The sequence below is a fragment of the Plectropomus leopardus genome, chromosome 10, assembly GCF_008729295.1.
Source record: "Plectropomus leopardus isolate mb chromosome 10, YSFRI_Pleo_2.0, whole genome shotgun sequence".
Lineage (NCBI taxonomy): Eukaryota > Metazoa > Chordata > Actinopteri > Perciformes > Serranidae > Plectropomus > Plectropomus leopardus.
In genome coordinates, this window is record NC_056472.1 from 21,386,802 (window position 1) to 21,458,890 (window position 72,089).

General features: G+C 40.1%; 3 protein-coding genes across 4 annotated transcripts in view; all 3 read left to right on the forward strand.

The window, feature by feature from the left end:
• LOC121949366 (zinc finger protein RFP-like) overlaps nucleotides 1-772 on the forward strand; it is a 2,118-nt gene extending 1,346 nt beyond the window's left edge. Inside the window, exon 2 of the mRNA XM_042495033.1 lies at nucleotides 1-772. This exon is cut by the window's left edge and continues 874 nt beyond it. Within this exon, the coding sequence (XP_042350967.1) occupies nucleotides 1-772 (772 nt within the window).
• gpr156 (G protein-coupled receptor 156) overlaps nucleotides 1-7,764 on the forward strand; it is a 15,416-nt gene extending 7,652 nt beyond the window's left edge. Inside the window, exons 3-10 of the mRNA XM_042495032.1 lie at nucleotides 1,038-1,165; nucleotides 1,724-1,859; nucleotides 1,943-2,053; nucleotides 2,857-2,982; nucleotides 3,258-3,353; nucleotides 3,490-3,726; nucleotides 4,421-4,579; nucleotides 5,813-7,764. Coding sequence (XP_042350966.1) covers nucleotides 1,038-1,165; nucleotides 1,724-1,859; nucleotides 1,943-2,053; nucleotides 2,857-2,982; nucleotides 3,258-3,353; nucleotides 3,490-3,726; nucleotides 4,421-4,579; nucleotides 5,813-7,084 — 2,265 coding nt within the window. The 3' untranslated portion in view covers nucleotides 7,085-7,764. The remainder of the gene's footprint in view (nucleotides 1-1,037; nucleotides 1,166-1,723; nucleotides 1,860-1,942; nucleotides 2,054-2,856; nucleotides 2,983-3,257; nucleotides 3,354-3,489; nucleotides 3,727-4,420; nucleotides 4,580-5,812) is intronic.
• A 2,870-nt stretch (nucleotides 7,765-10,634) lies between these two features.
• gsk3ba (glycogen synthase kinase 3 beta, genome duplicate a) lies at nucleotides 10,635-57,420 on the forward strand. Of its 2 annotated transcripts, none has more exons than XM_042494218.1 (11): nucleotides 10,635-11,453; nucleotides 26,938-27,131; nucleotides 37,550-37,633; nucleotides 46,344-46,454; nucleotides 47,239-47,369; nucleotides 48,556-48,662; nucleotides 48,845-48,942; nucleotides 49,070-49,177; nucleotides 51,409-51,595; nucleotides 51,818-51,916; nucleotides 54,407-57,420. In XM_042494218.1, exons 1-11 carry the CDS (start codon nucleotides 11,366-11,368, stop codon nucleotides 54,475-54,477), a joined length of 1,278 nt encoding a protein of 425 aa, XP_042350152.1. In that variant the 5' UTR covers nucleotides 10,635-11,365; the 3' UTR covers nucleotides 54,478-57,420. The 2 variants fall into 2 exon arrangements, with proteins under 2 accessions (XP_042350152.1, XP_042350153.1); XM_042494219.1 differs by having other exon boundaries at nucleotides 10,636-11,453; nucleotides 49,070-49,165.
• Nucleotides 57,421-72,089: the final 14,669 nt, after the last annotated feature.

The window sequence follows — 72,089 nt, forward strand, 5'->3', positions numbered from 1 at the left end:
AAACACTGAGCTGGGGCAGCTCTCACGCACTGAAGACAACCTCTACCTCATCAAGAGCTTTCCAGCTTTCTCCACACCGCCAGCCACTAAAGTCTGGTCCGACACCTGTGTGGAGAGTGCGGTATATGTGGGCACAGTGAGGAGAGCAGTTAGGAGAGTGGCAGGTCAGCTGGAGGAGACTGTAAAAGCTGAAGTGAAGAGGCTGTGCGAGACCGAATTTCAGAGGGCTCAGCAATGGGCTGTGGATGTGACTCTGGACCCCGATACAGCTCATCCTAAACTGGTGCTGTCTGAAAACAGGAAGCAGGTCCATCATGGTGATATAGCGCTGAGCCTCCTGGACAACCCGGAGCGGTTCTACCCTTGTGTCAGCGTCTTGGGAAAGGAGGGTTTCTCCTCTGGTCGGTTGTACTATGAGGTTCAGGTGAAAGGGAAGACAGAGTGGGATATTGGAGTTGGGCTACAATCTGCCAACAGAAAAGGAGGAAATATGCTAAACCCAGAAACGGGCTACTGGGCTCTGGGGATGAGAAGGGACAACAGCTACTGGGCCCTCAGCAGCACGCCTATCCGTGTACCGCTGGTCGGGAAGCCCCAGAGAGTCGGGGTGTATGTGGATATGGATTGCGGGCAGGTTTCGTTTTATGACGCGGACTCTGCTTCTCATATCTACTCATTCACCGGATACTCATTCAATGAAAGAGTGTTTCCCTACTTTAACCCCAGACGCAATCATGGAGGGGTCAACTCTGCTCCTCTGATCATCGTCTAAAACATGACACTTCATGTCTTTCCGTTGCTTGAATGCTTTTTACCATATTTTATCATTTCTTTTTTTTTTAAGAAAGTTAGCACATGTCTAGTATGATGTTTGCTGCTCTGTTTGCCTTAATAAAGTTTGTTTACTCATCTGAATTCTTTTTTGTTGCTTCAGTGTTTGATCATTTACAAAACAAACATTAAATCAATGCACATGTATATGAGCTACACCTGTAATATTTTAGACGATTTTAAGGGGTTTGCATGTGTGTGTGCAGGTGGCAGTGGAGCTCCCACGGCGCTCTCTCTCTCCAGTGTTAAGTGCTGTGGTGTGGACGCTGCTGTCTTGTGGCATCCTGCTGGCTTTCTGCTTCCTCCTCTTCACCCTGCGCTTCAAAAACAACAGGTAGACTACAGTAACTTTGTGTAATATTTGCTGAAACTGTAACTTTACTAAACTGTTCTATACAAAGAAGTTGTACTTAAGACAGGTAGTCAGGTAGATTTTTCTTCCTACTCTTTCTAATTGGTGTAATTTATATTATAGCGATTAAGCATTCTGTTTTTTTTATTTTTTATTTTTTATTTTTAATCACCACAGTTTACCATGGTGCACCAAAAACAACCAATCAGAGCCCATGAGTCTCAGATGCAGTTGTGTCAGTCACTGCTCGTGAACTTTGGTCAAACGAGGCAACGCTGATCAAATATGAATCAAGATGTTGTTACTGCTTTGCCTCTTCCTTGTCTCAAATGTTTTTAGGTATGTAGTTTAGTGTATTGTTAAGGCGTAAAATTAGTTTGTGACCTGGCTTGTGGGCAGTATTTGGTACTTCAGTCGCTTTTTTTAACATGTTCGATGGGCCAAAACGTTTTCATTTTATCGCTAAACAGCTTTTAAATGACAATAAAAGAAAATAATTAATCAGTTGTGTGTATGTTTGCACATGTTGTGTATCATCAGGATAGTGAAGATGTCCAGTCCCAACCTGAATGTCCTGACCCTCTTTGGAAGTGTCCTCACCTACAGCAGCGGCTTCCTGTTTGCCGTTGATGAACAGTCACACTCACAAGGTGGAGCATTCACAGCTGTGCTGCAGGTAAGCCCCCCAGACTCCCTCAGTCCTCCAAAATATTGTTGGGTAAATCATTTTAGGATAATTAATCAGTTCTCTCCCTACAGGCACGGATGTGGACTCTTTGTGTCGGCAGCACCCTGGTGTTTGGCCCAATTTTGGGGAAGACGTGGAGACTATACAGAGTGTTCACCCAGCGAGTGCCGGACAAGAGAGTGGTAGGCATGCTCCCGAGGCAATATTTACATTTTAAATGTTTCTCAGAAGCTAGTTTTTTTATGATGAACAGTCTCATTTTGAGAGGGCTGAGAACTGGATAAAAGCAGCAGGGCTGATCACATATCTTTTCTACTGCTGATTTTCATAGATTCCTAATTCAGCGTTTACTCTTGAAGCTATAATTCAAGTTATTGCAAAATGTGCCCAACTGTTCACAGGTAATACATAAACCAAGAAAAAAACCCTACACTACTGCCAGGTAACTTTTAAAATAACATGCAACAACTCTCTGAACATCTGTAAATATATAGCATTAATCAGTACTAATGACTAATTTTGGTCAAAGGGGCGTCCTTTGCAGTTCAGCAGCAATGGTAAAATGAAAAAGAAAAAAACGAAAACATTCCCTTCCTTTTATAGCCCCAAATTTTTTTAGTTTCTAACTATGGATCACTAAACTTTGGTACAATATCAAGATTTTATTGTATTGCTTTTATTTTATTTTGTTTTACAATTTTTAACTTTTTGTGATATCCTTACTGCTGTCATCTACTCTAGATAAACAAATTTTGTGTCCCTTTCTGTGTTTTTTATGCAAAATTGAATCCACATGCAGAGTGATTTTTGAGGAATTACAAATTTTAGAGGATTGTTGACCCTTTTTACCAGCTCTCTTGTTCATTCTATAATTTTCTTTTATATATCACCTCCAAAAGATGCATTACTGACAGTTTCTAACAGGAGTTTTCCAGAGTGATATGTATAAAAATACTGTATAATGACCACATTTGTTTTGTGTCAGATCATCCGAGACATCCAGCTGATGGGCATGGTGGCTCTGCTGATATTGGTGGACATGTTCATCCTCACCGTCTGGAACCTCACGGACCCCATCAGGTGTTCACGGTCTGTCGGAGCTACAGTCAAGGTAGAAGTGAATGGTGATTTTGTTGGGCTGAAGGGCAAGATATAAGACAAGTTAAGTGTGTTTTGTTTGATAAAAGAAGAGTTTTAGGATTACAACACATATTTTGCTAATGTCAAATTACAATTGTTTGATTTGTATCAAATTAAAACTAAGCTTTATTTGGTACAAATAACAAAAGTACCTCACCCTTCTACCTCACTGTAATTAATAAGAGACATGTTTTTGACATAAAAAAACTATTCACATTTTAGCTTACATACTTTTTCCTAATCTAGGTTGTGGACAAAGACATTTCCTACTCTTTGTCTCAGCTGGACACCTGCTCCTCTGCATACTCTGATCTGTGGGTTATCATCATTGCTGTTCAGAAGGTAAGTACTCTCTGTTCTATTGAAATGCAATTACAAGATAAATGACCGAGTCCCTTCAATGTTATGGTAATATAATTTATTGATTTACATTTCCTGTGTCCTTTGTGCTTGCTTTGTCCCCGTGTTTACCCTTTAGGGTTGTCTTCTCCTCTATGGGACTTATCTAGCTGGGCTGACCAGCAACGTCAGCCACCCACCAGTCAACCAGTCTCCCACCATCATTACAGCCGTCACCCTGGTCACCCTCTGCTCGGCTGTGGCCGTTCCTGTGTCCATCTTCCTGCAGGCCTGGCCCAACCTGGTCTACAGCACTGTGGCTGGAGCCATTTTTATCTGCACACTGGCTACCAACTGCATGCTGTTTGTGCCTCAGGTAAGAAAAAATAGCTTAAGATAGACTTGCATGATGCATGACAGAAACAACAAAAAAGTTTGAAATTGCAAGCTTTGGAGAAAGTGCAGGGTTTCTTGTTTATACTTGGAAAAACTCCACTGACATCTCCTTGCTTCTGGTGATGACACTTGCACTTTTAAGCTTCTCTAAAGCAGAAACCACAAGGGAGGATGTTTTATTATTTAGGGAAGAACTGTCATCTAATCATTTGATACTTTGTCTGGAAACCAGTATCAAAAACAGTCGATCAGACAGGCAGAACTCTAGATAGACAGATCAATGACAGATGTATGACTTTCTTCTTTTTTTTTTTTTTTTTGGTTTTGACAAAAGTAGTAAAATCTATGAGTAGCTGCGGTGCCCACACCTCTGCTCTCCATGAGCGTGTCGGGTTGCCATGTCTGTCAGTTGAGTGTGACTCACACAGAAGGTGTGAATGAGTCAAAACTACGTAGGATGTTGCAAACAGGTTTATGACTCTCTAAGTGTCTGGCAGTGGGTGTATGTCACAATATAGGAATGCATCTGCAGCGGAAAGGAAGGAAATATTTGAACTCTGAGCAATACGCTCAAATGCACCTGGTCAAAAGGTCCCATGATAAAATGGTCTCTTAATAATGGTGTGTGGTATGTATTTATAGCTAAACATTAGTGTGATCTCACCATCATGCAGCTGACCCAGTGGCGGCAGTTTGAGGAGGACCAGAACAACCCGAGTCAGATGGCAAAGTATTTCAGCAGCCCCAGTAAGAGCCAGCCCTCGGTGTACAGCCAGGACGAGATGTACTACCTGCTGGGGGAGAACAACTCCATGAAAAAACTCCTTAACGAGGTACTTAAAAAAAATCCATTCAATGAGAAAATCTTGTATAATGTTAAATTGAATTATTTATGTGCCTGTCATAATGTGATGATACAGATTTAATTTGATGTCAGTCATGGCGGTTACACTTACCTCAGCCACACCTACAGTTCTTAGGCCTATTATAATTTCTGAAATCATAGTTAAAAAATAACAGAGAATTTTTCATTAACTATATAACACAAATTTTATGACTTTATGTCTTTGTTGTAAGTTGGAGGATCACAGTAGAAATATGATAAGAAACAAGTCTCTTTAAACAACTCTTTATTTTTTGGTATGTATGGGGTCAGCCTGTCAAACATCCAAGAGATCATGAATCTCTGACTTTTCCCACTTGCCCACTTGCTGTTACAGTAGCCTACTGCTCACCCTGTTTTCTACGGTGAGTAAATAAGAAGCAGTTTAATTTGACTTGAGTCGAGATGCCAGCCAGCTGAGGCCAGTGGTGGATCATGTGCTCGTCAGATGGTCGTTCTCCCGACTTTGGTGTGGTCATGAGCATTCAGTTGTAATGTGAAAACATTACAGAGAAGATGTGCAGTACTTTTTTTTGGTCAAAACATTTAAACAGCATGTTTATTCATAAAGAGCATCATTGACACACAGCCTGCCTACAAACTAGTGGGATGCTGAATTAATTAATTAAAGTGGAAGTGTTCACTTTATTGCTGTAAACATGATAACTCATAATGTATTGAAGAGAACATACATGTTCTATAACAGTGTCACAGAAAAAGGCTGCAGTTTTTGCAAAAAGTGTCAAAACTCAAACGCTTTGATACATTTACATGCATCAACTTAAATGAACTGATACCTTTCAGGATGTGCCCCCCCATTACTCATGGAAATAAGTCTTTTAGGCTTTATTGTGTTTTAATTCTTAAATGTTGTAACTACTGTATTCAGTATTTTTAGCAATCAGATCAATTTAGTCCTGAATACATTTTCCAGACATAGGCTAGTTATTTATTATATTTATGATGGCAACAATCCCTCAGAAACATGTTGCCAGGCAGATTTTACTTAAATTTTGCTGACAAAATTGTTTTTAAAAGAGCCAAAAATTACTATAGCTGTTCAACAATATGTTAACATTTTTTTGAAGCATCTATAGGTAACAGATATGTGCCAGCTTTCTTTAATGCTATTTCTCTCTTTGTGTCATTGGTGTTTAAACTTGTTTTCTGCTGCAATTTCCAGAAGAACGCTGTCATTGACAGTCTGCAGGAGCAGGTGAACAACGCCAAGGATAAACTCCTGCGACTCATGTCAGCCAGCCAGCAATCTGAGGACCGGGACATGGACTCTTCTAACACCAACCTCAACTCCTCCTCCACTCAGACCACAGAGCTTCAGTCTGAAGGCCCCTCATCTTCCTCTTCTTCTCTACCTCAGAGAGACACTAAATCCCAACTCTCGCAGCCACATCTCTCCCCGCCCTCTGAGCCTCCCTCTGCTGCTTTCTCTCCTCTTCCCGATATTTATAACAGTGAAAACAAGAGACGTGTCTTTACTGCTGGCTCTTCAGGTAGAGACACAGCTGAGAATGGAGCAGGGGAGGCTCTCAAACAGCCCGTCTCCCTCCAGTCCCCCGGCTTACTCAGGACCGCAGAAGAAACAGTAGATTTTGTCACTTCCATACAATCCCATAGCGGGATAAACCCCTCTCAGGTTGAAACTTTCAACACTCAGAGTGGCCAGCTGGGACCAAATGCCAGACCGACTGGTTTTGTTAGCAGCGAGCAGTTGCAGGAGATCCTCCAGGAGCTGAGCGTGGATGCAGTCATGGAAATTGCACTTCGATCACCCGGCCAGATGTCCAGAAGGCGCTCTGCACTTTCCCCTCTCTCCCTGCAGACACCACACTCCCCTCATCCACCTGTTCTCTTCCGCTACCCCAGCATCTCCCCCTACGCCATGAGGAAACGTCGGCCGCCCTTCCACCCCTCCAGAAGAGGTACCTGCTTTTACACAGGGTCCGAGGCTGCTGGTTGTGGGAAAATAAGGGAGAACTGTGAACACCAAAATCCAAGCCAGCATCCTGATGGGGTCATTTTGGATGGCACCCTCCTCCAGGCTCATGACGTCGAGCTGGAGGAGGAGGAGGAGGAGGAGGATGCAGAAGGGAATGAAGCGATAAGAAGACATCGTAGGCGTGTTTCAAGGTCCCACAGATGTTCAGTCCGGCCCTGTGCCCATCACACAGCTCCACCTGATGTGGAAGCAGGTGGTGATACTGAGCATAGACACATTAGAGACTCCTGTGGGTACTGGGACTCTGACTCTAGCAGCTCAACAGACTACTGTTACTACCATCGTCCTTACTGTGACTCGTGCCTGCAGCGAGGCTCCCTCCTTTCCTCAGACAGCTCCTCAGACTCCTCCGACAGCGAGTACGAAGGCTACACCAGCCTGTACCGCTCCCCACACCCTGTGGTGTTCAAAGAAGACCTCAAACCCACCTTTGTATGAGCACAGGGTTACTGCACTTTACATGTTCATCCATTTCCACCACTTGAATTCATGTCCCAAGACACGTTGTAGAAAATTAGATTGCACAAAGCTAATGTGCATCTATGATGGGGGATAATTTCACTGTAGCTTTCAGAAGGAATGTTTTCTTCATTCTGTATGAAAACAGCGTTGGTATTCTTGAACCGTGCATCATGGGACTTCCTTTATTAGATTTATGAAAAGTCTTGTAGCGCACCAGCACACAGTATTGTTTACTTTATAATATTACTTATGGCATTATTTGTATGTTTCTGCTGTCAGATGAAAACCCCTTACATTCCAATAATGTCGAAGTTTGACATTTAAAAAAAACAGAAAAAAAATTAAAGGTTTTCACAGAGCAGTTGAAATGTGCATCATATTAGCTATTGTGCAAGTGCTGTATTTATTATAATATTTATAATAAGATGTTTTGGTGCAGATAATTACCTTCTGTCTCCTTTTTACTGTCACACACATTCATTAACCTTTAAACCTGAGCAAGGCTTGATTTGATTTCTAGAAAATAGGAAGAAGGGAAAGAGCAACAAAAAAAGAAATGGATCCAAAATTGCCAAGAAACTGGTATAAAGTACAAGAAGACTACCTAACAATGAATTTTTTAAAAAATTGAAAAGGATAGTTTAAAAAAACAAGAACATCACCAGGAAAAGTGTTTAAATAAAAGTTGAAACGTAATTTTAAATATGTAATCATGGTAATTATTGGTATAATTTTCCTTAGCCTTTTTTTCACAAGGCAGTTTTCCCTAGCTACTAATTTGTGGAACATTTCTTATCAAGTTGCTCATTGCCCCCCCCCCATGATTTTCAATGAAATTGCACCAGTGCAAACAGGGTTCAAAGGTTTAATTACTTTTGTAATGCATTTGAAAGCAGCACACAAAAAATTGATGTCGTTTCACATTTCAAAGTGTTAAAGGTTCCATATTGCAAAAAGTCAGATTTCTATGTAGTTTTCATACTGTGAAAGTACCAAAAAGCTCAATCCACACAAAATTGCACACACTATATATACATTTATACATTATAATGTATAGTAGTGCAATGTGGCTTATCTAAAAATGTATACAATAGCATCCCTAAAAATATCAAATGTACCCATAAAAATATAGAAATATATGTACACACACATCTATCCAGTAAACAATATTATGCTGAACATACGGTATCACAACAGTTCAACTGTCTTAAAAGTATGCCATCTTATTGTATGGTCTGCATTTTGTTGTTTGTATTATGACGTTATATTATGAAACACCATGCCCACACTGTCAGAACAACCAGAGAAAACAGGTCAATACTAGCATTTTTACACACTTAATTATTTTCTCAATATTATTGCCCTGACTCACGGCGAGTATTTAATGTGCAAAGGTCACAGTTATCTTGAGTGATGTGTCTCATGTGTGAGAAAGAGTGCCCTGCTGCCCTTTAATTGTCAAGTCTTCACCTTTTCTCTCCAGGAAATACTCCACTCCACTTCATGTTACTATGCATTTTCTCCTGCTTTATACAGAGAAGAACAAGGAGCCACTGCAGCATGAAGAGCAAAACAGGAAGTATGTAGACCACTGGCTTGATGTAGGCCCAGATTAACCTGCTAGGGGGGGCACAGGGCAAAAAATGAGCTGCCACACTCACAGTTCCCCAACCATGTTGCCCAGAGTCCCATAAACCAGCCTGTATTTCTATGCTGTTACACTACCCTGCCCCAGGTTTGCTGTGTGTCAGTTAGTGTGCAACACAGACAAAAACATGACATTACTCCCCCTCTTTTTTTTTTTTCTCCCTCACTCCCACTATCTCCTCTCTGTCTCTCTGTGTTTTTTTCTCCCCCTAATAGGAAAGTGTGTGTTTGCCGGAGGAGGTGTTGCTATATGAAGGGAAAACATCGTCTCTCGTGTTACTTCTGCTCTGCTGCCTGTTTTGGAGACTTCTCTGTTCTGCATATGAGCCATTGAAGGGCAGCCTGGGAGAAATTCCCTTTGATATAGAGCACAACAGAGTATAAATAAACCGCACAAAGAAAAGACAGACTGCCGGCATCACGGTGCAGGAGGAAAGACTTCCCTGCCAAGTGACCTGCATTCTGTTCAAGATGAGGAATACTGACATGTTGAGGAATTGTGAATAAAAATAGATGTCAATGAATCATACACATTCTCTTCTCAAAATAACAGTCCACGGCCATCCACTACATCAGGGATACACAACTTTTGCAAAATGACAGGAGGCCAGGGGCCAGTCAAAGCAGCCCCATGTTTCTAGGATTTTCTGACATTTCTAGGATTTTAGAACCTCTCTAGAATTCAGGACATTTCTAGGATATGAGGACATTTCTAGCATTATGAATAATTTTAGGATATCAGGATAATTCTAGGATTTTAGGGAATTCCTAGGTTTTTGGAACATTTCTTTTATTTTAGAACATTTCCAGAAGTTTTGATCATTTCTAGGATTTAAGGATGTTTCTAAGATTTTAGGACAGTTTTAGGATATTAGGACATTTCTAGGATTTTAGGACATTTCTGGGATTTTAGAATGTCTCTAGGGATTTAAGGAAATGTCCAGGGTTTTAGCACATTTCTACAAACTACACGCAGAACTGCAAAATACTATGATACTAGAGCTGGAAGTAATAATATTGGCGATTATTGTGTTTTTTTTTTTTATAATTTTTTATAATTATGACTACATTTGCTAATCATTATTTGGGACAGTGTTATGTGGTTGCCTATTGTAAAAAAAAAACAACCTTTTTTAAAAACCATTATAAAAAACCTTTATAGGCTATATATATATATATAATCTTTATCAGTATATTTGAGGGGCCATTTATAGCGTATTTGAAAACTTCATTAAATTTACTGCCTTGCTAATTATAGGATTTTCAGAAGGCACAACCTATTATAAAGTAGTTACCCAAAGATGCAGAGGTGAAATTAACCTGTGGGCCCATAAAGTATAGTAGTGACAAGGCAGCCATGCACACACATTATTAAAATTACTAAGCATTATGACACTAATTAAATGGATGTGCCACAGGGCTGCGTGTGTAAAAAGCGTGGCAGAGAGATAGTGGACGGGCCTGTGTTACTAACATAGCAACAGTGCTGCATGCATGACCACCGGTGCTCTGTGACAGCTGGGCCCATTTGAACTGACAGTCTGGTTTTGGAGCCCCATTGGCCGACGGAGTCATCAATCCTGGGCGCAAATCCGCCCATTGTCCTCGCCGCGGCATGGGAAAAATCCTTTGAAGTCTCGAGGGCGGTGCTAAGCACATTATGCCATGTGGTGCTCCGGAGCTGTGTTCTGATTGGACGACAGGAACCCGGTTAACGCCCATTTCTGAAGGATACCCTCTGTGATTGGCTAAATCGGCCACCCCAGATTCGCCGTGTGCGCGTTCACAGTTTTTCTATTCTCCGTCGTGGGTTGCGTCAACAGCGTGAACCTCCTCTCGTCACGGCGGAGCGTTCCCTCTAACCTTTTACGGAAGCGGCGTAGCTAACGTGCGCAGCGACAAAGACAGCGAGCCCGAAACCTATGGGGAAGGAATAAAAAAAGAAATTCAGTATCGTCGCACTCTGTACTTAAAGACCATCATTTTTGTGACGAGGTCGCTGCCCCGGACCCTCGGTGAAGACACCGAAATTTGACGCGAACTAGGGCGGATTTTGAATCAACGCGGAGCCGCCGAAACCGTTGAGGACTGTGGCAACTGGCAGATTTTCCGTTGGACGGTCTGTAGGCTACAGGGTATAGCGAGGGAGCCGCCATGGCAGTCGGATCATTGAGCCTCCACATCGGGATATGAAGAGGAACTGCATGTGTCCCGAATCGACAAGAAAACGCCGCATTTCCTTGTGATCCACTTCCGATCACCTTTCTCCATCTTTGTGAGATTGACTCAGCGCCCAGAAAGAATTGGTTTTAATCGAGGGGGCCACAGGGAGAGGCCAGATTCATGACTATTTTAGTCGGTGTCTTCAGAGGCCCGCTGAGAGAAAACCTGGAATATAAGGAAGAAATGCTGCTCTGATTGACCGTCGGTGGACAAGAAAGGGTAGTTTATTAGGTGATACGAGCCACAGAGAAAGGATAAAGGGATCTCTTTCTGCCTCTGTGAATTATATTCATTTACTGTCATCCTTTTTGGATGTTCGGCGAATCGATCAAAGCCGTTTAGCAAGTCACAGTCTCCGAGTCGAGAGAGAATCAAAGGGATCGGATCATGTCGGGTCGGCCCAGGACCACATCCTTCGCGGAGAGCTGCAAACCAGTGCCGCAGCCCTCTGCTTTCGGCAGCATGAAAGTCAGCAGTAAGTACAGCCCTGTAATTCTAGAGTACCTTTTTCTGCATGCACCAGGCCCAGTGTATAAATGTCTCCTCACTACCCTGGCTGAAAATGTGTCAAGCGAGCAGCATGACGTTAGCTTAGCCCTGTCATATAAGTGTGTCACAGACTGGCCGGTGCTGAGTGGCACACCGCTGCGCTCTGACGCGCCGCCCCGGGGCCGGTCAGCCTGACCAGGCCGCGCCGGGCAGGGCCGGGCCAGGGGAAGGCAGGGCTGGCACCCACCCAGGTTAGAAATCTTTCTCTTTGCACCTTAGATCCAGCCTGATTAGGATCCATTTAAGTGTAGATTATATCTCATAGCTGCGTTACTACATAGCACCAACCGTATGCGTAATTGAGTTAAAGCGATAGGGCCGGTCTATTACGCAACTGTCAGAGCGGAAGGTGCGCCCATAGTTGACTCGGGCGACGTGATCCCGGAGAGGGCTGGTTCACTGATCCTGGGTTGTGCCGAAACCAGACGTCGCGACGACTGGAGGGACTGTGACACCCAGTATCCTGCTCATGAAGCCACAGTGGCACCGTGCCCGAGGCTGGTTATAGACTGGCTGCAGAGATGGAGCTGCTCCATACACATACAGTGCTGTGCAGAAGTCTTGGGTCACCACAGATTTGTTGTTTTAGCAAAGTTGCAATGAAGATATACATATATTTGTTTCTCAGTCTTTTTGTTACGATACAAAGAATACAGAGAACACATGCATTAAAACACATGCATTAAAACTGTAATAAAGTCAGAACAAAATGGCCTCTACAGATTGAAGTCAATATTTAGGGTGAAACATGGAATCCCAAAACCTTCAGACAATCAATACTGAGCTTTGGACATGTCTTGATTGCAACCTGGTGTGAGTACACTAAGAGATTAGTTTTGTAAATCTCATCTGGCCAAGAGAGTTCAAGACATGCTAAGTGGAAATGGAGTTCACACTAAACACTTGCAACTTTAACTAGTTGAAGGTGTTTTATTCTGAAATATTTGTTTTTTAAACACTGTATACATTATATTTTATCTGATATCTGATTATATTTTATTAAAGGGACTACTGAGTTATCAATTTGTATGATCATTATAACCTTGCTAAAATGGCAAAGTTTAAGGTGGCCTGAGACTTTTGCACAGTATTGTATCTCCTTTAATGTATGCTTTTTTAAAAACAAGATGTTTATTCAAATGTAAATTATATATTGGTACTTTTATAGAAAAAAAACCCTCATCATAGTTCTACAGACATACAATTTATAAATCATGGCAACGTATGCATAGAGAGAAGTCAACAAATAAAACATTAAATTAAAAATGCATTAACAGAAATTGTTATTAGTTTGAGCCAAATTCACAATAAAATAGGTGCAGCACCTCATCACTTTGGTAATCAAAATAGGTAATTACAGGAGCCCATAGAATCAAAAACCTGTCTGTCCTTACATGGGGTGTAATTTCTGCCACCAGTACAATCATATTAAGCAAATGATAGCTTCATCAGGAATTGCTTCTAAAATAAAATACAATGACTGTAATGGTAACTCAGTATTCAAGATGGCCACTATCTCTGTATGATCCCTTTATAAATGCATGCTTTATATGATCTCTGCCACTATTTCAAGGCACCTTTCCACTGCCTGGTTTATGTCTAATTTCCTCCTCACAAACTGGTATCTTGAAGCATTTCACACCCTGCATTTGTGCCACAGTTTGCAGATACTGCCAGTCCAACTGTCCCCATTAGAACTGGACAACATGACACTAGATGTTGGAGTTTATTGTGAAATAATACATCTTCAATTAATGTTATAGTTGTGTAACAAAAATGTGAGTTTATTAGACTGTTCTGGCTCACTGAAATGAATTATTGATGGTAATATCCACATTATTAATGACTCAGTGTCCTGTCTGGAGACTTATCTTATGTGCCTGCCCTTTCTTATCTTGCATGCAGACACACAATTGGGGTGTGTGATGAAAAAAATGAAGCTGTTGAGGAATGTTGGTTGTTCTTCAGGGCTGTGACATGATGTGTGTTAGTGGGATGAGGCCTGAGGCTGAGGCTCTCCTCTGGGCCTTGGCACTGGAAACCACTCAGTGGAGTAGGACACGCACACACAGAGAGATGCACATCCATCCCAAATTGTTATCTTGCCCCAGATATGGGTGCTGAAGCATTTGTGTGTTCCTGTCCGTGCGTTATGTTCATTTTGCGGTGAAAAGGCTCTGCAGTTGCTAGTCAATAAGTCAGCTAAATACTGGAGTGACTGAGTCTATGGCCTAATTGTTGTTCAGACATAAGCTACTGAATTAGCACCAAATACGAGGCTGACCTTGTGGACTTAACATAACATGAGCTTTAACACCAGTGTTTCACTGCGGTTTCTCAGCCTGAAAATGTTTTTCTCCAAGGGACTCATCTGGTAAGTCTGTACATCATTATCAGTCATTAATGGCTGAAGCTGGAGTCACCTAATTAATTTGGCTTTATTTTATTTATACTAGCAGGTGGTGTTCAGGACTTGATTGCACAGATTCCCTGTGATAATCAGTCAATACATGAAGCAGCAGTGATCTTGCAAACTTGTATTTTGATTGAAAATTATATGATAATTGGACATTTTAAGGGACAAATCTGCTGACATTCAACTGCGGCTTTCTGTTCTACTTTTGGCATCATGATGTTCGATTGTGATCAAAAAGTCAATATCTTGAGCTTATTACATTGGTGGTGTCCCTGCTGTTTTTACCATGTATCAAATGAAAAAGAGCTACACTGGTTTATTATCTTTATGTCTGTGAAGTTAGCAAGATGTCAACCAGTCCAACTAGGGAAGGCACTCTAGTAGTGTTTTCCAACTGGCATTTTTGACCATCAAGTCAAAAGCTTTGCATTTCCGCTACTACTTTAAAGTAGTTGTGGTGACGTCAGATGGGTGTTGTCATCATTCAGTGACGACTCATCTACATGTCCTCTTCTAGATGGATTTATCATCCCTTCTCAGTTTCTCAAGTAGGAAGTGGTTGCCAAGCAAAATCGTAACAGCCGGAAAATCCATGATGATAATTAGCCGGTTACTAACAAACATTGCACAGAGCAGGGTTGGAAATTAACTTCTCTGTCTACCTGCCTCTGTGGCTTGTGGATTTAAAATAGGGTTTGACAGCTCATTGGCCTGGCCGATTATTAGGGCTGATATTTGGCATTTTGCTGATTATCTGTATCAACATTTTATTTTAATGATCACAGATAAAACTGATTAATTAAAAAGTGCAAAGGAAGTGTCAGCATGGGAGGAACTTTTACTTTGTAAAACCCCAGGGAGCTATTTTTATTTATTCATTTTTTATTTAAATTTTCACTTGACTTAATAAAAGAAAAAAAGAAGTTGCTGGGAACTTTATAATGTATAGGATGTTGAACATTTCAGTTATGATTAAACATTTGCTAAAGGAATTTAAACAGTGTTTTGTATTGGAGTTTATTATATTCCAAATTCTAAACGTTGACAGAAAGATTTTGATTTTTAGTTTAAATTCATATCGCTTCCAAATACTGGCTATTGGTCTTATTAACTACTAATAATCGGTCTTGGTATCAGCCCTGAAAAACTATTATCAGTTGACCCTTATTCAAAAATCTGCCATTCTTTTTTGGCAAGTAAATAAAGCATCTCTAGCAACCACTTGCATATTTTACAAGCATCTGGCTGGTGGATGGTGCTAATTTACAGTTCTGGTGCAGTAGTAAACAGCCCTAAAACCAAACCAAATAAAACCAAGCCAGCACATGTGTATTGAAAAGGGCCCAAAACAACGACCTGGTGAGCACCTTGCATTGGACTGACTAATGCAGCATCATCATGTTTTACAGTTCTCTTAACACAGGTGGTCAAGTAACATGTTATCGTGGTAAGAATTGGGTAAAAGGTACTTGGTGAAATAATTGGACTTTTTCCTTTTATTTTGTGACCAGCAGAGAAAAAGGTGTCAGGAGTTGGCTTGGTGTTATCGTGCTGGCTGACACGGGTTCTCTGGGTTTGAAGATAGATAAAGAGGAGAGAAGCAATTGTATTTGCTGGCAGAATCCAAATCTTTAATGTTTGACTAGGAGAGGCAACCCCTTAATACAACCCGAACAATGAAATATGACTACATAAAAGATTTGGCTATAGTACTATTTTGATGTACTGTACTTTAAAAGTTTTCCTTTTCTGATCTTAAATGATGAATTATACAGACCATATTGGCTATTCTGAGTGAAATGACAGTGACTGCCCTTCACTTCTTGGCAATTGTATCAATAGAACGACAGATACTATCTACCAGCTACCCTTATACAGCATAAAAGCACCGATAGTCACACCCTCAAACTGTTGTCTTATTTTAACTGTGTAAGGACTCATTTCATTTTGTAGGAAGAATGTTAGTCTGCCTGTGCTGCAAGAGGCTTTTTAAAAAAATATCAGTTAAGCTGCTATTTATTTTTGTTGCTTAATCAGTCGTCATTTGATGTATAATATTGTAAAAAGAAAAAGTGAAAAATGCCAAGCATAAACTTCTTAAGCTCAAGGTGATGATGAAATGCAGCAAATCTTCACATCTGATAAGCTTGAACCAGAGATTTGCTTAAATAAAGTGCCGGGATTGCCTTTTGTAATAATGAGAGTAGTACCAGTTTAAAATGTGTCTGTTTGGACAGGTCCAGTTGCTTGGCCTCTTGCATTGCGGTTTAGAGCTTTCTCCAGAACAACTCCAAATAACTTCACACTCAACACTACCCTTCTTGGGTCGCGAGCAATACACCTGCCATGACATATCTGCGTATCCTCACAACGATGCATGTAATTTCCCAACAGCTTGAACGTACTGCATTGATGTATTACTGGGTTTACCTCCGCAGTATGTGGCCAACTGTATATGCATAGTAGTGTTTCTCCTGCTGGTGTCCACGAGTTCCCATAGAGAAAATGCTTTTTGGGCTGCAGGGAATCTGTTATGCCACAATCGTGTAAGTGGCCGCTGGAACCGGGTAACTTCCACCAGCAGAGTGGCTGACTTCTGGTATAGCACTCTGCTAGCTTTAATGGCGATTAAATAATTTATTCTTGTGGCTCATTTAGATTTTCCAAATGTTATCAAACTGAATCGATAGTTAAATGAGTCATTTCGTGAAATTAGTCATTTCGTGGATGTTTTGATGCTCACAAAAATTAAGCCACTGATTTTAAAGACGTCTCTTTCCTAATGTAAATCAATGGGAAAAAGTCTTTCTGGGCCAAATGGCATCGCACGACAGACCCAAATGGTGTTATTCCACTTTTAGCTGCTACTCTGGTACCCTTCCTGGGGGCTTGGATGTAGCAAGAAATGAAGAGTGAGCTGCACCCAGCATGCTGCTTGGTGGTATAACAGTTAATAGAGGTCCCCTCTTACTATGCTACACAGTTTGTACTCTGCTGTTAAATACAGTATGTCCCATAGATCTCAAGAGCTTGCACTAGACACTACACAGTACAGCTGCCGAGTGTGACGTCAGTGGTAAACAGTTGTCGTGAAAATCAAAGGACATAAGGTAAAACTTTACGTAATAGCGCGGGTTATTCGCTTGAATCTCTGAACTCAACAGGCTTATATTTGGGATAGGTATCTATATGGGAAAGGGTTTTAATTCCTTTCACTCAAAACTGTTTTTCAGCAAAGATGGAATACAGTCAAACTATTTATTTAACCCTTTGAAACCGAGGTAAATTGGCTCTTTTTTTGAAAACGAAACAAAGAAGTTTGCTAGAAATCTATGAAAAGTACAAAAAATGACCTGAAAATTTGCAAAAAAAAAAAAACAAATAAAAAAACAAACCAACAACTAAAAAAGTAAAACAGATGAACAGACAAAAAATACAACACAAGAAATGACCTGGGAAAAAAGAAAGGCTTGAAAATTATAACAATTCTGTAAAATAATTTTTAATATATACATGAATTTAGTTTACTGGACATATTTTTCCAAAAATTCTACTAATGTGTCTTTTTGCGTCTCTCTTGTTTACGATGCTGGTATTACTGTCCTCTTTGGTGCTTATGGTGCTAACATTGTGAGTAGTACGTCCATACTGACAAAAGTTTAAAGACATTTACATATTGTATGTTTTATCTAAGTAGCCAACTACTGTTTTCTCCAGTGGGAAGCCAACAGACTGGTTTTATACATCCAAATAACTTGTATAAAAATGAATTGGATGGCAACCAAGCCTCTCGTTGAGACAGGCCTTTTTTTTTTTTTTTTTTTTTTAAATGTGTAGCCACACCCAACTTGTAAAAGGGACTGGACGTCTAATTGGGACTAGGCTTATATTTGAAGTTTTCCGGTACAAACAGACAGACTCCTTCCACTTTAGTCAAATAATAGTTTCCCATTCAACAAGTGACTACAGAAACGTGCATAGACTTTTTTCAATCTAAAATCAGATTTGCCATTCAGAGAAACCCGATTTTGTAATTTCAGCTGCGTCATGATTGTACTTTGGACTGGATTTATATAACGCCATGTCAACGTGTTATTATCTACCTAGACCTGTTTTCTCTTCTAGTATGTCATCCACCATTAGCCTTACCTCCACCATCCCAACACGCACACACACAACTCCACTCACATGTGTGTGAATAACTCGGCTGATTATCCCCAGCAGCTGTAGCCAGTGTGTGTGTGTGTGTGTGTGTGTGTGTGTATGATCCTGGAGAGAATGCTCTTACCCCTCCTACACAGGCAAGACGAGAACACACACATGCATATAGTCCTATACATACATACGTTCACACACCCACATGGGGGCTCTTTCGTTTTTGTTTTTTGGGGTGAGGCAGCTGGCCAAGAACAATGAGCGGCCTGTTTAGCATTTCAAAGCTGCAGCTCTCTCTCTCTCTTTTTCCCTCTTTTTTCCCCTTTCCTTTCAGTCCCTCTCTCACGTTTTGCAAGTGATGATGGGAACAAAATGAACTAATTATACTCTTTGATTCCAAATAAAACAGAAAGGGACTTGCAGACAAGAACCAGCAGAATCACTCACAGGGTTTAAAAGAAAGCTGAGTTTTGAGGGATGGAGACATGAGAAGATGATCAATCTCTGGGCCATCCGTTGGGTGTAGTCAGTGTGGCGGCAGGCTGCACACCACTGTGATATCTAAAGTCTACGCACCCCCATCGGGTCTGGTCAAAAAACCCACCGATACCTTTATGTCTTGATCAAAGCATTGCTCAGATAAATTTCTCAGTGTCAGCAGTGACATTCCTGTGACTGGATGTTCCAGTCATGTAGCAGATTATCTCATCAGCCTTGCAACAGTGGTGGAACAATTGCACGAGAATGAGCACCTGCATACATATACACAGTGCGTCCTTCGCTCCTCCCTTTTCTTGTCCAGGAATTTAGCTCTTCATACATTCCCCACAAAAGTCACTTTACCCTGCACTTCACTCAGTACTTACACTCTTACACACTTACACTGTTTTGACCCAAATGACGCCTTTTGACAGTCTGAAATGGTTAATAGCGATATGACAGTAATCAGCCTCAGTGTGTGCGTAATATTATCTTTTACTGTGACAGCCAAACAGTTATTACATGCTGTATACACGATTTCATGCGTTTGCCAAATTTCAGAGAGGAATAAACACATCGACAGTTTGGCAGGTGCACGTTCTGTGACATTCACTCGTAGTGATTCGACATGAATGGTGTGAAAACGATCGTTTTTCTTGCAGTAAATACATGAATAATGTTGCCACTACAACCTGATAGTGTCTCATAGATTAACACTGCAAATTATTAGCCCAATAATAACTCAAAAGTGGGTGGCTCATTTCAGAGGACTTAAGTATTAAATCGTTGCAATTGATTTCTCTGTTTGGACTCCTGTGACGGGGGAAAATAGCACCCAGACAATTAATGGTCACTGATGACAGAGTATCTGACTTTGAGTTTCTGCAAACTGTTTGGTCTCAGTCTCAAAGCAGCCTTTATAATATACAATAGTTTGTTTGATTACCAAATCAAACTTCCTAATGATGTTGGAATAATTGCACGTATATTTTGATCAGTGGGCACAAGGCTTGGGCCGTACCACGGTATCAGGTGCACCTGTACCAGGGTGCCTCGGTGAGTAAGCGGCTTCATTTTGACGTTTAGCAGTGTGAACTATAATGACACCACTATCTGTGCCGACACAGCTAGCGGCACCAACAGCGCTAATGATGATAAATGAACGAAACGAACACCCAAAAAAAGCGCCATTTTCCATATGGCGCATGAATCTCAGAAGGTTACCACACTGGTGGTTAATGTTTGTGCCAAAATAGTCATGTCTTAAACTATGCTGAGAGTCTCTGCTGTCTCTGCAGCACTGTTTACCGTAGGAGACATCAGCTGATTCACTAGACTATCACACGCTGGTGGTAGCTAACGTTGCTTGCATACGTATGAAGGTTATGAAATATTAAGACGGAGGCCCCGTAGTTTGAAAGACACAGCAAACTGTTTTTGCCTCTCACATTGACAGCGACAGCGACAGTGCAGTGGCTCCACTTCTTCCGTCTTTACCTTTCACAATAAAAGCCGTAGACGGATACACAGCATCACAGCTTATCAGAGGGAACTTATTCACACACTGAAAATGTGGTGATGAGCTGTTCAACATAAAACTATATTATCTCAATTGCATATCCTGGAAAAAAATGCATATGTAAAACAAAAAAGGCAATTTATTATTTTGGCTGGTGAAAAAAAATATATGTTTGTCTGGTAGATTTTTTTCATCAACCAGCCAAATTGTCCATTGAGTGAAAAAGTTAATTTTGGACACTGTAACATAGTAAATAATCCAGTTTTATAGCTTACTCACCTTGGCGTCCAGTGGGGAGACTGGAGGGTGAGCACAATGTTTCCACATCAACGCTTTTGGGTTGGGAAGGCATTATTAGTGATAATTGCCAAATGAGTGTCATTAGATATCTACCTCCTACCAGACCAGCAGTAAACTGAACAACAGCAACATTAACCAATAGACCCACATGTGCAAGCTGTCAAAAAATATTTGCGACAGTTAACTGTTGACATAACTGATTTCTGCCTATTATGTGGTCAAACCCCATCCAACTGCAATCTTATCACTCAAAATGCATTTTAATGCAAGGTGTGAAGGGGGTTAGTGTGCAACTTGTAGTTAACGTTTAGTAACCAAAGATTAATGGGCTCAGATAAGGCATAATAAAATGTTGATCTTGCAGGAGTAATTTCTAAGCTTGTGATTAGATATGACCCCTGCAAACTTGTAAAAAAAAATGTTGCACATAAAATTAAAGTCTGTACATTTGAAGTTGCTGTTGGTTGTGTATCAAATACGTTTTGTGGCAAATACACCCACTCTTGACTACCAATATTGTGTCTATAATTGTGTTGACAATTTGGCCGTGAATATTTGGTCTTATACTTGGATTGTGTTGCTTGATTTAAGGCATTATTTTATACGTTTTGTTTTCGGCTGTCAGTATTCAGGCCAAGAATTTGATACATTTTGCTCATTGTTAAAGCTTTCGCAGGAAAACATGTTGCTCACACATTTTGGTGTCGGTGACAAACTGGTAACTTGGAATGATACTCAGTCCCACGTGCGTCCTGCTACTCACCAGTGGTGTTTTTCTGGCCCCATTGTGCACACACATTGTGGCCTGAGCTAGTCTGGTGACCTGAATTGACTATTGACGCCTTTGGTTAAAAGTTACAGCCGCTGTCTCTCCTGTGTCACTCTGAGAGATGCAGCACATGGATGTGAAATTATGTGCTGTCATTTATCACACTAATTATTCTCTCGTGGAAGGCTAACTGACAAAGTTATAATGGCAGTGATGCAAGCACATACTGCAAGGCGTTTGTGCTGTAGAGGTTGTGTTTTATTATTTTTTTCCGTTACATTTGGCGCCAAGGGGCATTTTTAACACTTTGTTTCACCGATGGTTCACTTGGGGACGATTCGTTTTAATGAAAAGGTGTATCCAGCTTTAAACAATAAAATTTTGTCTCAGATATTAAATAAAAAAGCTTCTTCACTGGTTGTGACTTTTAACTACTGGTATAAAATGGAGGGAGTCTGTGTGAAGATTACAGTTGAAGGCTGCTTAGTGTGTGAAAGGTCATGCTTCAGATAGGCCTCTCATCACTCACTTACAATACCAAAAATTCAATTGCAGTCTGATTACTTGGTCATTTTTTATTTGCACCAGAGTGAGATGTCACTGTGAGCTGCATGCATATGTGTGTGTGTGTGTGTGTGTGAGTGTGCGTGTGCACAGACGTTTCTCACGGTTTGAGGAAGTGCAGAGGCGTCATAGAAATGGCCCTGCTGGAATATGTAGGCAGAGTCATATTCCTCTCTCTTTCTCGCTCACACACACTGTCTTGGAAAGTCTATTTTGGTCATTACAGAGTCGATCTTCAGTTTGTCTTTCTAGCCTTGGTCCTGTAAAGTGAAGCCCTGCTGGTTTCACAGACCCCTCACCTTCCCTCCTGATCCCTAGTCTTTGATCATAATCACTTTTTCAGTAACTGGACCACTCACTGGCAAAACAGAGACCACAGTGGCAGAGGGAACTGTGCAAACACACACATAAAAATGTTATTATTTTATGCCTGGGTTGGACCATTTTCTTTTTGCTTGTGTGAGAGTGTGTGTCTACGTTGGCACTGTTTGTGTCTAAATCTCATTACCAGGAGGGGTTAATAATACACTACAAGTACTGCTCATGAGTACGAAAAGTAGTTGTTTTTTTCTTTTTGAAACAACCACTTTCAGGGTTCCCATGGCCATGGAAAACCTGGAAAAGTAATGGAATTAATAAAATCATTGAAAGTTTTGGAAAAGTTATTGAACTCTTGTGAAATGACATTGTTTAAGTAATTTTATGTGGATAAACTTCCACATAATGTAAAGTAACGTCAAATTTATCCTCTGCAGCTGCTGATATAATGCCACTCTAATATGTGTCATTGTATGACAACGTTTTGTTTACCATCATGTACGTTTCATTTTCACACTGTTCTCTCTCTCTCTTCATGTATGCCCGTCAGCTGAAGCTATGTCTGAATAGTCCGTTTAGAGTCTGTGTTTTTCTAATAAGATATTTCTACTCTTTACTTAAGTATATTTTTGAGCAAGCAATCTCCTCTTTACTTCACTTCATCTAACATTTATCTCTTTCTTGCTACTAGTCTGATCTAAATGTCGAGATTAAGAGTAGAGTGTGTGAGGAGCACTTCTGCTGTAGATGCCAAGTTTCCAGCTGACTGGCAGAAAAAGTAGCGCCACCTGTCTTTTGGCAACATTGTAGTGATGACAGAGCAAAACCCAAAACATGAGGCAGCATCCAGTGAAAATCCCTGGCCAAACTTTTTATACCAAAATCTAAAAAAGACAAGTTATATGAAAAAATGCTTGCTGTGCCACCAGTAAAAACTCCTTTTCTTACCTGCGCATGCACATTGAAATAAGTCGCTTATCTTCATGAAAGGTTATCCAGTGATTGTATTTTGGTGGTCATAGCTCAGAGGTCAAGTTCACTGTGACCCTACATCCCTCTCATTCTCATGAAAGTGACATCTCAAAAACATCTAAATTTCCTTCAATATGGCACAAATGTGCGCTTGGACTCCAGGAAGAACTGATTAGATGTTGGTGGTCAAAAGTCAAGGTGACAGTGACCTCACAAAATGTGGTTTTTGGCCATAGATCAAGACTTGATATGCAAATCATGACAAAATTTCAAATGTGAAATAGGATAAAATGATGAAGTTATGACATTATATGAACAATATTCTGGTAACTTGTACTTTGAGTGATCTTTTAAGGTAATTTTTCATTTTTATTTGAGTCATTTCTATAGGAGTAATTGCACTAGTGTATACATTTTCAGTACTTAACCACCATTGTCAATAATCCTGACAGAAAATGAGTCCATTTAGCCATTGAAAAATGGATAAGCCCCGTGAACTGTTACTGTCTCAGTCAAAACTTCCTGTTGTTAAAATAATTCGAGCCGTGCTGGGTTAATTAACCTAATCACAGTGAAAACACACACAGACTTGCTGGTAGTTTGCCAGAAATCAGCAGTAGATGGTCACTTCCTCCTCATACGGACAGGATGTTGTGGCCTGCCGAGGTCCTCCACGTGGAGGTGGTCTGCTACCACAGCGTGCTGCACAAAGTTTCTATTGAATAACACCATGATCTGGAACAGGCACGGTTATTAAACAGCACTAATCCACCCGCCAACAACATGATTTTGTACCCACTGCGAGCAGTTGACAAATGTGTTTGACTGTCTCAACAACTCAGAAATCTAAATTTATACACATTTCACAAAGGTACTCAATTATTTTAGGTGTGTGGGCTCATACACAACCTTTTTTTTGCTGTAGTTTGTGTGAACAAGGAATATGCCAACAAAGCTAGATTTAGAGGGGTGAGCAGGCGTAGGAGTTGGGTGAATAGGTATTGTAGAAGTTTTGCTGTTGATTTTAGAGCATGTCAAGAGATTGGAAATAAGGAGCCGGCACACATTTGTCATACACTCTTGCCTAGTTGTCCTTTAACTGGCAGCTAATGTGAATTTTGCTCCTTGACACTTCTGTGGGGAGGAGGGGGAGGCAGAGGGAGAGGGCCCACTTAAACAGGAAAAAGCCTCAGCGTCGTGATCTCAGGGGAGCAGAGCCAACTCCTGACTGACTAGAGAGGAAGGCATAAAGGGGGAGGAGGGGCATGTGAAAGCAGATTCCAATCTATAGTGCTTAGTGCAATACCGAGGCGTATTGTCTTATAACTTTTCCTTGATAATAAGCCTGGGAATACAATTGGTCTGTCTGTATGGTTGGTGAGTTTGAGCAAAGTAATGAGTCTTACTCAGTGGGGATAGTCTCAGAAAGCTTGGTCCACTGTGTGTTAATCTCTGTTTGATGCATTGATTTGGATAAACGCACCTATGTTTGCTGATATAAAAAAATAATGATCCACAGTATTCAAACAGGCAATGCAGAATTCAAGAGTCTGTAGCTGCTAAGGTAGCAGTTGCATACATGATATTGTCTCCTCTAGATATTTGATCCTTAATGTCCTACTTCTCAAAGTGCACCCAAACACCACAAACAAATACCACCTTCGTTTATAGAGATGATTTTGTGAGATGTTTGAGTTACGCCATGGTTCAGTCAGTCAGCTGCGAGCTGGTCAGTGCAACCGCAGCTGTTAACCACAAGGAAGTACAGCTGCAACAAAAGGAGGTTAAACTGGCTGTGGTTGGAGAAGGAGGCTCTATTGTTGTGTTTGCCTCAGCCAAGAAATTTGTTAGCAGTCATTCGAACCTGCAACCTGTCAAAAACAAACTGGCTTTTCTAACAAGAAGGCTTTGAGCCCAGTCTGACTGTGTGACTATGATAACAAGCACGCTAATAATCCACTATTACTACGAATATGACAATATTCTGAATTAGATATGGGTCAAATTCTGAAGTAGGCCTTTTCCTGATGTAGCGTATTCCAAATTATGAGGTGGGATAGGCTGCTGTTATTTACTGTAGGCTTTCTGTACCAAAGACTGTAAAAACAGTGGTTGTAACCACCATGATGTCACTCAATGGTTTGTGAACTACTGTTTTGAAGCCTCAAGTTTGGCCACTTGGGCTTCCTCATCTTGTTTTTTTTAGCCAAAAATGACCAAATTAGTCACTCAAAGAGGTCCATCCTTAATTATGTGTAACTTTAAGCCTTAATAAAATCCAAATGGGTGAGTTATATAAAAACTTGTTGTGAATGATGACAGTAGCACCAGAGACCAAAGCCATTTTTTGTTTATGTTTATTTCTTCTGTAAAGTTGGGCATTTTAACATGGGGGTCTCTGGAGATCAAGTGGCTTTTCAAAGAAATGAAATGAGAAATGAATATATAAGATTTTTTTTTTGCACTTCTCCTGACTTGATTATTTAACCAGCAGGTTGCAGCTTGGTCTCAGCTGGGGTTTTTATTGCAGTTTGCAACACACCACCTATTGTATGTTTACAGTCAGCTCTGTGCATTGTACACAAACCAACCAGCCAACTGTTATTAAAGGGATCATTTGAGACGTTTGAAGTGGGCTGTATGAGATACTTGCGTATAGTCAGTGTATTACATACAGTAGCTGGCGGTCAGCGCGTTCCCGGTTTGCAGAAACAGATGGGGTGCACACCCCACAGAGGTTAATATCAAAAAGTATTTTAGCCATTTTACAAAGGCCTACCACAAAAAAAATCACTGCTTTACCTCACCATCATACACACACACACACACACACACACACACACACACACACATACACATACAGAGCCTTTTCTTTTGGCACTACATGTCTCATCTGGTCAGCTGTTTGGGTCAGAAAGTGCTGTTAGCGTCTGTTAGGCGATCTGACTGGAATGAGATTTTACGTCGAAAAACACTCAACTTAGATAGATTTCGTACTTTTTAGGTAGGCCCTTTTTTAAAGTGGCTAACACATGTTTTGACATCAACCCTTTTATGCAGCATGGTAATGCTGAACTGTGGAGTATATACCTCATCTGTTTCTGCAAACTGGGAGCTACTGTATTTAACACGGACTCCACATAAGAATCTTATAGAGCCACACTTCAAATATCCTGAACTGTCACTTTAAGGCTGAGCAGAGATGCATGCTGAAAACAAAAGCTGACATTTCTGGTCAGACGAACAAAACCCTGCTTTGAAACATTATACAAGATTTGGATATCAGTAGGTTTTTGGATATGTCAAATTATTGCAATGCCAAAAGTGGTTGAAGGAATGAAAGAGAGAGGCTGTGTTCGAACAGCCTAACAAGTCAGCTATCAGTGGAAAACTTCGAAAAAATTCTATTTTGATGCAAAATTGCACAAACAGCTCCAGCTGTTCCTTTATTCTATATCTCGGCGTGAAAAACGACATGTTAAGGCATGTTAATCAGAGTATGTGTGGCTGCACGTAAACAGGAGTATTGGTTTAATATTCATTTTCATTAGCCGTGTAAACAGCTTAGCAGAAATATTGGCTTTTTTTGGAATAAGGGGGAAAAAAACAAATATTTTGTACAAGTCAAAGTAGTCCGTGAGATAGATGAATATATTTTGTCACTGTAAAGGATATTTGGGGTTTGGACTGTTGTTTGAACCCTACAAGCAATTTGAAAATGTCACCTTTAAGATTGTGAATGGGCATTTTTTAAATATTATTTGACCTTATGACCTTATCTGTTATGTCTTTAATGTCAGTTTGCTCTCTCTCCCACACTGTAAAGCACTACTCCTTTAGTGTACAGTGCTGGATTTTCACATATTACTACTTTGTTTTAGTCATTTGCATTTCTCCATCTCTCCGTTTCTCTTTAGGGGATAAAGATGGCGGCAAGGTAACAACAGTCGTGGCCACCCCAGGCCAAGGCCCCGACCGGCCACAGGAAGTGAGCTACACAGACACTAAGGTCATCGGCAACGGCTCGTTCGGTGTTGTCTACCAGGCTAAACTCTGCGACTCCGGAGAAATGGTGGCCATCAAAAAAGTTCTGCAAGACAAGAGGTTTAAGGTAAAACATGCACACAAACACAATGTATGTTTTATCTCTGTCAGCTCTTTTGTCAGCTAAAAGCGAGACACAAAACACGAAGAAAGCAGCATGTATAAATGATCAGGCTCTCTCTTTTCATCGTTTTTTTTTTAACAATGTAACCAGAGATTTGTTTCATTAATGAATGTGACTGAGTAACCGTGAACGAGACATGAATGGAGTGATCTTTCACAAGAACAGCGAGATCAGTGAAGCTGCGAACAAAGACAAAACAAAGGCAGAACTTCCTCGCCTTCTCATGTTGACACATCCTTGCTTAAAGTGTGTCTTTTCTAGCAGGAAGTGTGTGTGTGTGGTAGTGGTGGCAGGATCTTTTCTTGCACAAACAAACTTGAACCCATTAAGGCTCAGTCATCTGTCAGGTTTAGTTCAGTTGGCACCGTGGAAATGCCATATTTCCTTCCATGCAAAGCTCCGCAGGAATCCTCCTTCTGTGCTTTGAATAGATTTGACTGATGGCTTGTTCCTCGGCTTGGGCGACATTGTCTGTGCTCCCTTTGCTGCACTCTTGGTTGGGGGGGCCCTCAGCGTCCCTGCTGCTAGCTCACAGCTCACAGATAAAAGACCTGAGACTGCCAGGCCTGCAGGACAGCTGTTTAGATTCTCATTAAGTTTATAGTCTCCAGAGTGGAGGGTTATGGCTGCACAGTGTAGCAGTCATATTATTTTCCCGGGGTAATAAAGTGCTCAACACATTATCAAACGAAGACCGGAGTCAAAATTATGTCTGATATTTTGGACATTTACAACATTTATTGGAGCACTTAGTTTAAACTAATTAAACAGTCTTAATACAACAGCGCTGCAATAAATCCTACATTCATTAAGACTATATTCATGAAAGTGACCTACTGTCATTTATACAGATGGGTTGGACAAATTATTATTAACACCTCTCAGTGTAATGAAATATAATTCAACAGCACTACAAACTGCAGCCTCTAGAATTATGAGCAGGTGCAAAAAACCCACATATTATCTGTCCAAGCCATAGACTGTGTATAAACATGGATGATGCGTCTCTACTTACCACCACTGTACAAAAATGAAGCCAAAATGTCACGCATACAGCCACCGCCATCTGGCTGTCAGGCCAGTCATGAGGTAAAACCCCTGCTTTATAGCATCGAGTAACGCATTGGAACCACACTTATTTGGAAAAGGAGCACTTGAACATACAGTAATGTGATAAGACCAAGATTTTCGGACCTATTCTACAGCCAGCCACGGCGGAGGATTGAGATGTTTTGGCTTCACTTTTGGGAGCTGTTATGTCATCCATCTTTGTATGCAGTCTAAGGTCCAAGCAGTTTTGGGCTGGAGCTCAGTTTAAAAACCTGGATTTCCACTGTAATTTGTTTTAAATGTATTAAAATATGTAAGTCTTTTTGGTGCAGTTACAGACATATATTGTCCTTGTGGGTTAGGCCCAATTGCATTCAGGCAGAAAATCAAAGCTCTAGCAGCTTCCAAAAAGTGTTTAAGTTTAATGGACACCTCTCTAAAATATTTTTAACAGTAAACCTATGTATAACTTTGATAAAGGTACATTTTATTGCAGGGTTATTTTGCTGTATTTGTTTTAAGACAGCTGTAACTATTACACTGCCAATTTTTAAAATGTGTTTTCTGTTATATCTCATTTTCTATACATTTCTAAAAACCTTTGTGGAAGCAGAAGCAGGTTTCACAATTTCTGATGAAAAAAAAAGTCTGTAGTTGAGTCATTTGTCCGGAGAATTTTTCACAGAAACACCTGACGTAGGAAAAAAGCAAAATGAAAGATGTTGTTGAATGTTACGCTCAGGGTCATATTTATCGTTTCTATACAGGCAACTCTTTAGCTTTTTGTGTCTATATTACAGAGTCTACAGAGAACATCATAAACAGCCAAAGTGCACAGATAAGATGATGCAATACAATGTGTGACTGTAATGGTTTCCATATGTGGGCTCAAAAGCCTACACACTGTGACTCACAGGATTTCAGACTATTTAAACATGTTGTAATTACAACAGAGGAGATAAGAAATAAGAGTATCCTTAAAGGAGAAGAAAAGGAAAGGAAAGCTTGACAGTTTGCGAAGTACGCGATGAGGGAATCTATACCGCTCTCATGTCTGAACAGTAACTGTGAAGCTATACAGCCAATAACCTAGCCTCGCACACAAAAAGTGGGAACAATGTTTCCATCCCCGTGCTGTTTGTGGGATGGCGTTATTAGCAGTAATAACCTTATAAACAGCTCCACTACCTCGCTATAGCACACCAGACTCCACTGCCACGCAGGACAGTAAACTGAAGAGAAGCAAAATTAACCTGTAGACGGATGTTTGTAATCGGTCAGAAATATTCTTGGCAGTTAACCGATTAATGGTTGACTGTTTATAACCTCATCAGCAACTCACACCAAAACAATCTAGATCGAGAAATCGCACTACAGGTAATGGAAAAAAATATGTGTTTTTGATTTTGGGGATTGAACTGTCACACACATCGAACTCTAAGCAAGAAAGAGGATGGTACTACAAAATGTCAAACTGTTCCTGCAAAAGACCTCCTGGTTCAGGGTTTGGGTCAGTATGCTGATGTCCGACTCTTGAAGTTGTCCCACATGTACAGGTGAACGTGATTTGCTCTCTGACTTTCTGATTATGAAGCACAGAGTTTACTTACTGACGAACCAGCCTGTATTATGCCGTGCGATGGCATGTCCCTCATCAGTGACGTCTCCAAGTCTGTCAATGAGTTATCTTGATTTTAACAGCTAAGACAGAGCTAGTCTCTTGATTCACTCGTCCTCCACTGTGATGCTCATTATTTGATGTCTGTTTTGTCCCTCTCAGGAGAGTCAGTGTGAGTTAGCAGGAGAGGACGAGAAGAGTGAAGGCAGCAGACAAGCGTAGGTGTCCCCGGTTATCTCCTGGACTGCCATCCTCAGATTCCATCTCCCATGACAGTCGCTGAAGTTTAGTCAAAGTTGAGTCAGGCATGTTTCGCCCCTGGGACTGTTGTGCCGAGCCAACCGGTTCAGCAGCTCAGTGCCCCAGCTTTAACCTTTCTGGAGGATCAGCGCAGGTTTTTTTTCAGCAGGTGAAAGTCCTTTGCTATCCAAAACCAGACAAGACAAATGATGTCACTAAATGTTGCGGGGGTCGACCATCTGCCACAAAATGCACACACACACTCTTTGCGACTCTGTGTGCTGGCCACGATGAGGTCATATCCTGCTCTTCCTGTTAGCCTGTGGGTAGCATGACACAGTAACAGGTTGCATCTTTAAAGAGTGAACATGACACTCATTGTTTTCTTCTTTGGGTTTTCAGTTTATCAGATCATCCACCTCAGCTGTCTTTTTCTCCGTCGGTCTCCTCTATTGCCCTGCCTGTTCTTTCCTTGTGAACAGCTTGTTACAAGCAAATGAAGCAAATGAGGGCTAAGACTCCTCACATGACTGCCAGGCATGCACAAATACCCCCCCGCCCCACACACACACACACACACACACTCACAAACATTCACAAACACCTGCGTTCTATTTTCTTCTTATCTCTTCCTCCTCAAACGTCGGAGCAGAATCGTGCTGGTCTGACATATGTGAATGCTTTATTTTCTGTCGCTAGCAGACACACACACACACACACACACACACACACACACACACACACACAGACTCAACCAGGGTAGACGTGTGAATAAGCTCTGTGTTAGGATGTAGATGATGAATGTGTCAGACAATCTTGGTGAGCTTACAGTCTGCTCCCGGTGCATTATGGGATAGGTCCTCCTCCACTCCCATCAGAGGGATCACATATCATCCTATTGGAAAATGGATGCTCACATTAGAACTATAACTCACACACACACACACACACACACACACACACACACACACACACACACACACACACACACACACACACACTGACTGAGAGCATGTCTGATTGAAGTGGCTCCAACACAACATTGTTTAAGTAGAAGTCTGGTGATTTTTTAAAATTGTCAACAAATACAATAAAAAAAAACCCAAAACCATCTATGGTGTCTTTGCATGTGACGACATACATCGTCCAGTTGGAGCGCGGGCAGTTAGGGGCCTAACATTTGCGCTGTTTACGGCTTTTCCAGTTTATCAAACTGGTAAAAACAAGCGCCTCTGTGAGTAAAGGTGAGGCGTGAAAAAAAAGTCACTGAGAAAGAGCATAAGATGTGGATCAAACATCTGTATCTTTAATCGCGGACCCAAAATAGTTGCAGTCCACTCGACTCTTGTACGCTCCATCGTCTCGATGTGTAACATCAAGATGTGTCGGGGTCGAGGGAATCTCTAACAACGATCGTGTCCACACAAAGCAAATCGGTCAAGTTATTTTAAGAATCACTCTTCTCTGTGAGTTTCAATTTTCTGTCGGTATGTCATTCCTGCAGGTTAATAATTGAAATAATGCACAATCTGAGGACAAAAATCTAGAGTTGAGTAAACAACCAACACAGAAAAAAAAGAAAGAAGCAAACTGTGACTGAACAGGGCTAGTGTGTTAGCCATAAGCTCGCCAGATACAAGCGTTCGCCGGTTATCACTGTAAGCATTACCAAGCCTTTTGGAATCACATGTTCTCTTTGTCTGCTGCTAACGGGGCTTTACACTTGGTTTGGGGTTTATTCAGGGATTTATTGACAGTAAGAAAAAAATTAAATATGGGGGCCTTAACCTTAAAGGTTTATCCAGTGTTTTTTTTGAGAAATGACATAATATCCATCAAAGACTTTATAGTTACACATACATTTTTCTGTTTTTTAACATAAAAAAATCACTGATAGATACTTCCCATCAACCCCTTACACTTACATATCTATGTCTGTCACAAATTCATCATTCCAAATGAAAAAAGAGAAACAAAATACTTTAAAAAAAATGAGATAATAATTTAAAATAAACTAATAAGATAAGAGGAAGAAAAAGAAAACATAGATAAAATGTTCTCTATTCTCTGTCCTTTTTTTCCCTACATGCACTTGACTTGCAGAAAACAAGTTATAGAACATTAAAAAAAATCTGTAGTGGTGAACAAAGTGATTCTGATATGCTTGATGATATGTACTCAATACAGTTTTCCCCAAATCTGTTAAAATGTATCCAGCTCCAATCTGAAAGAAAAAGTCAACTCCTCCATCACATATATATCATGTGTTACATCCACCCAATCCTCGTTCATCCACTTTCTACATTCATTATCATCCACAAGCTGTCACCAAAGTAGAACAGCAAAACTGTGTGTGTGTGTGTGTGTGTGTGTGTGTGTGTGTGTGTGTGTGTGTGAGAGCGCGCGCATTTTTGTGTGGGTGGTATACAATTTCTGTACGCTCTTGATCTTTTTGGAAACTGGATGTGGTTTTGTGTGACAGTACATATCAGCAGCAGGAAGGTGTAGCACTTCTAGCAGCCTGCATTTGAGGTGTCCTCTCTCTGTCTGTCTCTCTCTGTCTCTCTCCATCTGTCTCTGTGTGTCTCTGCTGGCTGGGCTGCTGACACACTGGAGGATGACAGGTCAGCAGGAATGACTGCAGTATAAGTGGAGCTGGGCAGGGCTTTACTGAACAGCCTGTCTGCTCCTCCTCCATATGGTACCATCTTTCTCACACATAACAACACACACACAGGCACACACACACACGCACACAGGCACACCCTTAAACACTCCCGCTAAGCTACTGCAAGAAGACGAGGGCGTTGCCTGCAGTGCGCTCTGCCTTCGATGGCTGGCCTGTGACCCACACGCCATGATGTCACTTTATGATGAGGGGGTTGTTGTGTGTGTGTGTGTGTGTGTGTGTTGGTAGTAGTTGTGTAAAGACGGGGTGGGGGGGGACTGTGGGAACCATTTGCGTCTGCCTGTAAATGAATTAGCTGGGGTGATGGTCCATATCAGGCTATTGAGCTACAAGAGGCTGCCGCTGCTGAGATGATGAGGTCTTGCTTAGCTTAGTGGACAGACAGCTCACTCTGCTCTGTTAAAACATGAATGAGAGGGGATTAAATCCTCATAAAGTGGCAGAAAAGTGTGGAAGGACAGCGACATATCTGCCTGCGCCAGCCAGTATGGTACTGACCCACATAACTGAGGATCTCATTAGTCACCCAATCAGTCAGCTTGCACAGTTTTTCACTATTTTTTTTCAGCCAGTCGCCTCAGTGTGCTGTATGTCTCAAAGCTGGGAGAAGAAAGAGCAGAAACATTTTGCCAGTTAATTGATTTTTATGATAGTATTATTTATAATCAATTAATTATTATTGGATTATTTTTTTTTTGAATGAAAATATAAAAAAACGTACTTCTCAAATGTGAATATTTGCTGTTTTTTTTTAATATGCTCTGATACTAAACTGATTATCTTTGGGTTTAAAGGCCCAGGCACACCAAACTGACATCAAAGAACCAGGGGTCGACCAATTTGGTTTTTCAAGGCAAAGGCCAACACCGATTGATATCAGTTGATGAGACAGATAATTGATATTTGGAACCGATATCCTTTGATAATAAAACAATAATATATAGAATTTGGAATTTATCAAACTCTAACATAAAACGTTGTTAATAACCCTTTAGCAAATGTTTAATCAAAATTAAAACTTTCATCATATACTGCAAGTACCCAGTAACTTCTATTTATAAAGTCAAGTGACAATTGGAATAAAAAACAAATGAATAAAAACAGTTCCCTGAGGTTTTACAAAGTAAAAGTTGCTCCCATGCTGACACTTTCTTTGCACTTTTTAATTAATGAATTTTATTGGCGATCAGTAAAATAAAATTCAGATACATATAATCGACAAAATGCCAGATATCGGCCCCAATGATTGGCCAGGCCAATGATCTTGAAAAATCCCTACAAATAACTAGTGGTGATGAAGGCAGACTGTTGCGTCACCTGTGTCTCAGCCAAAAAGTTGCACTTGACGCTTTTTGGCAGTTAGCAGATTAACAACACAACCAGATTTTGAAACGGACGATAGACGGACAAAACTAGGACGATAGATCAGACGGCCTGACATTGACTAACAGCTGACCCACGATCAGATAGAACAAGCAACTAAAAAACGTTACCTTGGATTCTGGGAACTTGTAATGGACATTTTTCTCTATTTTCTGACATTTGACTAACAATATCTTTATCTATTAATATGCCAATGACTTTTTTGGATTTAATTTTTGCATTTAATAAATGCCAGATAATGGTGAAACAAGCACAAATTCGCAATAGCTGGGACCATGTACACTCATGCATCCACGCATGGCCCCTTTTGCTGAGTGGCATGAACTGTCGTCCGTTGGCTCGTGACCGTCTTTCCACCAAATCTTTGGCAGGTCTGTGAATCAGTTAGGAAATTATGCATCTTATTGCAATGGGTCACTCCCATTGTCCCTGCTCCCTCTTTTAGTCAACAGGCAGAAATACAAACACCAAACAAATTTCAGCCTATTACGCTTAAAACTGGGGAACATTTTTGTGGGTGGACCGATCGACCGAGCAGTTGTTGCCTTCTTTCTTGTCTTCCAACCGCTCAAAGTGATCTTACACTATGTGTCTTATTCAACCATAAATTCATACACTATATAGGGTGCCACCTGCTACTGGGTTGTTAACATTCACCCACGCGTTTTTTTGGTTCAGTATCTAGCCCAATGTAGACTGATGGAGTTGGGATCAAACCCCTGATCTGGGATCAATCCCTCGACCTGCTCTACCTCCTTAGCCATAGCTGCACCTGTCTTATGTTTGCTGAAATATACGACAAAGAAAATTCACACACTTTAGAAGCTGGAAGAAGGCAATGCTTGGCTTTTTTCTCCTGTGAAGAAGACTATAACAATGAATCAGTTATCAAAAAAGTCAATCATTTCAGCTCCAAATTAATCAGTTAACAAGATAATCATCAGATGAATTATTTCTGAAAATAATTGTTGATCGAAGCACCACATAGCAGATTCTCAAACAGTTTTCCTCTTTGACTCAAAGCTAAAAAATTGTGTTCCAGATGAGCTGCTCACTTTCCGTTTCCTCCAGTATCTGATCAAATACAATAGACTGGAATTAAGTATAATTACTGTTCAAGCAGGAGATATCCCCAGATAAAAGCACAAAGAATATGCTCCTTCAGAGGCTTCTTTTTTACATTTCACAAATGCTGTCACTCGTAGAGGTCATTGGGTTCATTGGTCAGTCACCTCATTGTCTTCTCATTCAGTTTTGTGTTTTCAGTCAGTTGAAGCAGCTCACGAGCTGATCACCTCTTACACCAAGGTCCAATGCTGAACTCGCATCAGCCAGTACAGGGCAGACCTCTGTGCCATTCTTTTGCACCAAACATGACGCCTGTGTTTGCACAAAAAGCAGGTCAGACGGTGTATCAGGTCATTGCCTGCTGTGTGGTCAGCCAGTGAATCACACTTCCCGTAAAAGCCCCATTGACCCTTTTCCACCAAAAAACCCACACAGTGTTCTAGGCTGAGTTTTTGGTGTAGAAGAGCAAATACAGTTGGTTTGTAAGATTATTACTCAACTGCTTGTTTTTTGTATCATTTTGCCAATTACCTTGGATTCAGTCTGTCAACTACTTAGTAAGCTTGTTTGCTGGTTAGTCACTCTATCAGTTGAAATGTACCACTCAAGTTTCTCAATAAACGTAGGCTGTAAGCTGATTATGTATTTTCATTATTTAAATTCTGCACTCCATTGAGTTCCTACATGTAAACACCTTGATTTAGAAAGAAATGGAAATGGAATCTAGAAAACCAAATGTAAAAAAACCCCTAAAAATGTTCACTTGCATATTATGCAGATTTCCTTTTATGCAAATATGAGGGGAAAAACAAGTGATCATTTTATGTAAATCCCATCCTGACATTCTTGCTGTACCAAATCTCATATTCAGGATATTAGTATGCATGAAATTGCAGTCAGTGTGAGCGCTCTATGTTGTTATTGTACAGCAATCAATTGCACAAAACCCTCATTCTCCAGTTCAAGCTGCTCATGACGTCAAAAAAAACAAAAGCCAGACTATTATGGAGTGACTCCACTACTCTGCCACCGTCTGAATTTAACTGCTAACTTTCTTTTTGCTGTCTGGGTTCATTCACTTTCTGTACCTTTCAAATGTTACACAAGCACTTTACATCAAGTCAACACAAAGCGCTGTGATAAAGAGGAAGAGGGATCGAAGGACGTGTAGAAGGGGAGAAAATATGAACAATAATAAAGCTGTTAAAGCTTTATGTAATGCTTGAATATCTTCCCTCCCCCTTGAAGTCCATATGCACAACCATTTTCTGCATGGACACATTGTATATGAGTATACAGTAGATGGAGCACTCTACCAGGGTTCAGTGCTTACATCTTGTTCTAGGGCGCAGTGAGAGCCTGTAGCTCGTCACGCTACAGACCCAGAGGCCGTTTTTACTTTCAACACATTTATTTTTACATCTTTTTCTCAGAAGTGTGTCTGCTCTTTCTCTGTGTCATGAAATCTTGTTGCTTTCCAGTTGTTTTGGTTTTTTGTAATTATTGCTGCGTTTCTGTGAGAATATGCGCGATATGTAATTGTGTTGTAATGTTTTCGCCCATGGGAATTACCCTTTCGTAAATGAATGTCCATTTTTTCGATTTGTCAGCATTCTCTTGCTGCTCCCACATCCAGATTTTCCAAATCTTGATTGCTGACAAACTGTGAGCTTGTGACAGTGACGTGGCTCACAATGAGATGGTTGTGTAGTGAGACGATAAATGGCATTTGTGTTTTTGGTCATAAGACACAGTGAAATTATGTTTTTTAAGCACTATTCTTTATGGCAATAATGCAACCGTTATTGTTGAACAATGCAAGTGACAAGCTGCAGTGATTTATCGTTAGTTTTCAGCTGTTAAACTAATTGGCAACTGATTTGATAATCAATTAATGAGTTTGAGCAATTTCTGATTTTTTTTTTTTTTTTTTAAGTCAAAATCATCTGATTCCAGCTTCTTAAATATGAATGTTTCCTGTTTTCTTTACTCCTTCATGACCGTAAACAAAATATCTTTGCGTTGTGGACAAAACAAGACATTTGAGGAACACATCTTAGGCATTGGGAAAAACATTTTTCACAGTTTTCTGACATTTTATAGCATACTCGATAGTTGCGGAAATAGTTAACAGATTAATCAACAATGAAATACAGTGACATGTGACATGCCTAATAACACTTTGGTTAAACAGCACTTTATTGTGCTTTCACCACCTGGGTGAGATTATTAGACTCGAGCCGAAGCATTGTGCATAAAACTTGGATGTAATGTGAAACATTAATGTTTCATTTGTGTTTTTGTTTTGTGCAGAACCGTGAGCTGCAGATCATGAGGAAGTTGGACCACTGCAACATAGTCCGTCTGCGCTACTTCTTCTACTCCAGTGGAGACAAGGTCAGTATGCTGAGTGTGTCTGGGGTTTGTTTTGGGGCTACGTGATTTATTTTGTTTAATGCTGCAAGGTAGTAAACAGTTAAAGCGTTTCCATGTAGAGTTTTGACTTCAACTTAAGGTCTTTATACTAAAGGTCTTTATATAAATGTGCATGTACATTTTTTAAGCACAGACCTGCTCTGAGTTCATAGGTTCTTCGTCAGAGTGAGGATAGACATATTTATTATATCTGGTACATTATACTGGAAGTAAACAGCATTTTATCATGTTATGTAATACCACAGACCAAAAGGAGGCTTTTAAACAACTGATGTATAATTTAAAGACAAACTCCTGCACACTGTCAAAATAGATACGTTTATGGGGATGTTTCAGTAGCTACACCTTCAACGGGCAAAGTTTTGCGTTGTTACCAAAATGTCATAATAAATGCATTTTGCAAGTTAGACAGTGTGCAGGAGTTTCTTTTCATAAGACTAGCATATAAAAGCAGTGTATAACTGAGTCTGCAGGTCCTTAAAGTCTTAAAATGTCTTCAATTCATCTTTTTATAAATTGCCTTTCAAGTCATTAAATAGTCTTAAATGTTAATTTGTGAGGTCTTAATTGCCGCAAACTCAGTTTAAATTATCCATCTGTTAGTTTTTATCAAACTGAGCAAAGTTCAGATGCATTAAAGTCGACATTCCTGATGTTAATGTTTTAACCTACCAGTGAACCAAATACTGTGTTTTTGCTTTGTACTTGCACTTTCTGTTTGCAAAATTTACTCATTTAATACCAAATTCTGAATAAAAAAAACACATGTACACTATTTGCCTTTATACTTACTTGCAGTGTTTGAATAAGGAATGCATTTGTCCCAAAATCTGTCTTAAATTTGGTCAAAAAATATCTTAAATCATTAAATTAAGTGTCTGATTCCAATAGAAGCCCTGTATGCGAGCTCAGTGGATCATGATATCAAATTAAATAGTTGCATTAAGTCAAATCAAGTAAAAAGTGAGGTGGTGATCATTGTCCCTTCTCTGTGTAATGGTACACAGTGAACAGTGAATCCATTCTTTCAAAATATTCCAGTTTCTACTGTTTTAATAGCTCTTAAATTAAAGTCCCTTTTTGATTTCTGAAAAGAGGCGGTGAAGGTATACCTATCTTTGCTCTGCCTCAGAATGCTTCTTTCTAGTACTAGCTTTTTATCTTCAAGAGCACATTAAAGTTCCCGGTGTGTTCAAATGATCGAGCACTTGGCTTCAATCAGAGTAGTAAAATATTTTAGCTTTCTCTCATGTTCAAGACTTTAGGTCATGACAGCTGCACCAGTATACACAGTACAATGTGAAAGGGAAGTCCCTCTCTCTGCCTGTCTCTGGAGGTCCCCTGGAGACTACAAGGCTGGACTATGTCATTCAGCTAGCTGACAAACAGGCAGCAGTGCGTGTGTCAAATATAGACATGGACCCGGCAGACGCGCTGTTGGGACTATACCCATGACTCGGCAGTTAGGAATGCTTCCATGTTGCACACCTACAGAGGCTAAGGAAAGCTGCGGGGATTATGGAGGGGAGGTGATGATGAGGGTGGGTGGGAGGAGAGAAGGCTGAGAGATGGGCAGACACCATGTATTTGCCGACCAGAGGGTGTTGGTTAATTATAGACTCACCCGAGCCCTCCCTCTGTGCTGTAAGCTCCACCCAGCTCCCACCCATTGACTCATGCCATGTGCTCACTGACCTCTGGGAATCCTAACTAATTCTTGGTATACACACTGACAGCCTTGACTCGTCACGGGACCGACCCTACTATTCCCCAACTTGACCTTTGAAATCACAATTTTTTTATTATGGTAATCCATGACTTTTTTTTCTTCATAACCGTTACACCTTTCAATTCCCCTTCCTCTGTATCCCCTCCTTTCATGTATTCATTTCTTCTCCCTCCTCCTCTTCTTCTTTCCCCTCACCATATCACTGCGGGCTAATTATGGAGACTGGCACCGTGTTGTTGGTGTGGGGATTTACCACCCATAAAGCCTCATCTTAAGCCCCTTTCACACATCCAGACTATGCCCAAAACATTTAGGAACATTTTGTGCATGGGGTCGTGTGATTGGCAGCAGGCATCGATATTCAGGGTAAAATGTACCGCCAATTTCCCTCCCCCTGAGCCGTGCCAGCATTTTCAGTGTATGAAAGCAGGAACATTGCAAACATAAGCACGTAAAGGGTTACGTCTGCCTGACGAAAGATGCTTTCACGTGGAGTGAGCGAAGAAATCTCAAGACAGGAGATTGATGGTGAAGTGCTGACAGCAGATTAGTGAGCAGGTGAAGCAGAGTTTTAGTGGTGTATTGTCAAGTAGAAGGTTTGAGTACAATCAATCAGTCTGAACACCCAGTGGATAACCTGGTAGAGTTGGTGCCCTATCTACAGAGGCTGTGTCCGCGTCGCTGCAGCTGTGGTATCCGATATGCCAAGATACAACAACAACAGCTCATTTGGCCAATAAAAAATATTGATATATCCACTTTTTTTACCCACTTAATTAAAACAATCATTAAGTCTGTTCTGTATTGGAATTAAAATCGCATTATGCATACTCTTATTGTCATGACACACCAGTAAATGGAGACATAAAATACAGTGATTTTCAATGTAAGTAGTACTCATTCATTGTGCAAAAAAAGAAAAACACTTCAACTTAATTAAAAAAAAATTAGTATTTGTATCGGCAGAAATCAGCATGTTTGTCTATAATGATAACGATATCCGCTCATACCGATGACGTGCCAATATTATCATGCATCCATACAAAAAAAAAAACCCCACTAACATCTGGCTTTTAACTTTATTGTGAAAGGTTACAATCAACATTCATTCCCAAAAGACATTACTCTACAGTAGTTTTGGGTATTTATGAGCTTCAGACACAAACATTTTCGCCCCTTTACACACCACCACAAATTCTGTCCGCCTCCATCCAAGCAGCACTCAAAAAATCATCGGGAAAAAAAGTAATAGAAAAAACAAGAAGAAACCACTGTAACATTTTCACTGGAATCCCTTGTGCTTTCTAATGTTCACTCCCCCTGCCTCTCGGTGTGTCTGTGATGTCAAATGTGACAAACCAGTAAGGGCATACTCATACAGAGCCCTGTACACGGCTCTGGATTACTGGCAATGGAAAAGGAGTCTGTCGCCTATTTTTCGCGGGTTTTTCTGCATTTAAAAACCCACATGAAAGGAATAGCTGGTGAAGTAGGCTAAAGGTAATATCACCTGATTATGGAGGTCAGTGGAGAGTTGCAGGCAAGTTGATGGGTAGATGACAGATGTGTAAAGTAGCAGAGGGTGAAGCATAGGTAAGATGAGGTCAGGTGTGTGTAGACGCTGTCCTAATGGGAGGGTTCATGCTGGGTGCAGCTGTGAGCCACGCCACGACTGCTGCTACTGTAGCCGGCAGCATGTGCACACAGGTAGTCTTATGTAACTGCTGGCATGTGGCGTGCTCAACACACACAGTGTGCTTTTTCTTTTACCCTTTAACCACTTGTATAATACTGTTCAAACAGGAGGCCGCAGGTCCAAACAGCGTAGGCAGGTAGGCAAATAGCAGTTTGACTTTTACCTCTTTAAAATATGTGGTGGCAGAGATAGCGGATGGAAGACGTTCAGCAGACACACAGTTGCCCTCTGCTGTGGTTGCATCTCAAAATCACATCTTCAGGGTTCAAACATGGTGACTGAGGTGCTTGTAGTATTTGAATTTGACACTCAGAAATGTAACCACTGGAATAGCTTAAAACTCAAACATTTTTAACATCATCCTTGAAAAATTTCTTGAATATAACAGAAGAGAACAAAATGATATACTATGAAATATTTTAGATAAATGTTTTAAACTCAAAAGCGAAGAATGGCGGTGCTTGCCATAATTTTCTAATGCTGTATGAGCTCTAAGCACCAGGGGTTTGTTAAATATCAGTAAATATTCTGCATGTAACTGTTGTCAGTGGAGCTGATGAATAGATTTCTTTTGTTGGTTGCAAGGAGTGCTTTGACTGCTTTTTTGTCCTTTGCCAACCACATGCTTGAATAATTCAACCAGCTAATTAAGGATAAGTTAATTTTAGGTCCTGCTAGCATGCATTTGCTCCATTTACAAATTTGCATAACTCTCTTGAAACAGATGGTTGTGGAGAAAACAAATCCATCCTTGAAAATAAAAATGAGGGCTTGAAAAAGTACTTGAAAGTCCTTTAATTCGACTTGCCCGTGTCTCTATGAACCCTGCATCTGTGTACACACACAAAAAAACATGTAATTTCTTCTGTGACTTCACTTGATTCTCTGACATACAAACAAAAAAAATATCATTCTTGCCAGCATGTCATGAAGCTTTAGTTGTAACAACAAAGAAACAAAAACTCAGTTAATTCTCAACAAAATTCATAAACCACTGGAGCCTTGGCTGAGATAACCCACTAGAGGGCCTCAGAATAACGCATTATTGGGCCTAGATTAACCCCCACCTGTCTTTAAATTCTCATTAAGTCCAGTACACACAGCAGACCACAACTGTAAGCTCAATTATTAGACCCGGGTTTCCTGTGTGCGAGTTGCTGTTTGATTAAATACATCTTTATTTAGAAACATACAACAATATAAAGTAAAAGCTCTGTAGACCTAGAAATTGACATAAAGGCACCAAGATTAGGTAATAATGCCAAACTCGCTAATGCTGATACGGTACCTCACTCCTGCATGATGCAGTTTTACTAAATGAGTTAAAGGAGTATCTGTCAGCCTTTGAGCAAATTTGATATGTCTTTGTATTTTATGTTTGATCCACTGAGTTCATATTTAGTCCAGGGCAGCACACCCTTAATTTGATAATTGCTCTTTTGTTTGACAATATGGACAACAAAAGCAGAGCATAAACCAAAGTTATAAGAGACGTAGGGACACAATTCTGAGTTAAAATCTAGTCTTTATATTTTGTGCGCATGGTGTGGACTTTAAAATGAATGCACGTTCACTCAATGTACCCCACACTGTATTGTGCCCGGGGCAAAAACGTATTACGTAATAGTTGTACTGGTTGGTTTTGGGGCTTCAGGCAAAAATACCGAAGCTGTCGTGTAGTCTGCATGTTGTACTTTACATGACGATCACAGAAGTGCATAAACACAGTCTGTGGGGAGAAAGTGGATGGGTGGGCCCACACAGTTTATATTTGCCTTGGAATCCACTAGCGGGTTAATATGCGCCTCATCATCCCAGTGTGATTCTATAGTGGCAAAACACACACACGCACACACATGCAGATGTTAATATATAGCAGACTGGTTGAACAGCATTGCTTCTGGGTGATGAGTTTTGGGCTTTTCTGTGGTATCTGTAAAATGTTGCTGGTTCTTCTAAACCTCCATTCTTATCTATTTTTTTATTTTAATGGTTTTACAGGGGGCTTTTAATTACAGGAATTGGGTTTTAATAAGGAACTTTCTTTTTTTTTAACACTCACAGTCCCCCTGCACCTGTGATTTCTTCCTGATTTCTTTCAAAAACATGGGAAGAAGACAATGAGCAATAAGACAAAAAACTACCCGTAAAAGGTGCTTAAAGAGTTTTTAATAATTTTGAAACATCATGTTAGATTTGGAATTATGTAAATTATAAATGTAGTTTTCCCCCCTGCTATTTTCTTTTTCCGCTGGATATTTTTCCTGAGCTTTTTAAAGACAATTTACGATTTTCTTGCCATTTTTGAATCATCTGTTACTAAGTTGCCCTAACGTCGTGTTTTTTTTTTAAAGAAATCACACCACTTTGGTGGAGTTAAAGGTTTAAATACTTGTGAAAGCAGCACAAAAACAGTGATGGTGCTCCAGGTTTCAAAGGGTTAAATGGATTCATGCATTATGTCAAATGCTGACTTATGTAGTGTGGCCTATGGCAATCATCCTCAGGCACATGACCAAGAAGCACGAACCCAACATGCTGATATAAGCTGCACTTATGGAAGCTGGCTTGCATACTGCTCACTGCTGCACAGACTCCATCAATCCCCTTCTCTTACACAACGTAGCACGGTGATTGTTGTTGAACGGTGAAACCGGTGTTCAGGTGGAAGCAGTTTTTCTCAGCAAATTAGAAGCTGAATTATTTAGCCGGCACCAAACAAGGAGCCAATCAGATCCCTGCCTGGCTAACCATCTGGGAACAAGCCAAGGAAGTGGCTTTGTAGTGAGGCAGGAAGTGAGTCATCGCTGTTGCTACGCTAAATATAGCTTTGATGGCGCTAGCAGAAGGCGGAGCGAGCCCTCTAGTCGTCACAAATGTTATCAATGGGAGTTTTGCACGCACACACACACACACACACACACATACACATGGCTAGAGGAGAGATACACAGAGAATGAGTTTGGGGGGTGTTGGTGATGCCAGTGAGAGATGAGTGTATAAACGAAGGTGTCATCACTGATATCTGCACCCGTTTGCCTGTTTGCCCAGTCCTCCCGGCCCTGTATTTCATTCAGTCACCATATATGTGTCTAATTGTCTGAGTGTGAGCGGGCGAGAGCAGTCAGTACAAAGCAGGGCATTGAGCTGACAGAAGTGTACCACACCGTCTGTCTGGGAGCGCTTCACGAGACAGGCTCGCTCATCGTGCTTTGCAGACCTGCAGGAAGCCAGATCTGCCAACCGCCTGTGCTGCATGTTGGGCAGACTGTTCACACTGCTAACAGATGGGGGAAAAGGAAAACGGACAACCTGTCCCAGACTAAAAAGGAGGGAGAGAATAATTTAATTAATTTAAGCAGGAAGTCCTACTATTGTATCCCAAGGCAGCATGTTTATGTTGAATGGTTGAACACCGTTTAACAGTCACAGGAGGCACACATCCAGCTCTGTAGTGCTGCCCTCTTGAACACTGACCACTTCACACATTTTGTCACAGATATTTTTTTATGTGCCAATATGACTCAAAACAAATGACCACTCCTGGCTATAGTGTGGAGATACAAAAGGGTGTGTTCAAATAAGTATTAATCCACCACTGAAAATAGTCCCCAACAAATGCAACTATTAAATAAAAAAGGACAGTGCCCACTGCCCAGCCGTTTTAGAAAGCATTGAGCATGTTTTAACAATCAAAGACAATATATTTGTGAGCCTTTTATTTAAAAAGCTGCCATCGGCAGGAACCAGTGGGCTCGCCGCTGAGTGTTACAGAACTCACTGGAGTTTAGAAAGTATTAAAAGTTGGATTAAACTGTTGTTGACTTTTGTATTTTAATGATTTTTGTGGACAGAAGGTGAAGTCTGTAATAATGCCATTCTCATCATTTAAATACTGTTGAGGTAAACATGTTGAGGCACGTATTTTAGGAATCAAATGATGATTAAATCTGCCCTAAAAACTCATAGATTCAGCCTAATGCTACTAGCTCGTTTATTCAGCTTTTCAAAGTCCCACACTGTAAAGTCAGATTTCCACGTCTTTTTTATTGTAAAGCAGGTATGGGTGCTATATAAATACTGTGAAAATATCAAAACGCTCACTCCAAGGAGAAATGCATACAGTCCATATTAATTCCCTATTAAGAAACATTTGCCAAACATTTGGGCTGTCAGGACTTCTGTTAATTTGTAATGTTACAACTACAGTATCTAAAGGTAGAAACTGCTGTTACAGTCATTTGCTGGCTGTTGTGACGGTGCAGAGAGGCAGAGAGCACAGATGTGGAAGACCCAGAGACAACTGACCAATCAGAGCAGACTGGGCTTTTCAGGAAGACAGTACGAGAAAAGTACATATATGTATATATTTTACATTAAAGCATGTAAACATGTTCTTATAGAAACCCGAAATAAACGCATGAACCTGAAAATTAGCACAATTTTGGCCCTTGAAGCCAACCAAAGTGTGTTTTCTGAAGGCTTTGCTGTTCGCGGTTAACTGCGGATAGCTGTGAAGGCATCGATGTGAGCGAAGTCCTTTATGAATCTATAAGGTGCTTTTAATCTGCAAATATTTACACACTGTTTCATTTCAGTCTGAGCTATGAGTGTGACATGACTTCTGGGTCTCAAACAATGGACTCACAAGAAACACCCGATGACTCAGTGCTGGCTAACTCTGGTCAGAATCAAAGGAAAAAGGAAGTGTTAGAATAACTGGGTGGAGAAGCCTCTGATACAGCAACCTTTCAGGGGTCAGTGTGCTCACGAGAAGAACGTGTGCTACCCCGCCCTCCAACCAGGAAATGAGAAAATGATATCATTGTCTGCGGCCACTGTTGGAGTGAAGGCCTTTATGACGCATAGTTGTGTGTTTCCTGCCCTCGGGGGACAAATCCTTAACAATGGGTCCCCAGTTAGACTGCAAAAAGAATAAATGTGACATCAGCTCATAAACAGCTTGTTTCAGCTGGGAAAGACATACCATAACTGCGGACACAGTGAGGAAGGGACTGGAAGGAAACGTTCTCCAAAATAAGATGACATATTGTGCGTCTGGCATTTACATGGATATGCACATTTGTAGGTCATGAATGCTTTTATTCTTATTGCTCCCAATCGTACTCAGTGTCTTGGGAGAAAACTATTTTTCTAGAAATTGAAAACCATGCTAGATTTTTAAAATATTGTTTTAGACTAACCTCATGGGGCTGTGTGTTTATCTCTTTGTTTCTCTCCAACAGAAAGATGAAGTGTATCTGAATCTGGTTCTGGATTATGTCCCTGAGACTGTCTACAGAGTGGCCAGACACTACAGCCGAGCCAAACAGACTCTGCCCATGGTTTATGTCAAGGTATGTAACTGTATGGCAAGACGTGGTGCACTTTTTGAGTATTTTTCGAGTATTTCTGTTTGTTTTTTTAAATATTCATTTTAGCAGATAACAAGTACAAAACAACACAAATACCCACCCAAACCACAACCAACCAACCCCCGACCCCTCAAATCCCCGACATACTCTTATGGTTACATACATAACATAAGAAAAGTGAGACACGTATGAGAAAAATTTGCAAAGGCAGGAAAGTCTTCACATTGCCTGTCTCTAAATGATTTTCCTATCTCAGGGAAATAATTGAAAAAACACCTACAGTTAATTAGTCCCACAGAGTGGAGGAAGCACTCACAGTTACCTTTTAAACTCCACACATCAATATAAATATTTATCTGTACAGGAAATTGTGGGATGAGAAGACCTCACATGCACATGAACACATTGTAGCAATTTAAATTTTGTGTTAGTTTAAAAGAGGTGAAATGATAGCTTCATAAATTTGGCATGCAGGATATGAGAATTAGGTTTGTGTACTTGTATCCCCAATCAAAATCATCCGTTTCTGATTAAATATGAGGGGAGAAAGACACGTTTCATTTTAACTCTACAAGTTAACAACATTCAGGACTGTTGAAGAGGCAATGTGAGACACGGTCGTCCAAACGTTTGCTGATAAAAATGTTCTGCACTTGACCCGGCTGAAATTGATTCTTGAGTGGTTGTTTCCAGATTTGAATCCTGTTATGAAAATTGGGCTTGCCGTTTGTGTAGGCGTAACCTGTGTTTGTTTTTCCATGTGTAGTTGTACATGTACCAGCTGTTCAGGAGCCTGGCCTACATCCACTCGTTTGGGATCTGTCATCGGGACATCAAGCCCCAGAATCTGCTGCTGGATCCAGAGACCGCTGTGCTCAAGCTCTGTGACTTTGGCAGGTGAGACTCAGCAACCTCAGGCATGTTCAGTCCATGATAAATAATAGACCATGTAAGGCGCATTTAAGCTCCTTTTATGTCAAAATATATATACTTTCACTTTAAACATTGTGACCATCACTTCCGACGTACTTTCGTGTGTAGATGGCATTAGAGGACAGAGTCAAAAGTTTCTGACAACAACAAAAACAGTCTTAATAATGTACTTTTTAACAGAGGCAGTGTTGTAGACAGTGGCGGTCTGTGATGGACATTGCCCGACAGCTCGCTGCGAGCAGCACTGGTGTGTTTTTAGCTTAATGTTTAAGGTGTTTGTGAAATGCTAACCAGCAAAAATGATAGTAAACGCTAACCCCACATTCACTCTCAGTTTGACAGACAATAGAGTTCTTCAGGGATGAAGTTTTTATGTAGGCAGATGGGGAAGTTAGTGTTGCCCTGGTTCCCGTATCAAAAAGCCTATGGGATTTATCCATCGGATTTTTGATTATTGCAGAAAGTAAGCTCTGTGGTAAACAAACATACAGTATATGATACTTCAACATCTTGTTCAGCAAGATAGTCTTCACAAATGAACACCACTTTCTGGGTTTTGGAAGCCTAAATTTAGTCACCAGAAGTAAAAAGCTATTGCTAGGCTATAAACGAACAGCACCACGGTTGTGTCGCCACTGCTACGAGGCTGTAAAGCTGTGTTCAGCGCGGACTGGGGTATTTACTTACGTATTTTGTGTCGTAGAGCAAAACATGAAAGTCTCTTCAGCTTGTGTTGATGACAGACCTTATTTCAGGCTTCTAAGCAAAAACCCATTCAAAAAACCTATTGACTTTTAGATGAGGGAGCAAGAGGTGCTAAAATGCAAACTGATTTCTGGGTTTTAGGACTCATTCTTTGGGGTTTTTTATACGCTCCTGTGCTCTGGCGGTAAACTGAGATATATGTGCATGTTTATGTAGGGAGTTTGAATGTTGCAAAATGTTCCCCCACATTTTCAGCGATTAACTGAAAAGGTTTCCCAGAGAAATTTATAAAAAGCAAATGGATAGTAGTTTGGTATTTTACTGTCACACACTCGTCTTAATCTCAAGACTTTTTTTAGGTTCATATTACCTGTCTTTTTGCCTAAAAGCAGCAGAATTTGATGAAGGTGATGATGATGATGATGTGCTTTGATTTTGTGTGCAGTGCTAAGCAGCTGGTCCGCGGGGAGCCTAATGTGTCCTACATCTGCTCTCGCTACTATCGAGCCCCTGAGCTCATCTTTGGTGCCACTGACTACACCTCCAGCATAGGTAAGCTCACTCCAGCTGTTACAACATTTAACCCTCAAGCCACTCAAAAGTCTTAATAATAAAATATCATCAGATGTTCTGTATGAATGCTTCTCATTTTGACTCACTGTGGCTGTCTCTGGCTTTTTTTTTTGCTACAACTGACTCCTTTGCCTTTTGGTGACCTGCCTTTTCCTCTTTAGATGTGTGGTCAGCCGGCTGCGTGCTGGCAGAGCTGTTGCTAGGACAACCAATCTTTCCTGGTGACAGTGGAGTGGATCAGTTGGTTGAAATTATCAAGGTAATGACCGGGGTGACCCACAGGATGTTAAAGTCTTTATATATGATCTGCTTCCTTTTCACAAGTGATGAGGGATTCAGGTTAAAGACATATTTTGTCCTGTTCTTCTCTCTCCTGTTCTTTCCAGGTTCTCGGCACCCCGACCCGAGAGCAGATCCGAGAGATGAACCCCAACTACACCGAGTTCAAATTCCCCCAGATTAAGGCACATCCTTGGACTAAGGTGAGTCAACAGGTACAGGAGCCCTTTTACTTCTCTAAGATCAACCGCTGCTGCATCTTTTGTCTCCATGCTTGTGTTGTTTCTGCATGCTGCTCCACAGCCATCCAACATCATTACATCCAAGCAACAGAGCTGCAAGAGGCTGTAATCAGCCCACACCTGCACTTAGTTCTTTAGACCATGACTGATAAAACATAATCTAAACACTCAGCCTTACACAGCGTTGTCACAAATCTCTTTTTTAGTAGTTTTTAAGTTGCACGTGTCACATTCTGAGATTGCTATGAAACAATTTGAAGAGTCCCTTTGTTCCTTTGTGAATATCCGTGAGAGAGGCAGCAGCTGTCCCATTTGCATTGTTGATACGGCATGAAGATTTCATTAGTTGTCTGTGGATTCATTAAATGATTTAACATTCTTTATCTATCAAGATAAAAAAAAAAATACACTCACGGGCTACTTTATGAGGTACATCTTGACTTTTCTGCTTAGGACCCCCTTTTTTGCCTTTAGAACTGCCTTAAGTCTTTGAAGAATGTTTTCAGCACCTCGGTGAATCCATGCCACAGAGATTTTGCTCCAAATTGGCATGATAGCATCATAGAGTTGCTGCAGATAAGTTGGCTGCACATCCATGATGTCAGTCTTTGTTCCATAACTCCCCAAAGGTGCTCTGCTGGATATAGATGTGGTGATTTAAGTACAGCTCAATGCTGTGTGCAAGGAACCGTGATGATTTGAGCTTTGTGACATTGGCGTGTTATCCTGCTGGAAGTAGCTGTGAGAAAATGGGTACACTGTGTTCATAAAGGGATGAACACGGTCAGCAACAATACTGGGCTAGAGCTGTGGTATTTTAAAGGTGCTTGAAGTGGCCCAAATTGTGCCCAAGAAAATATCCTCCTCAGTGTAACACCACCGCCAGCCTCAACCGTTGATACAGTGCATGATGGATGATATTTACGCCAAATTCTGACCCAACCAACCAAAAGTCTCATCAGAAATGGACTTCTCAAACCAGACAATGATTTTCCAATCTTCTGTTGTCCAATTTTGGAGAACCTGTGCGAATTGTAGCCTCTGTTTCCTGTTCTTAGCTGACAGCAGTGGCACCTGGTGTGGTCTTCTGCTGCTGTAGCCCATCTGCTTCAAGGTTTGATGCGTTGTGCGTTCAGAGATGCTCCTCGGCGTACCTCAGTTGTAATGAGCTGGAACCAGTCTGGCCATTTTCCTCTGACCTCTGCCATCAACAAGGCAGACAAATGCCCCTTACTGGATATTTTCTCTTTTTCAGACTTTTCTCTCTAAACGTGAGAGAAGGTTGTGTGTGAAAATATAGCGCAGCAGTTTCTGAGACGTGCAAACCAGCTCGTCCGGCAACATCAATCATGCCACTTTCAATGTCACTTAAAAGGCCTTTCTTCTCTTTTCGGAAGCTTTGTTGGGACCTCAGTAGATCGTCTTCACCATGTCTTAATGCTTAACTGCACTGAGCTTGCTGTCATGTGATTAGCTGATTAGATATCTGCGTTATCATGAACAGCCGCACAGGTGTACCTGATGAAGCGGTCAGTGAGTTTGAGTTTCTTTATCGTTCTTGACTATTTGTTGCTTTTGGTTTTTGCTCTTAAAGAGCAGCTGCATCCTGCTCAGTCAGTCCTTACTCCGTTCTGCTTTATCCGTCAGTTTATTAGAGACAGGTTGATCTGTCAAAATCAGACAGTCACATAAGTTCTCCACACCATGCGCTCGTCTGAGTGCATGTTTTAAGTCAATGTGAAAATAAATAGGTGGGAAACAGCAGAGGAACATTCTCTCTTCCTGGCTCTCCCTCAGCAGTCCCACCCACAGCTCTTGCATTGGATCACAGATTCATCCAATCAGCAGGCAGCAACAGCGGGTCTTCCCGTTGGCCTCTTGGGCGCCATGTTGTGGTCACTCTGTGCAACTGTGTTCAGTCAGCACTACTGTGCTGCTGCAGCAACCAAAGCTATTCATTCAGACATACCCCTTCAAGATAACTAAAACATCTAACTGATAACAGCAGGTTTCATAAAACACACTAAAGATATTGTTCTCATTTTCTGACACAAGCTCATTTTGTGTGTGTGTGTGTGTGTGTGTGTGTGTGTGTGTGTGTGTGTGTAACAACACTGGAATTTCCACTTTTGTTTTACAGCACTTGACAGCAGACTTCATATGATCTCTACTGACGTCCATATTTGTGTCTAACTGTTGTTCAGGTGTTCCGGCCGCGTACGCCTCCGGAGGCCATCGCCCTGTGCTCTCGCCTGCTGGAGTACACACCCACGGCCCGCCTCACCCCTCTAGAGGCCTGCGCACACTCCTTCTTTGACGAGCTGCGCGACCCCAACGTCAAACTGCCCAACGGGAGAGAGAAGCCCTCCCTCTTCAATTTCACCACCCAGGGTATGCACATATACAGACATTGCATTTATTAGTAGAGAGGTAAACTTTCATTTGGAACTGAGACTAAAGCTGTTGCCAGAATATTTGCTTCAAAAATTGAATTACAATTGTGTATTTCAACAAATTGTGTAGCTGCCTCTTTCTATGAGTAAGTGTCTTCATTCAGGAGTTGCAGGAAACTGTATACAAACATGACCTTGTAGCTTGTTCTCTCTCTTCCAGAGTTATCCAGTAATCCCTCTTTGGCCTCCATACTCATCCCTGCTCACGCCCGCAGCCAGGCCGCCGCCTCTACCCCAACCAACACCTCTGCCACCACAGGTTAGACCCACACTTCCTCCAACAAGCGCTCTTTTCTGCAGCCATCCAAAAGTGTTACGCTTTAGTGGTCATTATATATCTTTTCAAGTTTGGTAGATTTTAACTTGTGCTTAAAGTTGGTGCATAAAAAGCTCTGTGGGAACGAAACGCTGCTTTGTAAATTGTTGCTTTGACCAGAAGGTTGACTGTTTACTATTTCCACATCATTGCAAAATGCATTCACACATTTACACCTGGGAGCTGCCTAAACCGTCTTGTAAATGATGGTCACTATGCTGCTCCAGTTGGATATTAAGGGTCTTGCTCATGAGCTTTGACTCATAGCAGTAGCTGACATGTGAGTGAATTGGAGCGGTGAGAATTTCCTCTGCTCCACGCTCAACTCAGATTACGCCTCACTTCACTCAAATCAGTCAGTCGCTCGCTCAGTTTTCTTCGTGAACTCCATTGTCAAGCTTGCAGCAGCCAGTTTTTTGGAAGAAGAAAAAGTGTGTGTGAGAGAGAGAGCAATACATTAATGCATTTCAATGTAGGGCATGCCTTGGCTGCAAATGGCAAACTTACAGGGTGCGTTCTGAATCGCATAATAAATCTTTTTACTTTAAGTCAAGTTAAATAAGATAAAGTTCAGTGAACTTTGACACTCTTACTTATGTATACATTACCATGGAGATCAAAGAAAACACCATTCGTGGAGCTCGTCAGATGCGGAGATCAATCTGTAGAGATCTGCTGTGGTTACTTGGGAATGTATGTAGTTTAATCCTCAAGCTATAACTGCATACATTGTGGACTCAAACATTTTATCCTACTAAAATTAGCCTACAAATGCATTTCTCTATTACTGTTTTGTTATTTTTTGTCTTTGTTGGTAATATTTATGATTACTTTGTTAACTTAAACAGTTAATATATAATACAGTTATATTACTTTTCAACTCCACACCATCAGTCACTTGTATGCACTGTCATTCGTCACTGCAGCTTTTATCAGCTGTCAATGAGCTTTCATCTGTTAGCGGTTCAGTCAATGTGACGTATCCTGGGTCAGAATACCCAGAAAAGTTTGCTGGCTTGCATACTGCAAAATCTGACTGGACGTAACAAAACATCCTGGTATCTTTGGTATGTTGCAGCAGATATATTATGTACTGGGACATACTAAGTCTTTTTCTGGCATACTATATAGTATGATAGTATAGGAATTGGAATGCACAGACAGTGTGAGAGTTACCAGTGCAGAATAGGATTGAGATGGTAATATAAGGCATAAGGCAGTGCTCAAACTTTTTAGAAAATCTACTCTGTGCTCCATTCAAAATGCTTAGGCTCATGCTTTGCTCCGTTCACATGCTCCTAATAGCTGAGGAATGGAATGAGCTTTTTAAGACGGATTTATACCCAGAAGTAGAGCCTGCGTACTAACTCTAAACCAGCCTTTCTCATTCCCTTTCCCTGCCTATATTTCTCCAATAAACTCTTTAAACGCTTTAAAGGTAGTTTATTGCAGGACATGTTCTACCCATCCCTCTCTCTGTGTCTTTGTCACATTTAACCACCCTTATCCACCAATCTAAGTAATTCTTTGACTGTAAATGGTAAATGGACTTGCACTTTTTTAGTGCTTTTCCAGTCTTCCGACCACTCAGAGTGCTTTTTACACAACATGTCACATTCACCCATTCACACACTGGTGGACGAGGCTGTCATACGTGCTGCCCCCTGCTACTCATGCTGCGTTCCATTGCAAGTCGGAAGTCCATAATCCCGCGGCGGTTTTTCTGACTTCAGATCTAAATGTGTTCCAGTTCATCTGCTCGGGAAAACATGGATGCCCGCAGAAAACTCATGTTTGATTGGCTAGCCTCTGAACATCAGAAGCATGTACTGAGGACCTACATGAGCTACTCAAGCACCGTCAGGGAGGGGAAAAAGCATATGCTGTAAATGTAGCTGGCTACATGCAGGTTCATCGACGTAGGTAGCTAAGAGAGACGGGAGGAGTAGAGATCTAGGCTACTGCGTGCTCGCAAAGACTTCTGTCAAACAGAAATCTACTGAGTGGAACGCAGCTGCCACTAAAGAGTTGTTATAGCATGTTTCACTACACAGCTAATAACATAAAAGTCAAAACTGACAAACGTGCACCGCCATATTGACGTCAATTCAAGTGACTCAGTCTACATGGATCTTGCCTCAAGTTTCCTATTTGGAATCCCGACTCCAATGACCGTTCCACTGCATTTTCCAAGTCGGACATCGATGTACAATGGAACGCAGCATCTGTAACCAGTCGCACGAAATCACACGCCAGTGGAACAATCATCAAGAGCAATTTGGAGTTCAGGATCTTGCCTAAGGATACTCAAGTATGTTGACTAGAAGAGATGGGAATCAAACTGCCAACCTTGTGATTAGAGGATGACCCGCTCTACCTTTGAGGCGCAGCTGCCCCTAAGTGTCACTGATCATCACCTCTTGTTGTCCACAGATGGCAGCAGCACAGAGCGAGGTCCCAGCACCACCACCGCCTCTGCCTCGGCCTCCAACTCCACCTCCTGAGCCCACAGACGACCCGCCCCGCCCCGGTCTCAGCCCCAGCCCACGGCCTCTCCATTGCCCCGGCCAGGGGGTGAGCTCCACTCAGCTCTGCTCTGCCCTGCTCTCCTCCCTGACAGCAGCGGAGCGATGCTGACGCAGTCTGGGTTCAACAGCTAGCCAACAGCCCCATGACACGACCACAAATCAAGCATCCCTAAATCTTCCTCTTTTCTCCTTGACTGGCCCCTCATCCAGCTGTTTGAACTCTACTCCATCCTCCGTCAAAGACGTCTCTCCGTGCCCTTTCAACAGGGAAGGAAAGCGCAGGGCCAGAGGTGTTGTCGACTGTACTATTGATAAAAGTACACTGTACATGTATACACAATGCTAGCCTGCTAATGTTTGTAAGAGGACAATCTGTAGAAAAAGTCCTAAGCTGTTCCCCTCGGCCCTCTCCCGATCTGGCCTTCCTCCTCCATTTTTCTGCATCCTTTGACCTCTGGCCCCATGTGTCCCCTGGCCGATCCCCCCCTTCGGTTCCTCCTGTAGTGCATGGCCTGAGTATGGATAGGATCACCCGGGGGTCACCCCGCCCTCTCACTTCTCACCCCCACTTCCGCAGACAAGGCATGAGGCTCACGCACGGGTATACACACAAACACACTCATAAACACACATCCTCACACACATGGGTGCATGAAGATCCTGATGTATGTGGAAAGGAGCAGTCCACTTGCAGGGTTTGGACTTTTTTTTTTTTTTTTTTCTTTGCCTGGGGTTTTTAAATGGTTAGAAAAGCTGTTTTACTCGACCTTGTTTTTAATTTTTGTTTTGTACCCCCCCGGGCAGATGTTTTTTGGATTGCGATGGAAGTGACATGTATCTGGTCCTGTGTGCTTGTATAATATATACATACAATACAAAACATGCATACATACACAGTTTATATATTACTTTTCCTTATGTATAAAAAGTATATATAGATATATGTATATTAACTACAATGGTTCAGAAATCATTTATGGTGAGCTCATATCTGGCAGAGCAGTGGCAATATTTGCTGCTGCCTAAAGACAATAGATTTAGGTAAGGTGGTGTTTCTGTTTTCTTTGCTGGAGTGTGGTTAGATTCCAGCACTCACTTCCCTGTTCTCCTGTGTTGTCTGTATTAAGGCTGTAGATGCATTTTAGGGCATTGCTCTATCCCCTCGTCTTTGTACCGACTCTGTCTGTAACAGTGTTCCTGTGACAGTGCAGTGTCTCGACAAACATCCTTCCCCTCTTTCTCGCTGTCTCTGTGAAGAATTCAAGATGTTTCTTATCACTTTTTCTTTCCTCGACTCCTTGAGAAGTCTCGGGGGTGGTCCCTCTCTCGGCTCACCTCCCGGCTGTCTCATGTGTTGTGACCACTGACTGAAGTGTTAGCCTAGCGTTCTTTCTCCTCCACCTGCCGCACATAGAGCCACTCGGTACAGTCTGTCGAAGCGTCTTATTTACAGAGAATACTCACTACATTCAAAAAAAAAAGAAAAAAAGAAAAAAGAAGAAAATAAAAAAAAGCAGAATTTGTATATACAGTATAAATGCTCCTCACCAAAATTCTGTATGACTTGTATGTTTTTTATGTTATGTTGATTCTTTTTTCCATGTTGTGTTCAAGGTATGTATATATGCAGACCCATGTACTGTTTATGAGCAAAAACAAAGAGGGTAGGGAAAGAAAAAAAAAATTAAAAAAACAAAACAATCAGGGCGAAACTGATGATGTTTATGGATATTGTAGATGATGATGATGATCAGCTTTATCCAGCCATATGTTCAATCTTACCTGTACAGTACAGTAGATGACAGCTGTATTATTGTAACAAGAACTAGTCATGTATAGTGTAACTATAGTTTGGAGTGCCTTTGCTTTCATACACCTTCGCCTTGTTTCCGCTCACCCAGCCCCACCCGCCATCACCCCCCCCTTCCACCCCCACCCATCCGATTGTGACTCTCCCTTCGGTGCTGTTGAATGTCCTGCTATCCTGCGACACACTCTCCCACTCACACCCCTTCCCCTCTTTCATTGCACACTTAATGTAATATAAAGTACATTGTTAACTGTAAGGATTATTTTTTCCTTAAAGATACAAGTAGATGAGTGTTTATTTTAATAGATGTTTTATCTTGGACACACATGCACGCACAAACATGTATACCACAGTCCTGGCACGGGCTCCGGGGCATGAAGTGGGGGGTTGTGGATGGCAGCAGGGGTTTAAAAAAGGCCTCATATACTGTATATATACAATACAGTACAGTTTCTGTATTACTCAGTGTTGGTTCTGTTACCAAAGCCAAACTAAGATGTAGTTGTGATGAGCCATCCTCAGAGGCAGCCATGTATCCTGTCTCTCTCGTCTTCTTCTCTCTCTGGATATTTTGTTGTCCTCTTTGCTTGTTCTCCTTCCTGTCTGCGTACTTAGGAGGGGGAATTCAGTAGCACCTAAGGGGTCGAGTCATGTAGCCTCTCTCCTGTCTCCTGCTTGCTGTAATTTTGCATTCATGATCGTGTTGCTACTCTCCACCAGAAAGTTTGACCACAGCACCCTATCCCCTGACTCCAGTTCAATAAAAACACCACAAAGGTTACCAAAAAATAAGAAAAGTAAGTATATATGCTGGAGTAATTATATGATACCAGCATGTATACTAGTTTGATATGCTAACTGGGGCTAAAGAAAAGAAAAATCATAGAAAATACTACAAAAACATCCTGTATAACAGTACTACTACTTGAATGCCTCTGTTTGTGACTGAAATTTTTTTCTTTTTTTTTTCTTCTTTTTTTTTCTTTTGTTCTGTGAAGGTATGCTAAATGTGCACCTCTGTAAATATTCCCTCTGCGTGCTCTGAGGAATAGTTCCCTGGTACTGTAATTTGCATTAAATAAAGAGTAGGATAGCCTGGAAATGATCAACCTCTTTGTCCGTTCCATTTTCATTTTTGTGAGCATAAATGTTATTAAGTTTAAAACCTTGATCTCAGATACCAAATTGCAGAGGCTACACACTTAACATATTTTGGAAAATTGGGTTTAAAGGTCCAGTGTCTAAGATTTAGAGGAATACATAAGCAGAATAGGAATAAAATGTAATAAAAGCTGCGAGCAGTGATGAATGGGCCATTGTAACTCGATGCATGTCGGGGCTACTGGCAGGACGTCGATTGATGCGACCGGGTCTGTCTGTGCAAGGGGAGCACTGCATGCAGTAGGGAATTAGTGTTTAGAGCTGCAGCTGTGAGAGGTGTCAAAAAGGGGAGGAGCCGGCATGTGTGATTCTGGCTGGGCTGCTTGTGATCTGTAAGATGTCTCATAGCACCTTCCAAATGAACAAGTGGATGTTGTCTTTTCCCTCCTCCCATATCAAATAATAGAGCTGGTTGTCTGATTTTAATAAATCGATATTGGGACCTGTATTGCAAGTTTGTTCCCTGATCAGAGTATGCTTCTTGGCTGTATGCATACTAAATCTGGTCTTATTTAATTTCAGGTCTGTTTCCTGTTGTCAGTTGGCGGAGCGATAAGTATAACTAAATATAGACAAGGTGATGTCTTCAGGCCTGGACACTCACATAGCATGTGAAGATTGGAACAGATATTACCATTCAAAGTGAAATGACAGCAGCTTCCTGTTGTTTTTGAATATTGAAATTTGCTACCTGCTACATCTACACTGTTCAACAAAACCAAAAACGCTTTGCATTTCACCAACTTCTTGATATACTACTGTTCAAATTTGACATCAATCTGATTAAATCTGTAGGAGGAGTTTGTTAAGGAACAGAGGCTAAAAATGGTAAAAATTTGCCTAAAAATGAAAATAAAATAAAAAAAATGGCAGACTTCCTGTTGGATTTAGGGCATGACTCCAAGAGGCTTTTTTGTTGGTCTTGTGGGGGCTCCGCAGGGGCTGCTTTGTTTAAATTTTCTACAGGGTGCTACAGAGCTATCTTGGCACATCAAAGTAAAGAAATCATATCAAATATCACATTTTAGGACTGATATGTGTGCCAAATTTCGTGAGTTTTGATGCATGCCTTGACCCTGAAACAGAGCTTCCTGTTTTTGGTGAATACTGTGTCACCATAGCAACAGTGTTTGTGCGCTCTCCCTATTTCTTAAAATTGTTAAATAGTTGTGTTCAGGGACGGACTCTCATCAGCTTGGGGGTAGATTGCATTATGTACAATAGAGTTTTAAACTATTTCCTGTTAGGTGGCGAAAGATGTAAATTCTAGGCCCCGCCATGTCCACGCCCTTCGACCAAAACTCAAAAGCTCCGTAATTTAGAGTCGCCTAAATCTAAAAAGATAGGCTTGCTGTAGGAGAAGTTTGTTAAGGAATAAGGGCTGAAAATGGAAAAATGAAAATTCAAATCAAAATAGTGGACCTCCTGTTGGATTTAGAGACTTTCTGGTTTGTCTTATGAAGCTTCATACACCAAAATTTCTGTATGTCTAGGTAAAACGTAATGCGGGGGCTCCTTCGTTGAAGTTTGTAAGGGAACACTATCGACTTTTATCGATTTTTTTCACACCCAACCACAAAACCATTAAAATATCAAGTCATACATACATACAGTTAGGGCTCTCATACGCCTACCTAACCACACTCTTTTCCCATTAGCCCAGTACACCCTTATAGAATTATGAAAAGTCAATAATGCGAGGAACATTAATATTAATAATCGTTATAGTAATAATAAAAGTATAAGGTTCTGATTATACTATGCACACATATGTACACAATAATGATGATAATAATAATTTCTACAATGTTCAAATCTTGCTGTATGTATTTATATATAGGTATACATGCAATCACAAACACTTATACATGTATGTATACTTAAATACATACGTACATATTTACACATCTTCATATGTACACAAAAGTATCAGACATAACAATAACTGTTATAACAATAACAGAAGCAATATAATATTCAAGGGGTAAGAAAGCATTTCCATCGGAAGCAGTGGCAAGGCATTTTGAGGAGTGAGGATAATGAGTTCTTAAAGGGCCATAATTAATTAGCTGTTCTTTTGTTAATAGGTAGACTGTTCCTGTCAGAGGGAGCTTTGAATTCAAAGGCACATCTGTCAATTTCTTTGCTGGTGAAAGGAACAAAAAAGAAAGGCTGCTGAATTTGTCTGAGAGGACATGGAGATGAAGGGTAATAGATATTGTTTTAGGCATGTGGGGCTCTTGAATTGGATGCACTTAAACATGGACTGGAGCCAATGGGAATTTCATCTTCTGTTTAGGGGTAACCAGTTCAAAGGGTCATACATGATGCAATGATGAATTTGATAAGGGCATTTTACGATACATTTATAACATCAAGGGTGTATTTTGAATGTGTTTCAATAAACCATATCAGTATAATCAAGTATGGGTAGAAGAAGCTGAGTGACAATATTTCTCATTTGAAAAATGAAGCAATTTATGGAGCAATACAGGATACCTAAGCTGCAACGTAGTTTGTTTTAAATGGACTCAATATGTTTAGCAAAAGACATCACTGGATCGATCCAGAGGCCCAGATATTTAAAAGAACTCACTTGTTCCAATGAAGATCCATCATTAAAAGAAATATTTAGAGCTGATGAGTTACCAAGACCTGGTCTGGTACTAAACAAAATACTACAAGAATGTGCAACAGTTTATCAGTTGATAACCATTCGTGAATTGATGCTCAGATTGCAGCAATCTTTCTGATCTATTTACGTTTCCAGCTTGTAAGTTGTAAATTGATTTATTGGCCTGTCTCATATATCAATCAAATTTTTGACAGATGTCACTGCTGATACTGGTGTAAAGGGGACATAAAAAACACAGTGTCTCAAGATTTGGTTCAGTGGTTAAGTCAGGTGGTTGGTGTACCAGAGATTGCTGGTTCAAGTCTTGCTGGGAACATGTGACATTTGAGTTTTATGGCGTAAATAAAATGAAACATTGGCTAATATATATCTGTCTGCTGACAAAAATCATGGATGGCATACCTTGCACCTGAATTTTCATATATTTAATTTTTCCCTGCCAAGAAGTTTATTTTAAGTGCTTTTAAGGGCTTAGGGTTTATTTATCAGCCGGACTCATGTATCAGTCACATTTTCGACAGATGTCACTGCCGATACTTGGCTCAAGGGAACGTCGAACACATGCAAAGTGTCTGAAGAGTTGGTTCAGTGGGTAAATCAGGTGGTTAGTATGCCAGAGGTTGCTGGTTCAAGTCTTACCTCGGACAGGTGACTTTGGACTTTTATGGCGTAAATAAAACAAAACATCAGCTAATATTAATCTGTCTGCTGATATAAGTCTTGGATGGCATACCTTGCAACGAACCCTTAAAACAGTTAAAAAACAAAAAAAATTATCTCCTGGATTTTCATATAGTGAATACTGAATTTTCCTGCAAAGTGTCTGAAGATTTGGTTTAGTGGGTAAGTCAGATGGTTAGTGTGATAGAGGTTGTTGGTTCAAGTCTTACCTGTGGCAGGTGTTATTTGACTTTCAAAATAAAATATTGGCTTATAAATACATATATATATCCACCAGTTTTTTCACATTGCTGTTGGGTAACTTCATACCACTCTTTCTGCTAAAAATCAAACAGCTCAGCTTTGCTTGGTGGTTTGTGACCATCCATCTTCCTCTTGATGTCATTCCAGAGGTTTTCAATAGGGTTCAAATCTGGAGATTGGGCTGACCATGACAGCCTCTTGATTTGGTGATCCTCCATCCAGACCTTGATTCCCCTGGCTGTGTGGCATGGAGCATTGTCTTGCTGGAAATACCGATCCTCTGAGTTGGGGAACATGGTCTTAGCAGAGGGAAGCAAATGTTCTTCTAGGATAACCTTGTATGTGGCTTGATTCATGCATCTTTCACAAAGACTGACATCCTTCACATCTGCCCGATTCCAGCCTTGCTGAAGCACTTCCAGATCATCACTGACCCTCCTCCATATTTTACAGTTGGTGCGAGACACTGTGGGTTGTAGGCCTCTCCAGGTCTCCGTCTAACCATAGGTGACCAGATGTTGTGGAGTTTTTCCTTGGGTGATGTGAGGGTCTAAGGGCAGAGGGATGTCATACACTGTAAAGCCCTCTGAGGCAAACCATGTTTTGTGACAATAGGCTCTATAAATAAAATTCACTTGACTTGAAAGCTGAAAATTGGACTCATCAGAGAAGATGACCTTACTCCAGTACTCCACAGTCCCATTCCTGTGGTCTTTTGTGAACCTCAGTCTGACTCTTTTTTGCTTTTCACTGATGAATGGCTTTTTTTCTGGCTGTGCATGACCTCAGCCCTGCTTGTAGGAGGAACCTGTTTCGAACTGTTCTTGCTGTGCACTAGTGGTCTCCCTTTTTCCCGAACTGTACGCACACACACACACACACACACACACACACACACATACACTCACACACTCACACACAACTCTCATCCTCCCGGAGACACACAGGGAGTGTGTGGGCGCCCGGTGCCCGGTGCGTGCGTGCGTGTGGCCAATTAATCAACTTACTTTTTGGCAGGAAAAAAATCAGTATTCAGTACATGAAAATTCAGGAGAATTGTTTTAAGAAATTTTAAGTGTTAGTTGCAAGGTACATCATCCATGACTTATATCAGAAGAGCAGACAGATGTACATAAGCTGATATTTTATTTTGTTTATGGCATAAAAGTCAAATTTCACCTGTCCCAGATAAGACTTGAACCAGCAACCTCTGGGACACCAACCACCTGACTTAACCACTAAACCAAATCTTGAGACACTTTGTGTGTTTTTGATGTTCCCTTTAGCACTGTGCTAAGACAATGGTCTTCAAAAGCCACCTGTCCCAGATAAGACTTGAACCAGCAACCTCTGGGACACCAACCACCTGACTTAACCACTGAACCAAATCTTGAGACATTTTGTGTGTTTTTGACGTTCCCTTTAGCACTGTGCTAAGACAATGGTCTTCAAAAGTCACCTGTCCCAGATAAGACTTGAACCAGCAACCTCTGGGACACCAACCACCTGACTTAACCACTAAACCAAATCTTGAGACACTTTGTGTGTTTTTGATGTTCCCTTTAGCACTGTGCTAAGACAATGGTCTTCAAAAGCCACCTGTCCCAGATAAGACTTGAACCAGCAACCTCTGGGACACCAACCACCTGACTTAACCACTGAACCAAATCTTGAGACATTTTGTGTGTTTTTGACGTTCCCTTTAGCACTGTGCTAAGACAATGGTCTTCAAAAGTCACCTGTCCCAGATAAGACTTGAACCAGCAACCTCTGGGACACCAACCACCTGACTTAACCACTGAACCAAATCTTCAGACACTTTGTGTGTTTTTGACGTTCCCTTTAGCACTGTGCTAAGACAATGGTCTTCAAAAGTCCTGTCCCAGATAAGACTTGAACCAGCAACCTCTGGGACACCAACCACCTGACTTAACCACTGAACCAAATCTTCAGACACTTTGTGTGTTTTTGACGTTCCCTTTAGCACTGTGCTAAGACAATGGTCTTCAAAAGTCACCTGTCCCTGATAAGACTTGAACCAGCAACCTCTGGGACACCAACCACCTGACTTAACCACTTAGCCAAACCTCCTGACACACTACATCTTTTCGACATCCCCTTTACCTCAGTATCGGCAGTGACATCTGTCAGCTTGACTGATATAAAATCTGGCTGATAAATCAACAAACTTCTTGGCAGGGAAAATTCAGTTTTCAGTATATGAAAATTCAGAAGACAATTTTTTGTTTTTTTAACTATTTTAAGGGTTTGTTGCAAGGTATGCCATCCATGGCTTATAACTTGAACTTGCAATCTCATGGTTTATGAATAAGTGTTTTAAACAGATTGAACCGAGGTATTTGACACTTGTGGGTCAGATGTGTTTTACCTTGAATATAGCTCTTTGCTTTGGAAAACTAAAATCATCTGTCCTGGGTGATGTTTGAACTAATGATTTCATAGTCTAAAGGTAAGCCCTCTCTACCAACTGAGCTAAACATTCAGACATTTCAGCCATAGTCTGAGTTGCTCTTCAGACTCTTCTCTGGGAGGCAGCCCATTAAACTTACCTGCCCTGGATAAGGTTCAAACTCAACATTCCAAATAGTTTTTTTGTTTTAATATTAATTGAATAATAATTAAATTTACATCAAGTTTTCATGATTTGGTCTACATTTGATGTACACCAAGATGATGTGGAATTTATTTGCCCCTCAGTGCCATCTAGTGTGCGTACCATATCATGTGAAAATATCTCCAGGGTCCAAACTCTCTGCGTGCATTGTCCCACTTTCACAGAAATGAACAATTGCTTTAGCTGGAGTTCACCAGTACTCAGACATACGTGGGGGTGCGAGGGCCCTTTCATCGCTGCTTGCAGCTTTAATATCTTAATTTTCTAATTTTCCTTTGAATCCCTTTCAAAAGTAAGACTCCTAAGCCAGGCTACATTCTATCATTCTGCACACAAAGGCCTCGGTCATATATAGAACAAATTAATATTTGTTTAATATGTTGTTAGAAAAAAAGTTGTTAAAATAAACATAAAAAAGTTATAGTATAGTATGTTGTTCACAAGCATAAAAATGTCATTGTATAGTGGGTTTTCCAAGAAAATGTCATAGCAATGTTTTAACACTAAAAGAAAACATCATAGTATAGTATGTCATTCCCAAAACCATTACGTCATAGTATAGTATGTCGTTTAAAATATCAATTAAACATCAGTTTAATATGTTGTTAAAAAATCATAAAAACGCTGCGTCGTATATTGTTCAAAAACCATAAAAATATCATTACACAGTAAGTCACTGAAAAAAATCACAGTATGATACCTCCTTCAGAAGTAATCAAAATGTCAGTGTATAGTGTGACGACATACTATGACATTTTTGATGATTTTTTGTCAATATACTATACTATGACATTTTTTATTATTTGACGACATTCTACATTATGACATTTTTGATGATGTTTGGACAACATACTATGCCATGATGTTTTTTATGATTTCTGGACGGCATGCTATACTATGACGTTTTTGATGGTTTTCCAATGACATACTGTATGTTTTCGATGATTTTGGGACTACATTCTATACTATGGCATTTTTGATGATTTTGGGACCACATACTACCATGACGTTTTTGATGATTTTTCAATGACAGAGTATACTATGATGTTTTTGATAATTTTTCAGTGACAACTGACATTTTTGATGATTTTTGGACGAAATACTAAACTATTTTTTTTTTTTTTTTGGATGATTTTGGGACGACATACTTTACTATGACAGTTATAATGATTTTTGGACGACATACTATACTTTGACGTTTTTGATGATTTTGGAACCACATACTACTACTGTCAGATACATTTATATCTGGAAATGTAAATAGATCAGAAATTGAAAGATTGCTGCAATTTGCCTCAATTCAGAAATGGTTATCAACTAATTAATTCTTGCTGAGCAAAAAGAATTCTTGTAGTATGATGTTTGGTACCAGACCAGGTCTTGGTAACTCATCAGCTCTAAATATTTCTTTTAATGATGGATCCTCATTGGAACAAGTGGGTTCTTTTAAATATCTGGGCCTCTGGATTGACCCAATGATGTCTTTCGCTAAATATATAGTCGATTACAAACAAACTATGTTGCAGCTTAGGTATCCTGTATCGCTCCATAAATTGCTTCACTTTTCAAATGAGAAATATTGTCACTCAGCTTCTTCTACCCATATGAGATTATGCTGATATGGTCTATCAAAACACATTTAAAACACACCTTCAACCACTGTTATTTACAATAGTCTCTAATTTTATCTTAAAATGCCCCTATCAAACTCATCATTGCATCATATGACACTTTGAACTGGTTGGCCCGCAATGAGACAACATTTCTATTGGCTCTCGTCCATCTTCAAATGCATCCGTTTGAAGAGCCCCATTTACCTAAAACAATATCTATTATCCTTCACATCTCCATATCCTCTCGTACAAATTCAGCAACCTTTCTTTTCTGTTCATTTTACCAGCAAAGAAATTGACAGACGTGCATTTAAATTCATAGCTCCCTCTGACTGCAACAATCTACCTATTAACATAAGAACAATTAACTCCTTTTTTTTTTTTTTACTTTAAGAACTCATTATTCTCATTCCTCAAATGCCACTGCCTCTGATGGAAAAGCTTTCTTACCTTTTTAATATTATATTACTTTATTAGCAATTTTGCTGATATTGATGTGTAAACATGAAGGTGTGCAAATATATATGTACGCATTTAATATACTTATGTATATGTGTGTGTGGGTGCATGGATGCATATATACAAGTACATATAGCAAGATTTGGACATTGTAGATATTATTGTCAACATTGTTGTCTACATATGTGTGTACAGTATAATCAAAACATTATAGATACTTTTATTATTTCCATAACCATTATCACTACGATCCCGTGTTACCTACTTTTCCTAACTCTTTGTGGGTGTACTGGGCTAATAGGAATGATGCGTGGGTAGGTGGGTGAATAAGAGCCTCAACTGCAGTTATGTGTGATTGTTGTTTTGTATTGTGTGTTTTATGTTGGACCAGAATTTAAGTTTATTAAAGTTTATGTTATGTGGTTTGCAGCTGTTTTTTGGGCATGTCATTGTATGGAGACCAGCCAAGAATGGAAACTCACACCTAGAACCTAACCCAAGCTGTTCATTCCCCCAGGGGCATATGAACCCCTTCATGAACATGCAAACAGCCGCACCTTGGCTCATGAGCATGTTGAACATGTTCATGAATCAGCAGCAGCAGCCATCTGAGCAATCATTGACAGGAAACCTCATTCCAAGGGGTGGAAACTCCCCAGCAGCTGGAGGAAGCTTCTACCAAAATATGACACCCCAAGCAGCAGGAAGTTTCTACTCGAAGACACTCCAAGGCCAGGCAATGAGGAGAGGAAAAGAGTGGAGATAGTGATGAGGCGACGGATCTCCAGGTAAACAGGATCAACAGATAACTGTGTGTGGTTTTTGGGGCTTCTTGTGCTGTTGCCTTATCTTCATTAGACCTTGTGTTAGACAATAACTGTAGCTCCTGTAAAAGGGAGTGAGGTAACTGTTGCTTTTGATTTATGCTTTTGACATTTTTTCTCTTTGAATAAAGCCAACCAAGCAGTTTTAACCTATCTACCACTCTTCATCCTTCTCAGAATCTGGTGAGCGGCTAAAAAGACAAAATTTTAAGATTGCTGTTTGGCTTTAGTAGACCATGAGTGGAAAAAAAAAAAGGGAGGGAAGTACCAGAGATACTTTTTTCCAATTTATGTACTATGATGCATCTTTACAAGCTATATAATATGTCATTTTCAGAAATGTTTTTGACATTTCAAAATTTGACATTGCGTTTTTGGTTTTTTTTTTTCAATTTGTGTACTATGATGAAATTTCCAAGCAAAAATATCTTGTTGAGGAATTTTTTTGACATGTCAAAATTTGTCATTTTTCGACATATGGTAGAATGTCATTTTTGCCATTTTTGGACATTCTAAATTATGTTTGATGACCTTTTTTGGACCCTTTTTTGCACATGCTATGCTACGGCGTTTCTCTGTGAGCTATAATAAGTCGTTTTTAGTCATTTTTATTAGATGTCAAAATTTGACATTTTTTGCCATACTATACTATGCGGTTTTTGGCCATTTTTTCAACGTGCTATATTTTCACTTTTTGGTACCCTTTTGACCCTTTTTTCAACATGCTATGCTATGGCGCATCTCTATGAGCTATAATAATATGTGTTTTCAGCCATTTTTAGGACATGTCAAATTTTGACATTTTTCGCCATACTATACTATGCGGTTTTTTGGCAATTTTTTCAATGTGCTATATTTTTTTACTTTTTTGCACTTTTTGGACAGTTTTATTAACATGCTATGCTATGGCGCGTCTCTATGAGCTATAATAAGTGGTTTTCAGCCATTTTTTGGACATGTCAAAATTTGACATTTTCGCCATACTATACTATGCGGTTTTTTGGCAATTTTTTCAACGTGCTATATTTTCACTTTTTTGCATTTTTTGGACAGTTTTTTTAACATGCTATGCTATGGCGCGTCTCTATGAGCTATAATAAGTGGTTTTCAGCCATTTTTAGGACATGTCAAAATTTGACATTTTCGCCATACTATACTATGCGGTTTTTTTTTTTTGGCAATTTTTTCAACGTGCTATATTTTCACTTTTTGCACTTTTTTGGACAGTTTTTTAACATGCTATGCTATGGCGCGTCTCTATGAGCTATAATAAGTGGTTTTCAGCCATTTTTGAGGACATGTCAAAATTTGACATTTTTCGCCATACTATACTATGCGGTTTTTTGGCGATTTTTTCAACGTGCTATTTTTCACTTTTTTGCACTTTTTGACTTTTTTTAACATGCTATGCTATGGCGCGTCTCTATGAGCTATAATAAGTGGTTTTCAGCCATTTTTAGGACATGTCAAAATTTGACATTTTCGCCATACTATACTATGCGGTTTTTTTTTGGCGATTTTTTCAACGTGCTATATTTTCACTTTTTTGCACTTTTTGGACAGTTTTATTAACATGCTATGCTATGGCGCGTCTCTATGAGCTATAATAAGTGGTTTTCAGCCATTTTTTGGACATGTCAAAATTTGACATTTTTCGCCATACTATACTATGCGGTTTTTTGGCATTTTTTCAACGTGCAATATTTTCACTTTTTTGCACTTTTTGGACAGTTTTATTAACATGCTATGCTATGGCGCGTCTCTATGAGCTATAATAAGTGGTTTTCAGCCATTTTTAGGACATGTCAAAATTTGACATTTTCGCCATACTATACTATGCGGTTTTTTGGCAATTTTTTCAACGTGCTATATTTTCACTTTTTTGCACCCTTTTGGACTCTTTTTTCAACATGCTATGCTATGGCGCGTCTCTATGAGCTATAATAAGTGGTTTTCAGCCATTTTTAGGACATGTCAAAATTTGACATTTTTCGCCATACTATACTATGCGTTTTTTTTGCGATTTTTTCAACGTGCAATATTTTCACTTTTTGACACCCTTTTGGACTTTTTTTCAACATGCTATGCTATGGCGCGTCTCTATGAGCTATAATAAGTGGTTTTCAGCCATTTTTTTAGACATGTCAAAATTTGACATTTTTCGCCATACTATACTATGCGTTTTTTTGGCGATTTTTTTCAACGTGCAATATTTTCACTTTTTTTGCACTTTTTGGACAGTTTTATTAACATGCTATGCTATGGCGCGTCTCTATGAGCTATAATAAGTGGTTTTCAGCCATTTTTAGGACATGTCAAAATTTGACATTTTTCGCCATACTATACTATGCGGTTTTTTTTTTTTTGGCATTTTTTCAACGTGCTATATTTTCACTTTTTTGCACTTTTTTGACTTTTTTTTCAACATGCTATGCTATGGCGCGTCTCTATGAGCTATAATAAGTGGTTTTTCAGCCATTTTTAGGACATGTCAAAATTTGACATTTTTGCCATACTATACTATGCGGTTTTTTGGCGATTTTTTCAACGTGCTAATATTTTCACTTTTTTGCACTTTTTGGACAGTTTTTTTAACATGCTATGCTATGGCGCGTCTCTATGAGCTATAATAAGTGGTTTTCAGCCATTTTTAGGACATGTCAAAATTTGACATTTTCGCCATACTATACTATGCGGTTTTTTTTGGCAATTTTTTCAACGTGCTATATTTTCACTTTTTGACACCCTTTTGACTCTTTTTTTCAACATGCTATGCTATGGCGCGTCTCTATGAGCTATAATAAGTGGTTTTTCAGCCATTTTTAGGACATGTCAAAATTTGACATTTTTCGCCATACTATACTATGCGGTTTTTTGGCATTTTTTCAACGTGCAATATTTTCACTTTTTTGCACTTTTTGGACAGTTTTTTTCAACATGCTATGCTATGGCGCGTCTCTATGAGCTATAATAAGTGGTTTTCAGCCATTTTTAGGACATGTCAAAATTTGACATTTTCGCCATACTATACTATGCGGTTTTTTTTTTGGCGATTTTTTCAACGTGCTATATTTTTCACTTTTTTGCACTTTTTGGACAGTTTTATTAACATGCTATGCTATGGCGCGTCTCTATGAGCTATAATAAGTGGTTTTTTTTCAGCCATTTTTAGGACATGTCAAAATTTGACATTTTTGCCATACTATACTATGCGGTTTTTTGGCATTTTTTCAACGTGCAATATTTTCACTTTTTTGCACTTTTTGGACAGTTTTATTAACATGCTATGCTATGGCGCGTCTCTATGAGCTATAATAAGTGGTTTTCAGCCATTTTTAGGACATGTCAAAATTTGACATTTTCGCCATACTATACTATGCGGTTTTTTGGCAATTTTTTCAACGTGCTATATTTTCACTTTTTTGACACCCTTTTGGACTCTTTTTTCAACATGCTATGCTATGGCGCGTCTCTATGAGCTATAATAAGTGGTTTTTCAGCCATTTTTATACATATGTCAAAATTTGACATTTTTTTTTTGCCATACTATACTATGCGGTTTTTTTTGGCGATTTTTTCAACGTGCTATATTTTCACTTTTTTGCACTTTTTGGACAGTTTTTTAACATGCTATGCTATGGCGCGTCTCTATGAGCTATAATAAGTGGTTTTCAGCCATTTTTAGGACATGTCAAAATTTGACATTTTCGCCATACTATACTATGCGGTTTTTTGGCATTTTTTCAACGTGCTATATTTTCACTTTTTTTTGCACTTTTTGGACAGTTTTTTTCAACATGCTATGCTATGGCGCGTCTCTATGAGCTATAATAAGTGGTTTTTAGCCATTTTTTGATATACATGTCAAATTTGACATTTTTCGCCATACTATACTATGCGGTTTTTTGGCGATTTTTTCAACGTGCAATATTTTTACTTTTTTGCACTTTTTGGACAGTTTTTTTAATATGCTATGCTATGGCGCGTCTCTATGAGCTATAATAAGTGGTTTTCAGCCATTTTTTAGGACATGTCAAAATTTGACATTTTTGCCATACTATACTATGCGGTTTTTTGGCAATTTTTTTCAACGTGCTATATTTTTCACTTTTTTGGCTTTTTGGACAGTTTTATTAACATGCTATGCTATGGCGCGTCTCTATGAGCTATAATAAGTGGTTTTCAGCCATTTTTAGGACATGTCAAAATTTGACATTTTTCGCCATACTATACTATGCGGTTTTTTGGCATTTTTTTTCAACGTGCTAATATTTTTACTTTTTGACACCCTTTTTTTGACTCTTTTTTCAACATGCTATGCTATGGCGCGTCTCTATGAGCTATAATAAGTGCTTTTTCAGCCATTTTTATGATATGTCAAATTTGACATTTTTCGCCATACTATACTATGCGGTTTTTTGGCGATTTTTTCAACGTGCAATATTTTGACTTTTTTGCACTTTTTTTGGACAGTTTTATTAACATGCTATGCTATGGCGCGTCTCTATGAGCTATAATAAGTGGTTTTCAGCCATTTTTTAGGACATGTCAAAATTTGACATTTTCGCCATACTATACTATGCGGTTTTTTTTTTGGCAATTTTTTTTCAACGTGCTATATTTTCACTTTTTGGCCACCTTTTTGGCTCTTTTTTTCAACATGCTATGCTATGGCGCGTCTCTATGAGCTATAATAAGTGGTTTTTTCAGCCATTTTTAGGACATGTCAAAATTTGACATTTTTGCCATACTATACTATGCGGTTTTTTGGCATTTTTTTCAACGTGCTATATTTTCACTTTTTTGCACTTTTTGGACAGTTTTATTTTAACATGCTATGCTATGGCGCGTCTCTATGAGCTATAATAAGTGGTTTTCAGCCATTTTTAGGACATGTCAAAATTTGACATTTTTGCCATACTATACTATGCGGTTTTTTGGCAATTTTTTCAACGTGCTATATTTTGACTTTTTTGCACTTTTTGGACAGTTTTTTTAACATGCTATGCTATGGCGCGTCTCTATGAGCTATAATAAGTGGTTTTTCAGCCATTTTTTTTATGACATGTCAAAATTTGACATTTTTCGCCATACTATACTATGCGGTTTTTTGGCGATTTTTTCAACATGCTATATTTTCACTTTTTTTGGCACTTTTTGGCTTTTTTTCAACATGCTATGCTATGGCGCGTCTCTATGAGCTATAATAAGTGGTTTTTCAGCCATTTTTAGGACATGTCAAAATTTGACATTTTTTTCGCCATACTATACTATGCGGTTTTTTGGCAATTTTTTCAACATGCTATATTTTTTCACTTTTTTGCACTTTTTTGGACAGTTTTATTAACATGCTATGCTATGGCGCGTCTCTATGAGCTAGCTATAATAGTGGTTTTCAGCCATTTTTAGGACATGTCAAAATTTGACATTTTTGCCATACTATACTATGCGGTTTTTTTTTTTGGCGATTTTTTCAACATGCTAATATTTTCACTTTTTTGCACTTTTTTGGACAGTTTTTTTAACA

Coding starts and splice junctions, on each gene's coding strand:
- gsk3ba (XM_042494218.1), top strand. CDS start 11,366: ATGTCGGGTCGGCCCAGGACCACATCCTTCGCGGAGAGCTGCAAACCA. Junction 37,634..46,343: donor TCTACTCCAGTGGAGACAAG/GTCAGTATGCTG, acceptor TCTCTCCAACAG/AAAGATGAAGTGTATCTGAA. Junction 48,663..48,844: donor TGACTACACCTCCAGCATAG/GTAAGCTCACTC, acceptor TTTCCTCTTTAG/ATGTGTGGTCAGCCGGCTGC.